Here is a 70,358-nt window from a genome sequence, read left to right as displayed (position 1 = left end):
CCGGACACTTGGTGGGGAGTCTTAGCAGGTCAAGGGAGTGACCGGATGCTAAGCATGATGTACCAACAGGTCAAGGTTGACCGGATGTTGGTTTGGAAGGCTTGGGACTTGGTTTGGGCAAAAACCAAGCTCTGGATCGATCAGTGGATCGATCCAGTGATACATTGGGTATCTGGATCGGTCTGGTGACCGATCAGTAACCAAACAGTAGCCTACTGAGTGTTATCTGATCGGTCTGCAGACCGATCAGGAAACAACGATCAGAAGGCAAGAAGTTCGGGAGAAAAAGGAAGGGACATGCATGCTGATCGGTCCCTGGACCGATCAGAGGAAGCTCTGATCGGTCCCCAGGACCGATCAGGGTCTTAGCCTGATCGGTCCAGGCTTAGCCTGATCGGTCCCCAAGACCGATCAGGGACAGTGTGGACCGATCAGGTTGGAGCCTGATCGGTCCAGAACTATCCGTTGGCTCGCAACGGTCTTCTGGCTTCTTCTTCGCAGGTGGATGCAGGTATAAAAGGAGATCGAGGTTGACTCTCTCTTACTCTTCTTCTTCCTCTCTGTTCCTTCTTGCTGCTACTACTTTCTCTAGAGCTTTGCTGAGCTCTCGTCTAAGCTTCGCGTGAGCTTCCTTTCGGCTGGGTTCCTGCTGTTGTAGGCGTCGCTTGAAGCTGCTGCTTCATCCAGTCGAAGAGAAGGCAAGTAAGCGAAGGTTTTACAGTTGTATTGTATTTTGCTTCTTGCTGTACTTGTACTCCTTCTTGCTGTTGTAAGTTTTTGTGGCGAGGTTTCTCCACCCATAAGGAGTTTATATTAGCCGGTTTTCCGGGGACTTATCCACCGATGAATTGATAGGCTTCGTCCACCTTACGGACACGCCGAGGAGTAGGAGTATCATCTCCGAACCTCGTTACATCTTCGTGTTGAGGTTTGCTTCTCTTTTTTCATTTCTATTTGTTATTTCCGCTGCGCTAACCCTAATCGTAGGAAGAAACGAAAGAATTTGAGGTCGGCTATTCACACCCCCCTCTCTAGCCACGACCATCGATCCTAACAACCCAATCGATCGGTCGATCGATTGGGCATGAGCCAATCGATCGGCTGATCGACCCAGCTCCTTGATTTTGCCCAAAATCAAGTCCAAAGTCCTCTAAACCAACATCCGGTCAACTATGACCTGTTGGTACATCATGCCTAGCATCCGGTCATCCTTGACCTGCTAGAACTGGCTCACCAAGTGTCCGGTCAATCCCTTTGACCCACTTGGACTTTTCTTCGTACCAAGTATTCGGTCAATCCCTTTGACCTACTTGGACTTTCCAACACCAGATGTCTGATCAAACTTGATCCATTTGGATTTCCTATGCCTGGCTTCACTCACTAGGACTTTCCTTCTGCCTAGCTTCACTCACTAGGACTTTCTTTCTGCCTAGCTTCACTCACTAGGACTTATCATTTGCCTGGCTTCACTCATCAGGATTTTCCTTCTGCCTAGCTTCACTCACTAGGACTTTTCATTTGCCTGACTTCACTCACCAGGACTTTCCTTCTGCCTAGCTTCACTCACTAGGACTTTCCTTCTGCCTAGTTTCACTCACCAGGACTTTCCATACTGCCTAGCTTCACTCACTAGGTCTCTCACCTGGCTTCGCTCACCAGGATTTTCCATACTGCCTGGCTTCACTCACCAGGTCTTTCACCTGGCTTCACTCACCAGGATTTCCAACTGCCTAGCTTCACTCACTAGGACTTTCACCTAGCTTCACTCACTAGGGTTTTTCCTTCTGCCTGACTTCAATCACCAGGTCTTTCACCTGCCTAACCTCCCAGTTAGGACTTTCACCTGGCTTCACTCATCAGGATTTTCCAATCAAGTATCCAGTCAACCTTGACCTACTTGACTCTCCTTCACAATCTCACCACATGAACAATTACACCTGCAATCTCCATGTCTTGTCTCCATGTATTCTCAAACATCGAAACCCAAACATCAAGACTCAATCTTGACCTGATTCAAGCTCAGTCAACCAGGTCAACTTTGACCTAGGGAATATTGCACCAACAAGTAGAACCATTAGAGGTCGTTTCTTTTTATACTGACTTTATAAAGGAACAAAGACCTCAATTATTATGGAAGTGTGTGCTCTTAATCCTAATATAATAACAAACACATATATTTGATATTTATTTCTTTAATTTATCAATGGGTGAGATTTAGTTCGATAAATCAATAAGCCGGATAAGTTGGGAAATGATATCACTTATAGTGTGTGTTGTTGATTATAGAAGGAAACTGTGTCCTAGTGATCTAGGTTGATAATGTCCCCAAGAGGAGCTCATAAGGATTGTCATGTTAAACCCTGCAGGTGGATTTAGTCCGACATGACGATAAGGTTGAGTGGTACTACTCTTGGAACTAAGATATTAATTAAGTGAGTTGTCAGTAACTTATTTAATTAGTGGACATTCGACATCTTAAACATAGGGAGATTAACACACTCATAATAAGAAGGAGGCCAAAATGTAATTTGGGATTGGTGCGGTAGTTCAATAATAATTCTTTAGTGGTATGAATTATTATTGATAAAGTTAAGTTGTGTGTTCGGGGCGAACACGGGAAGCTTAATTTCATCGGGAGACCAAAACCAATTCCTCCTCTCGGTCCCTATCGTAGCCTCTTGTATATAGAAATTTATACCCACCTATACCCACCTTTCTACCCACCTTAAGGTGGTCGCCCAAGCTAGCTTGGAGCCCAAGCTAGGGCCGACCAAAGCTATTGGTGGAGCCAATTATAGGTGGCCGACCAAATATTGGGTCCTAAGCTTAGGTGGTCGACCACTAGAAAATAAAAAGAGTTTTTTATTAAAATTATTTCTTATGTGGATATCATGGTTTTAAAAGAGAGTTTGAAATTTAAATCTTTCCTTTTATAACTTTCTACAAAAGATTAAGAAAAGATTTGAAATCTTTCCTTATTTGTAGATTGAAAGGTGGATTTTAATTTTAAGAAAACTTTCATTTTTTAACCATGTTCATGATTTAAAAGAGAGTTTAAAAATTAAATATCTCTTTTATAAGTTTCTACAAAAGATTAAGGAAAGATTTGATATCTTTCCTTATTTGTAAATTGAAAGGAGATTTTAATTTTTAGAGATAACTTTCATTTTTGAAAATTATCCACATGTTTAAAAGAATGATTTTAATTTATAAAATTTCCTTTTTATCCACCATGAAGGGAAAAATTATTGGAGAAATTTTTTATAAATTTTCGGAGACAAATTATGAAGTTTTAATTAATTAAAACTCTCCTTGTTTATAGCTTTAATGTGGCCGGCCATGTAATATGAGAAGAGAAAATTATTTTTAATTAAATAAATTTTCCTTTTCATGGCAAAAGAATTAAGGAGTTTTTTAATCTAAATTTCCTTATTTGCCAAGACCAAGGATTATAAAAGAGGGGGTAGAGGTGCCTTCATGGCTAACGACTCTATTCTATTCTTCCTCTCTTTTCCTCCTTGGTGGCCGATCCTAGCTTCTCCCTCTTCTCTTCTTCTTGTGGTCGGCGGCAACTTCGCTAGGAGCTTGGTTGGTGGCCGGATTTTACTTGAGGAAGAAGAAGAAGAAGAAGACTTTGTTTCCTAGCATCCCTTGGAGCTTGGTGGTGGCCGAACCTCATCCTTTCATGGAGTTATTGTGGTGGCTGAATCTTACTTGGAGAAGAAGGTGGCTTAGGTGGATTCTCATCTCGGTAGATCATTGCCCACACAACATCCGGGATAAGAAGAGGAATACGGTAGAAGATCAAGAGATTATTTGCTTACAAAGAAATGTATAACTAGTAATTATTTTCGGCATCATACTACTTTTCTTTGTATAGTTATTTTTGGAAATACCAAACACAAGAGACATATGATTCTAGAGTTTTCGAATTTGTGTTTTCTTTATTTTCGAATTTGTGATTCGATTGTTCTTTTTGGTTAACCTAGAGTTATTTAAGGAAATTAAATATTAGCTTTCCTTAAAAGAGTTTGTCTAGGCGGTGGTGGTTGCTCCCATATCCAAGAAGGCCATGTGCCTCGCCATGCAGTCCTGGAAGCCAATTTTGGAAATTAATATTTAATGGAATTAATAACATAGGTGGATTTGAATCAATAGTGTTAAGTTCCGCTTGTGATTCAAATCTAAACCATTAAGAACAGATAAGTTAAATTTGGAATCAATGATGTTAAGTTCCGTCTGCGATTCCTAATTTAACTTCTAAAGAACACAATAGGTTATTTAAGGAAAGATTCGACACTTGTAAAAAAAATTTTGTACAGTGGAACCGGTACGTTTTCCTAAGACTAACCAATATTCTCATACCTGAACAAATTTGTACAGACATTTCCATGGATTTCATAGATGGGTTACCCACTTCACAAGAACAAACTACTATCATGGTGGTCGTTGATCATCTGACAAAATATGCCCATTTTTGTACATTATCGCATCCTTATACAGCTGCCCGTGTTGCTCAAGTATTTGTTGACCATATAATCAAACTAAATGGTCTACCAAGATCTATTGTCACTGATAGAGATCCGGTTTTCACAAGTAAATTTTGGAGAGAATTATTCCAATTGCAAGACACTAAACTTAATTTTAGCACATCCTATCACCCACAGTCTGATGGACAAACAGAGGTGGTTAATCGATGTTTAGAGAATTATTTACGTTGCTTGATAGACCCAAGGAGTGGATTCGTTGGCTTCCATGGGAAGAATGGTGGTAGAATACGACCTACCACTCAGTTACTAAGATTACCATATTTGAGGCTGTTTATGGACGTATACCACCCTCAATTAGCTCATACACACGTGGATCAACAAATGTGCATCAAGTTAACCAAAACCTATGCACAAGGGACCAAATATTGCAACTTTTGAAAAAACAACTTATGCAATGCACAAGCAAGAATGAAGCAACTGGCCGATAAGCATCGTTCGGAAAGAGAATTTGCAATAGAAGATTGAGTTTTTCTAAAACTTTAACCATACAAACAAGTTTCAATTCGTCCTTCAAACTCTAGTAAGTCGTCACCGAAATTTTATGACCCTTATAAAATATAGAGCGTATTGGACCTGTTACTTATCGCTTGGAGCTTCCACAAGATTCTAAAATACACCATGTATTTCACGTGTCTTGTTTAAAGAAGAAACTAGGCGATAAATTTACTCCTCAACAACACCTTCCTGAAGTGAATTCAGATGGTGAAGTTAAATTTCAACCTTATGCTATTTTTGAAAGGAGACTTGTGAAGAAGAATAATCAAGCAACGATTGAGCTATTAATTCAATGGGACAATTTATCTATCGATAATGTAACATGGGAATTATATGATACCATTCAAGAAAAATTTCTAGAGTTTATTGATAAAATAAACAACCTTGAGGACAAGGTTGTTTTGAAGGGTGGTGGAATGATAAGATCCTTTAATGGATCTATTCAAATAAATCGTTTAACTTTATTTCTTTTTTAAAATAAGTTTTAGACTTTTTCTTTTTTTCTTCTAGATAAGTTTTAATAAGACATTTTCTCTTGAAAATATATTTTTATTTTAGACATTTTCTTTTGAAAAGGTAGTTTAGGTCTCTATTTAAAGAGACGTTATGTAATTTTGGAAGAAAAATAATTTCCCTTTTAGTTAATCAATTTCATTTGATTATTGGAGGCCGATCCCCTCGAAGCGATCACCCTATTCCCCTTTTCATTTTTTCTTTTGATTTTTCCACGTGATAGGCCCCCAGTTCCTATCAGGTCTGGCGCCAACCTCTGGAACAGGGGGGAGGAGAGGAACATGGAGGGCGGTCGGAGAAACGCTTCACGAGCTCGGCGAATCTTCGTGGGAGATCATTCGTTGAGGGTTCTCGGGAGCAAAGGCCACGAATGTGGCCGGGAAGCCGACGAAAGATGGATAGAGCAAAGGGTGAGAGAGATTGCTGAGTGAGCGAGGGCATGCAAGAGAGGAAGACGAGGGCTTTAGAAGGGATGGAAAGCAATCCATGGAGCGCAGCGAACCAAGACGATGAAAGAGGCGGCGGAGGTGACTACTGCGACGATGAGCGCTGGCGGCTGTAGCACCATAGAAGCCGAATCCAAAACCTTAGATGGGTTGAAGGGTTTAGTTTATCAGGGAAGTCATTGGAATTCGATGAATAGAAAGCCTCAGGACTATTCCTAACCGGCCCGACCCCCAAGTTGTAGAATTCGGCGAATAGGGCAGATCTATTAAATGAGCTTGAGCTCGGCTCGAATGTTAAACGAGTTAGTTCAAGTTCAGCTCAAGCTCGATCAAATTTAAGCTCGAGTCGAACTTTGATCGAGCCGCTCGCGAGTGGCTCAGCTCATTTGCAACCCTAGTCACAACTCACAAGAATAGCTTAAAACGGTTATCGGATCCTGATCTTAATCAGAGATGGGCCGGATCCGGATTATACAAACCCGAACCTTATAAGAAACTGAATCCGGTTTCTCGAATTTCGGATTTCGGATTTCGGAATTGTTCTCACTTCTCAGCTATCTTAAGATTTTTGTTTCGGCGCCTTGAAAACAGCATCCGAACCCGAAATGGAATTTCGGATCGAATTACACGAGATAGGGCTGCTCCTCGCTGTTCTCCCTCCTCGCTCGCCCCTTGCGCCGCCGTTCTCATCACCCATCGCCCCTCTTCTCCGGCGGCGCTTCGTTCCTTCACCCTCTTGTGCCTCGTCCCTCCGCTCCTCTAGCCGTTCGCCTCCCTTCCGCCGCTCGATCTCTTCGTAGTTCATTTCTCACCTTCCGCGCGCACATAGCGAGTTCCCGCTGTTCACTCTGCTCGCGCAATTTGAATATTTGCTGGTAAGGTGCTGCAACTTCTCGCGACCGTCGTCTGTAACGCGGTCAGTACCGACGGCGTCGTCGACTAGCCGTTCGTGCTCTCTCTCCACTGGTAAAAGACGGATCTCTCTCTCTCTCTTCTCCTTCTATCTCCTTTCCGCCCTTTTTCTGCGTCCTTTCCCTGATGCATTCGTATCTTTTAAATAGGGCTTGTAGTTGCTCTGCTACGTTGTGCTATATTGTGTGCATCCAATCTCTTATCGCCGTTTGCATTTGACACTTTGCCTAGATTAGTGACAACCATAAACCGAGTTGGTAGTGGTTTGATTAGCTATTCTAACAGAGTTACGAGTTCAGAGTCGTCATGAATTTGCAGGTATACCTCTGTATGCGTGGCATTGCTCGGTCTAGAATATTGACGTTCAACTTGATCTGGCCTTACCTTTATTAGTGCTGTGAAGAATGATGTTAATTGTTATCTGGCCTGACTTCTATTATTATACTGGACAATGATGTTCTCTAAGATTCATCTTGGTTGTTGAATCAAGCTCTGATCTTTGTGGTACATAGTACATAGAGGTGATGTTTTTGTCACAAGGCAACAATGATAATAATTTCTAAATAGTACTGTAGATATTAGTTAACAGTTAACTGGCAAAATTCGTGGTTTGAGTAACATCTAATATCTATTTAGTATTTAATACCTATAGCTAATAAACAACATCAATTTAGTTGTTAGAGACTATTCAACTAAATTAAAAGTATAGCAAACAACCTATTCAATCCCTGCTTTGCGCCCTGGTTTCTCCTTCAACCTCCTGCTTTTGTGCCTTGGCCTACATTATTGAGTGTCTATCACTGCTACCAATCTCTGCATCATGTTTGACTTCGCTAAAAGCTCTTTTTACTAGCTCCATCTCATGTATGGTTTTACTGCAAACCAAAGGCATAAATTGCTGTAGATCGGTGTTCCCTTATCCATGTTTATCCCAAGTGGAGATGCAAGTACCAGGAGGTTGGATGGACTTTACCTCTAAACTTCTTTTGAACAAGTTTCATGTGTTGATGATCCTAGCGCGTCATATAATTTGTTGCACAATGACTCTGCATATCTAATGGGTTTTCAAATGTATTCCTGACTGCTTTAACTACAATGTTTTGTTTACTTGTTGTGATTGATTGCTGTTGCACTAACATACCTAATTTGCTTCCATTGCAGAAGTCGTCTGCATCCTTTCTTGTGACTATTTTAGAATTGCAGAATGATGTAGAACTCTGGAAATTGATATTTGTGGCACATGATTCCATATAATTGTGTGTTCGATCTCAAATGCACAGTAAGAAGATCGATCGTTTATCTTCCATGTTTAGCATTCTACCATCAAATTGTCGAACTTGATGGGGAAGAATTGCTGCCAGCGGTATGGTATAGAGCTGCCTATGCTAAGATAATCAAACTATCACCTGTTCTGAAAGATTTGAAGCAGATTGATGGTAAACTCATAAATAGAAACGACAACTCTGTCATTACTGATGACTATGTTATCAGCCACAACCGGTTGTTCAATTCCATTGCTAAAACGTTTGTCAGACCTATCTCGTTGCAGTTTTCTCGAAATAATACCATTGCACAACCTGTAGAATCATCTCCAGTACTTTTCAGTAAGCCTAGTGAAAGAGATTCAATCATTGTAGATTCACTTACAAAGATCTGTGATTTCCTCAATGTGTCTGTTCAAAAGAGGAAGTTTGTTCGTTTGGCAGTGTGTCCACAAGTTACACAGCGCCATATATGGAGGGGAGCGCTTGAAGAGATCTTTGGAAACTTAAAGCAAGAAATGCACTTCCTGCCATGCTGTTCAAAAGATTTTCAGATGAGTGAGCAGATACTATCTAACTGTGTCAAGTTTTTGACCGAAATCAAGGACCCATCAAGTTATGCCTCTCCATCTTGGATGCGACCGGCCCCTTTGAACAAGGTCGTGAAGATGCAGCCTTCACGCAAATGGGAAGAACTGCTCGAGATGATAGATGATCTTTTAGAGGTTTTGGGAAAAGAGAACAACTTCGCACATCATGTATCAAGGCTTGAAATGATGAAAAAGGGATTGTGGCAGATCAAAGACATCATAGTCGAGAGAGATATTACTCACAAGGAGGTTCGGCGGCAGGATTGCCTTCTCCAAAAAAAGTTAACAAAAAGTTTAGGGCACTCATCCAAGTGTTTATTTATTTTGTTACAATATTATCTGCACGGAACTGTTGAAGAAATCGAAATTGAGGTTTGTGGAGGGCTTCACCGTTACGGTGGCAAAACATATTTATGCATGGGAAAATTTTTAACTTTCTCCGACGAAGAGTCAATAATGAGTGGAATCATGCAACTGAACAAAGTCCTGAGCGTCTTCAAGTTTGTGTGGGAAACAGCAGCCATGGAAGGGGTCTTGGTGCTGCAAGGGCATGTCTGGTGCCCAGATGTTGACGAAAGGTCTCTCACCTACAGAGGCAATGTGTATTACTTGCATGGCATAAGGTTTTCCTCATCTTTCGAATGAAGTCAAGAAATAGCCCTTTCCACCATATAAGGTAAAATAAGTTAAACTATCAACTTTCTTTCAGTATCTTCACCTTTATTGCTCTAGTCCATCTCTTTTTATACTGTATTTAATTACCTTTTTATCTTAGTATTATTGTATTTGGAGACACAAATTGCATTATATATATATATATATATATATATATATATATATAGTGAAATAATCTTCCATATCTAATAAGCTCACCACAACCACAATTTAGGAACAAAATCTTAGCAATTTGTGCATCTTCTCTCACTTCCCCAATGTCCTTCCTCCAACTCACCTTGTTGTTCCCCACCTTATCCTTTCCCTTCCCCACTCATATCCTTTTCCTTTCTGCTCTCTTTATCCTCTACAATTGTACACAGGAGAGCAAAGAAGGGAAGGAGAAGGAGCAACTCCAATGGCTTCTCTATCCTCCATCCCCACCCTCTCCAAATTCCTCTCCCCGACGCCCGAAGCTCTACCCTTTTCTAAGCCTCGCTTTACCATCTCTTGCTCCTCCCTCCCCCAACACCCGCATGGAGAAGACGACTCCTCTGTCACCTCCTCCCTCAAGACCTTCTCTGCTGCCCTCGCCCTTTCCTCCCTCCTCCTCTCCTCTGCCGCCACCCCTCCCCCTGCAGTCGCCGACATTGCCGGCCTCACACCCTGCAAGGAGTCCAAGGCCTTTGCAAAACGTGAGAAGCAGTCGATCAAGAAGTTGGAGAGTTCACTGAAGAAGTATGCGCCCGATTCGGCACCGGCCCTTGCCATTAACGCGACCATTGAGAAGACAAAGCGGCGATTCGAGAACTACGGCAAGTTTGGCCTCCTATGTGGCTCCGACGGACTGCCCCACCTCATCGTCAGCGGTGACCAACGACACTGGGGTGAGTTCATCACCCCTGGCATCCTCTTCCTCTACATTGCTGGTTGGATCGGGTGGGTTGGCCGGAGCTATCTGATCGCCATCAGGGACGATAAGAAGCCCACCATGAAAGAGATCATCATCGACGTGCCACTTGCCACCAGGCTGCTCTGGAGGGGCTTCATCTGGCCCGTCGCCGCCTACAGGGAGCTGGTCATTGGCGAGCTCATTGCTAAAGACGTCTGATTCCGTCCCGTGTATGAAGGTGAGATGAATTAAGATGGTTCCTCAATCATTGATTTCAATAGCTCCAGGTTATCTCTTTTCGTCTATTTCAACTCCAAACCTGATCTTTTTGTTACGATTTTCCAAATCTGCTACTGAATTCAGTATATAGAACAAAAATTCTAACGAGATTGTTGTTTTTTCTCGCTTGTATGATCCAGTTTGGTGCATTAGGAGGGCTGGTTGCTCGATCTACTTCCATAATCAAAAGAAGGCTTTGCAAAATGTTTTATATTCGTTCCTGTATCTGTAATTTATGACTGTAATTTCTCATGTTTGAACTTTTCCCTTTTCCACCTCCATATCTACCACTACCAGTAAACAAACCCTTTTTTTTGGCCCATTCGCGTTGATTTTAACTTCGATCTATCCACAAGCAAGTGGGTTTGTCGGCAAATGAAAGAATACGAAGCAGAAACCATTTATCTATTCAGAAAATAATTCGCCCTTTCTTCTAGTCCAGTGAATATATGGATTACATCTTGAGTAATATATAAATTTTGATTTAATCAAAATAACTGATGGAATTAATTTAATTTAAAATTTTAATTGAGTTAATTTGAAAATTTGTTCTTTTTTTAAAAAGTAAAATTTTGATTATTTGGGTTTATTCTCGATTATAAAATTTAAAATTTAATTAAATCACACGGTTAACAGTCGATTTATATATTATGGTGAATTGTGATAATTCAAAAAAATCTATAATCGAATGAGCCGTCGATCAAATAATGTAGTTTTACTTGATTGATCGAATTAATTGTTTTTTTTAATTGGTATTTTATTTCGATTTGGTTTTCCTTCCCACAATCTGGGAGACTGGGACGGGAAGTGTAACTGATAACCTAAAATATCTCTAGCTGGCCGTGTTCATTAACTTTGCTGTGATATTAATAATTATCGCAATCAACTTAATCGAGAGAAATTAGCTCCGACCGGCGGCGGTTGTAGAGAGCTCCGACCCCACGAGCGCGATCCCCATTTGTCTCTACGTCGGCGGCGATGGCGTGGAAGACGACGCCTTTCTCGAGGCAGATGCGCCACCCGATCTCCTATAGGGATTGCACAGGACGCCGATCTCATCGCTGACGGCCATGGTGTAGACGAGGGCGGAAAGGGTAGGTCGGTGACCTGCTGGAGCTGGCAGCGGCAAGGAATTGAGGACGCGCGTGATCGGTCCGGCAAGCGGCGGTGATCACGTGGGGTGCGCTGAAGCCGTTGACGAAAATGTTGTTGGACTATGTGGATCATATCGATATGGCCCAGTGAATCCATTGGGCCTGCTAGTGGCCCAAAAGAAGACCAAATTTCTAAGCAATTAGTAAGTCACAATTAATAATCCGTCCTCCTCCTCTCTCTCTAAAACAAAGGGTGCTACCCATTCTATGAGTCCGTCAAAAACTCAAACGTGTTCAGATCGTCTAATCTGTAATCCTTGGGTTTTTTCTTAATCCTTTCTACCATATGCACGTTGGATCGAGATCAGAATCTGGTAAAAATTAGCTATAATTTTCCTTAAATTTATCGTCCATCTAAGTTATAATTTAGGTTGAGTCAAGAGGTCGCCAGTCGCCAGTGGTTGGACGGATTGTATGACGCTGACAAATGGACGACCCATCTACTGCTTGTGGCCTTCGGTCGCCTGACTTAACCTAAATTATTGTTGGAGATCGGCTACGTTGCGAATAATTTGCAACGTTTATGTTGAGGAGATGATTGGTTCATCTTCCTCAATATACACTACAATTAAGAGAGTCATTAAAGCATTGGTTGGGAACCGATATTTGCATCTTATAAAAGGGCGTCCAAGAAATCTCGAAAGGAAGAGGCGACGGTGATTAGTGTGCATAGCGGAAGCGACGGTGAGCAAAGGAGAACATATGAGAGGAAAGGGATTTGGCTTGTGAAACTCGAAGAGCTTTTCGGTTCATTCGTGATCACGGTTCCAACAGCAGCGACATCCAATGATATCTTCTTCGATTTCTTCTCGGGAGATCACTGTGAGTTATTACCGTTTTTATTTTGTGTTTGATTCATGCTATCAAAAAGGCAACAATGATATCAGAGCGATTTTTGAAAGCACGGAGAAATCGCGATGTTGCGATTTCAGTGATATTTGCCAGAATCGCATTCCGAATCGCGATTTCCACCCAGCTACATGGAAATCATGTAGTCCTCAACGACATAGAGTCATGGTAGAGGAGCGTCGGCAACCGTGTTTAAATACCGATGAAAGTCGGCCGAGAGAAGCCTCGCGTTTTGTAGGATCGAAAGTGCTAGAAAGAGAGAGGCGGCCGGGGGGGGGGGGGTGAATAGCGCTCGTGGCTTTCATGTCGTTTTAAACCAATCGATCGGAGTAAACGTTATGCATCGGAATAAAAGAAACAATGTAAACACCAAGATTTACTTGGTTCCGAGCTTGTGGCGACTCCTACTCCAATGTCCGCGATCGTTAATCGCTTTCGGTGGATAATCACTATAAGTTCAAATTTTTTTTACAATTTGAAGTACAATATTTAAAGCAATAATAAAAATTATACCGATAACGAAAAGCAGTAAACTTGAAGCTTCTGGTCGTTGGAGTCTTGTTACAATTTTGTCGGGTCGTTCTTTGAGCAGAGCATGGAAGGAAGATTGCGATTTCGAGTTATATTGAAGCTACTGCTCGAATCTGCCTTAAGTAGGCTGTTGAGCGCGCTTCCAACCGCATGGAGGGCGCCCTTAAGCCCCAAGTCAACCGCGCGTGGATAAGCTCGGCACTGGCCGCTGCTTATCCGCCCGAGGGTGCCTCCAACCTCAATAGAGGGCGCCCTCCACCCAGCGTCGAGGGCGCCTCCAACACCCCTAGAGGGCACCTCTTGCTCTGCAGCGTGGATTCTTCAAGAACCGCACCTGTGGCGACTCTAAGCTCCATGGAGGGCACCTCGGGTACTGTTCATTCGAGCCTTTAAAGTTTTTTCACTCCCTGCAAGATGTGTTAGTCCAAAATACAAAACATATCCTGCAAATCAAAGTTTAACACAATAATATAAAAAATAATAAGTCGTTTTGACAGTATCCGGATTGTCCGGTTCTGACTTCGGATTTCTCTTTCGAAAACCCTAGGTCAAACCAACGCCTACTGTTCCCTCACCGGGGAACGCGTCCTCACCTACTCCACTCAGGAGAGTTTATCTGTTGTCAGACTGGTCCTCCAGACCGACTGGACTTTTGCTCAGCGTCCGAGGCTCCAGGACTTTCTGCTGGACGTTCGCTCCACGACCCATCCAGCCTTTTAACCTGATCCGCGACCACCAAGACTTTCCACCTAGAGTCCCCGACCCTAGGATTTTTGCCCGAAGCCCTCTACCCGCCAAGACTTTCCGCCTATGGTTACCACCCACTAGGACCTAGGGTTACCACCCCCTAGGGGTTTCCCTTTGCCTAACCGCAGTTAGGACTTTTCCTCATCTAGGGTTACCACCCCCTAGGATCTAGGGTTACCACCCCCTTGGGTTTTTCACATGCCTAACTGTAGCTAGGACTTTTGTCTAAGTACACTTAGGACTTTCCTGTAAACTCATTCAAACATGTTAGATCACAAATAACCTTAACTTTGAACCCTTTGTCATTATCAAAACTCAGCTTCGATCGTCGGATGTTTCCCACACCAACAATCTCCCCATTTTTTATTATGATAACAAAATTCAAAGTTAAGTAAAATATGAAAGTAGTATAAATACGTACAAGTATAAAATCAAGATTCAAGTGAGAAAATATGTAATATGTAGGTGCAAAAAATATAAATATTTAGTTGCAACTTGTTGTATATGTTGTATCTCCCTCTTAATCACTTATTTAATTACTTAACTTACTTAACTTTCTCTTTCCTCTCTCCCTTTGTCATATATCAAAAATATTACTTAAAAATAGAAAAAATGGAAAGATGGGAAATATTTAGCTCCCCTGAAAGGTAGCTCTTTACTTGAAAAATATTAGTTTAGCAATTTTTTTTAAGCTTTTGAAGAAATTTAGATAAAAAGGATAGTTAAGTACTTTAGCTTTTATAAAGATTTTGATAAAACACTTAGCTTTAAACAGATTTTCTTTTAAAAATACTTAGCTAAAAAAATGATTTCTTTGAAAAATAATTTATCAAGTACTTAGCTTTTGAAAAGATTTTTAAGAAAAACTTAATTAAGTACATTGAAACTTAGTGAAAAATACTTTTTGAAAAACTTATTTTTCTAGATACAAAAAATATTCGAACTTGATGAAATATTTTATGTTTATTTAAAAAAACTTTAACTTTTTTTTTAAAAAAAATAATTTTGAAAATTTTGAAAAAGAATTAACGCTTTAACTTTCTTTCACACCCCCTTAATTAATGCCAAAAATATTTTAAGGTGTCCTAGAGTCCAGGCATGAAAATTTAAAATAAAAATAGAAGTAATTATTTGTTATCCTAATTTTCCATCTCACCCTTTCTGAGTTATCAAATATATTCAGCTTATGAGTTTGAGAGATGAACTTAAGTTAATTTTCAACTTAATTTTAAGTTTATAAATATTTAAAGATATTGTAAATGTTTATGTTTTGAACTTAAATTTTGAGAATTTTGAATTTAAATTTGACTTTAAATTTGGATTTCAGAAATATTGAAATTGAGATTTAAAAACTTAAGTTTGACTTTTGAATGAGTTTGAATTTCAAATTTTAAAATATAAGTGTAAATTTAAGGATTAATTTGCATTTAGAAATAATTAAGATTTTGAAGGTTAATTATACTTTAAAAATAAATTAATATTAATACTTTGGAAATTAATTAATTTGAAAGTTAATTGATATTTGAAACTTAATTAGATATGAAAGTTAATTACTTAACTTTTAAAATTAAAGTTTTGAAATTAATTGAAGTTTTGTAATTAATTAAAGTTTTATAATCAATTAAAGTTTTGAAATTAATTAAACTTTTGAAATTGATTATAGTTTCGAAATTAATTAAGGATTTTGAAATTTAAGATTGTTGAAATTAATTAAGAATTTTAAAATTAATTAAGTTTATTAAGTTGAGTTAAATTTATCCTAAGTCCACCTTACATTTTTCTAAATTATTAATCAGGGAACCTTATGAGTTATTTTGAGATGATTAATTTTATCTTAAATTTAGATTGCAATCTAAGGATTGGTTTACATTTCAGTTAGATTCAGATTTTACAGTTAGTTAATTAAATATTTATTTCGATGATTGACTTCCAGGTTATGGCGAGTCACTAGGCCTTCTTGGATATGAGATCATCCGCCACGTCTAGACAAAACCTTTCAAAGAAATTGAATATTTAATTTGCTTACAGTAACTCCTAGGTCTAATTAGTCAGGTGTAAATCAAGCCTAGGTCCTTATCTAGCCTAGTCTAAGAATATATAATAAAAGCAGTAAAAGCAATCATCAAACAAATCTATTTATTAATAAAAATAGTCTTTCTATTGGCTTCCCCTGGATCATAACCTCAATAAAGTCTATCAAGGTAATGAATTTGATCCTTGGAGATCTAATATTGGCCAAGTCCAACTTGATTAATCAAGTTAGACTTGGGGACCCATGCTTGGACTACTTTTCTATTTGATCGATTTACTAATAATAAGTATGATCTAAATCTTTGTTTAGCCTTGAATCCAAGTCCAGTTCGGTTGTATACGACCCTTTGTTTTCCAAGAATTAGGTCAAGATTCTTGGAACCCAAAGTGAATCATTCCAACGTGTTTTTAAGTTCTTTAACTTGAGTTTTCAAATTATAATTTATTCCTCAAGTTGTTGGACTTGAGTTGAACTGACTCGGTCAAAGGACTCAATTTAGTCTCATTCTTAAGGATTGTTACTTCCTTTTGGAGTGACTTGACTCGGACGTTAGATTTGACCAATTTCTTTAATAAATATGAAACTAAATTTTCTAGATCGTCTACTTGAGTACCGTCGAATAGAGAACTTACAGTGGGGTTAGACCTTTCGGAAACAAATACGGATCCGTGGCTTCGCTTGGACTTAGTTTCGGAGTCGCTCTAGGTCTCTGATTCGTTGACTTGTTCCCGGGTCGTAAGTGCAATGAAGCTCGTCTATTTGAGCTCTTCATCGGAATCTTCTGAAGAAGACTCATCCCACGTTGCTTGCAGTGCTTTCTTTTGTTTTTTTTTTTTTGTTTCTTTGCTTCCTTTTGATTTGAACAGTTAGCTTTGACATGCCCCTTTTGGTTGCAGCTATAGCAGGTTATCTCGAACTTCATTTTCAGACTTGATTGTACCTTCTTGGACTGAATCACCTTTTTGATGTCCTACTTTGTAAATCCCTTCTTCTTTTTGTAGAGTCTGCGTACTAGGTTGACGAGTTTGCCTGCTATCTCGTCGTCGTCATCTTCTGAGTCCGGTTTATATTCAGACTCGGGTTCAATCTGATGCTTCTTTCTAGCCTCCTTTGCCTTGCTTGTACCTGTAATCAACGCAATACCTTTATCGGCTGGATGTGCATTAGTCTGTTTGAGCAATTCAAATTCAGAAAAAAAATTTATCTAATTTAATTAACGACAAATCCTTGGATACTTTGTAGGCGTCTATCATTGATGCCCACAACGTATTCATCAAAAAAACGTTTAGTGCGTACCTTATTACGTCTCGATTCTCCACCTTCTGTTCGATCGCGTGGAGGTCATTGAGGAGGTCTAGGATGCGTGCGTACAATTGACTTGCCGATTTTCTCATCATTATTTTTTTCTGGTTATTTTATATAAAAAAAAATATAGTTCTCTTTAGTCCCATATCTTAGAATTGACAAATCAAAGAAGCTTCTATAAATATTTTAGGCCGACAATATTAAAAAATATACTTGTCTTAGTTTTTTTTACTAAGATAAGTATAATATTAAATTAAATTTATGTTTTTCATAAGGAAGTCGTAAGGGTGACACTCGAAAATCCAAATAATTTGGATTTTCAAAAGACTCAAATAATTCAGATTTTCAAAAGTACATGATCACTAGTGTATATATATATATATCCCGAGTAATTTATATATATATCTCGAGTAATTTTCAATAAAATAAATCTTTAAAGAAAAGATCACTCAAAAAAATCCCCCAACAACAACTAATGAAATAAGATCAGAAAATTCCTTAAAAAAAATTTGACCAGTGCCCAGTGGTGCTACTTTCACTTTGTGAAATCAATGAATATATACAAAAATATTTTAGTTAGTTGTCAAAGATCTAGAGGTCACGGTTCAAATAGTGAAAATAACTTCTTACAATAGAATAAGACGGTGTATAATAAATCCCTCATTGGCAATAATTTTGTACACCATGTTACCCTTTTATCAAAGATTAACATAAAAAAAAAAATCCTATAGAAAACGTGTAAATTATGGTAATCGTATCTAGGGTCATAATTAAGATGCGTCGTGGTTAACATAGCACATCGAGCATGATATGGACTCAACCTGATTAAGTAATCATGTTGAAAAAGAAATTACAATACAAAACCTATTTAGCATATAAATGAGTTGTTCAAACCAAATGGTACTATTTTTTATAATTATTCTTAGAATGAGAAACACATTACAAAGTATTGAACCCTCTTTTTCTCTAGGGCTGTAAATAAATTCAATATTCATGAATAAATTTGATGTTTGACTTAATAATAATTTATTTATGTTCATTCAATACATACCAGATTAATTAAATGAACAAGCTTAAACATCTTATTAACTTAAATAAATAAGTTTGAACACACGTTGCTAGTTAATGTTTGTGAACAATATTCTTCGCGAACAACATTAGTAAACAATGTACATCAATAAATCTCTTATTAATATGCTAAATAAATAATATGCTAAATAAATAAAGAAAGTTTGAAAATGAATAAAAAAGTTTTAAATAATCAAATTATAAATTTGAATTAAGAACTTGATACCACTAAATTGTCACGCCCCCAAAAGAGTCTCTGCCAGACAAAAATCCGACAACATCTTCCCTGTACCGGTGACAATATGAAGCATCACTACAAACAAAATATACATCAGCCACATGCGGCTGGAATATTTATATACACAACCACGCAGTTATAATAACAGCTCACACGGCTGGAATGAAACAATCACAACCACGCAGTTATATATAAATCAGCCCACACGGCCGTACTGAAAACCAACACAGCGGAAAAACGATAAGACAAACCCATACAAAACACATCAAGATACTGCCTGCCGGGTCCTGCGTCACATCCGACGATCGTTTCGGGTTTTATATATCTTTATTTAAAGTTGAACGTAACAATCATTTCAACAATTCGAATTCATTTTAGACTCGACTTAAGCTTAATTATTTTGTCAAATAAATTTAAACACTATAAAATTTAATTTAGCTTAGTTCATACACAACCTTACTCGTCCATAAATGAAATGACTCGCGCAGGTGTTTTTACTCTTAAAAAAATAAAATAAAATACTAATAATAATAATCGTTATTGGTGCTCTTGTCCTTCGTCTCTTCCCTTTTCTTTTCTCTACTCCTCTACTACTTTCTATTTAATAACAATACGAACATTAATGTCATTAATTTTAATATCTTTATTTAAGTCTTCGTCTCGTTGATCTCCACTTTGTGTTGGGATCTGAAATCCACTCTCACACACCCCTTCTCTCTCTCTCTCTCTCTCTCTCTTTTCGCCTTACAAAGTGCCGCAAAATTTTCCGATCCAGGCGGCCGGATTCAGCGCCGAGGAAGAAGAGGAGAAGGAGAAGAAGAAGAAGAAATCGGTATAGATATTTTTCTTTTCTTTTCACAATTTTTTAAGTAATCTTAAAAAAAAATCGTCTTTCTTTCATTCTTTCTTCCTTCAAGCGAAAGGCTTTTCGTGTATCTCTGAGAAAAATGATCTCTTTTTTCCTTCTTTTGCTTAATTACTTCTTTCAATTGCATGAGAAAAAGAAGAGGAAGAAGAAGAAAAAAGACGATGATCTTTTTTATTTTTTTAAAAAAAATTCGTTGTTAATGTTGTTTTCAACTTGAGAATCCAAGGATCTGATTTAATTTCGATATGTTTCTTTTTTTTTTTTTTTTTTAATTTGACGAAGTTGATCGGAGATTGTTTAGATCTAATTGCTTATACGATGAAACCCTAACCCTAATTTTTCGGCTACCTTGTTTTTTCCCTTTTTTGGTATGATTGTTCTTGCGATGATATATGGAAGGCTGCGTAATTAGGTTTTGAATTGTAAGGTGCGGCCGTGCGGGGGGACGGCGAAATTGACATCGAGGAGGATCGATGACTTCTTCTTCGTCGTCTTCGTCGTCGGCGACGAGCTCGCCGTGCGCGGCGTGCAAGCTGCTGCGTCGGAAGTGCGCGCCGGAGTGCGTGTTCGCGCCGCACTTCCCGCCGGACCAGCCGGCGAAGTTCGCCAACGTGCACCGCGTGTTCGGCGCCAGCAACGTGGCGAAGCTGCTGAAGCAGCTCCGCCCGGAGCAGCGGGAGGACGCCGTCATGTCGCTGGCCTACGAGGCGGACGCGCGCCTCCGCGACCCCGTCAACGGCTGCGTCGGATACATCCACCTCCTCCAGCGCCGCCTCAGCGAGCTCCAGCACGACCTCTCCCTCGCCGAGAAGGAGCTCTCCAACCTGGCCGCGGCCGGCCACCACCTGGTCGCCCTCCCCCAGCACGCCTTCGCCCCCGCCGCCTTCCCTAATTTCGCCGGCGCCGTCAACGGTTGTTTCGCGGGGCCGACTTCCGTAAACACACAGCCTGCGGCGCAAGCAGAGATATTCTATGATCGCATGGGAGGATTTAGAGCGGCGACGACGACAACAACGACTTCCCGTCTGCCGGCGGCGCAGTTGTTGAACAGCGCCGGCACGTTTCTGGAACAGCATCATCACAATTATTCTGAGAAAGGGAGGAACAATACTGGCTTAGGTCATTCGTGATCGATCATTAATTAATCAAGAACAACAACAACAACAAGAGGAAATTAAAGAAAAGAAGAAGAGATGAAGATGATGAAGAAGAAGATGAAGAAAGGTGGTATATCGAGAGATCCATATGCAAATTATATATATTCATCTAAGGATATGCAGTGTGTTAGTTATATACATCAAGCAAAAGTAAAAAAGAAAGAAGAAGAAAACAGGGTTTGCTTGATTAATTAATTAATTAAGATTGAAGGTCAATTGGATCAAGTGTAATGCTGCTGCTGCATCAGTGGCCACTGTTGTTTGAGTAGATCCAACTCCAAGAGAGAGGAAATAAATTAATATAATCAATGAGAAATTGAAATTTTTAATTAGTTCATGTAATTTCTTGTGCTCGACACCAATATTGTAGATCTGCTTCAGTGGTGCTGATTCAGGAAATGAATTAGATCAGATGGCATTTTATCGAAGAGGGAGCATATTTAAAAAATTCCGCAAAAGACACATTTTTTTTTTCTTTTGACACGCTGATTTTCTAAATTCATCTAGAATTTTTTTTTTTATAGTTTCGAGTTTTGATTAAAAAAAACAAATTTGATTCAATTTAGTTGGATTTAAATAAATAGGTCTTTTTATTTAAATGCGTCTTTTAAAAATTAAAATTATGCGTTACATGAGAATCATCATTGTCTCGTGCAATCGCCCCGTGCCATCTGGGATAAGGGCGTGATTTTTAATTTGTGTCTTGTTCTTACTATTCAGCTAATTCTAATCTAGCGGTGATCGGCTCGGTCCATAAAAATTTTCAATTAATTCCAAAGGTAAATCACAGAAGTACAACATCAAATTTTTGACAACCGACCTACTCTGCTCGTGAAAATAATTTCGTGAATTTTTTTTCGCCTACGGTACTTCAATTCAGCCCTCCACGGTGGCCTCTAAGGGCATAGGCGAGTGACCGAGCTAGACGACCCGGTCGATTTAAATTCCGATGGTTTGCAGGGGATCATGCAGAGTCCTTAATTTGGTGCGCATGCATCGAAAGGGGAGACATTCAGCCAGCAATGCGAATGGAGGGGCGATGGTGCAGAAGGCGCAGCGATAAGCAGCAGTGAGTGGCAGCGTAAGCTAGATCACGACGTATCTAGGAGTCTCGGAATTGGGTCGTCATATAGCTCCCTGCATGCATTGCATGTATGTATGTCCTCTCTTGGATCGATTCAAACCTCCATCCTTAATCATTCCAATTTTTGGTCGTCTACTTTCATTAATTTTTCTATGACTGCACCACCTACCTGTCTGTTTGTTTTTTTTTTGCTTTTTGTCAATCAGCACCACTGAATGAAAGAGTAGATATACACATATTGCGCGTATGGATGTATGGATTCAGTGCTGAAGTCTGGATACATGTGCAAGGAATGAGCATTCGGTTAAATTTGAACTGAATTAAATGAAATTGAACTAATTAATTTTTTTTGAATAAATCAAACTTACTTTTTGTTAAATCAATTTAATAGAGATTTTACTCCCCTAGTTAATTAATGATGCGTTTCATTTTAGGGAGTGAAATAGATAGGGAAGAAGACTATATATATATGGTCCTTAGTAATATCACAATTATTTTGTCTCATATAAACATTTAGGATGGGTGGTTGAGTTTTGTTTAATATGGTTATTTTTTACATCCACTCAATCCAACTATGCCAATTAACTTATGGTTTAGCTTGATCAACTCAAGTCACTCTATTCATCAAGTTTGCTCGGCTCTACCGGCTTGCCCTTTCACCTTATAATTAATTAAGAACATTTAACCTATGAAAAAAAATATATAAAAGAATAAATAAATATTTCTCCTCTCTCTTCTAGACTTGAAATGAACACCTATATAATTTTTCCACTTATTAACTTCATCACCTAACTATAGGGTCTTACCAAGAGTAAGGATCACTTAAACCTAGCCACCATCTAACAAATCCACATTAGAAAAATGGGGGAAGCCATATTGGAAGTTGCATCCACGTCTCGATTCACGTTGCACAGTGTGCGAGAGGCAGCTCGTCTTTGTTTAAGCATTCACGTGGATTTCAGCAGCACAAAGTCAAATAGCTTCCGTAGTCCTGCGTCGATCTCTCTCTCTCTCACTCTCTCTCCTTTTATTCGCCATCAAAAGCAGAAGGCCTTAGGCTTTGTGTTACGATTGTGAATTAATATTGCTCAGTTTGTGCAGCGCTGAGCATGAGTAAAAGCTTCATATATTCGACAGTACTACCACTGCCACTGAGCATGGCATGACTGCAGGGCTTTGGATGCCTAAACTAAAGATGGTCTACGTACCAGAGTTAATTGTCTACCCTTTGTTCTTAATTAAGTCGGGAGGCAAATTAAAACAGCTATTAATTGCTGATTAGGACTGTGTATGAATGTACAGTTAACGTGAGAGTGACGGGGTCTCGATTTGAGCCCACATAATTAATCTTCTTAATGTTTGAAAACGAAATGGACTGGAGCAAGGAAAGGCAGGCAAGTGTCTATTTTGCTAATCTTTTTATATATGTTTACCTTGTGTCCTTTTCAATATTAAACCAGAGCTCACATGAGTTGTGGTTGTGAAGGAGCCACATGAAACTGAGATCTCATGTACAATATTCATTACATTGCTAGAGCAAAACAAACTCTATAGTTTATCACATTCACAAAATTTAAATTTTCAGCTTGAACCAAATAAGACACCATATCTTATGTTAAACATGACACAAACTTATGAAGCACAAGCGGCTGAGACAATTAATGATATGAGCAGATGAGTTAAAAGACGGCCAATGAAATAATTACTCATCATTCTTTCAGAAAGTGTTAAAGAAGGCAGATGAAATAAGCACTATACACAAAAGTACAGCAACATAAATCATTACAACAACGATAGCACAAAAACATTCAACAACACAAGAGCACACTAAAACAAGCAAGCAGAAATAATTAATGTTCTCTGTTACCATACTGGCAATTTAATAAATATTTAGACTACACTAAATTTGCTTTGAGGAGGGGAAAGCATGGGAAAACATAATTCTTTGGATGTTTTGCTTCAGCATGCTGTCTACACTTGACCTCTAATATTAATGTAGTGCATATAAAAGTTTGCATGCATTATCTTGCACTGGATTCTCATGAAGAAATTTACATTTAGCAGACGAACATCAGCATGAAAAAAATGGGCCATGGAATGGGAAGGAACAAAAAATGATAAGGAAAATGAGTTTCAAAAAGCATCTCGATCTCACGATGAGATTTGACTATATCGCATGCGATAGCAGATGGGGATGATATCATTGTTAGAATATCATTAGCATTAATCCTATGCATAAAAATGGTAGTTCATACTGAAGAAATAGTCAAACCAAAAGGTGCACCATAAAAATCTGAAGGGGAAATTACAGATCAGTTTAGTTATTAAATTGGCATATTAACTAAGGGGGGAAATTATGAACTTGAAGCTAGATCTTCCAACAGATATAAGATGACCAACATATTCTTCTGAAGAATCACCTACTCAAGCCCAATTGAAACAGTAGCCAATTAAATCTAAAAAAGAAATAAGCCAATAAGAAACAGTCCCAAGGTTATCATTCTTGAAACCGAATAGAAGATACTACAATACATACATAGAAGAAAGGACAAGACAGAGGAAAGAGCTCTGACTTTCCAAACCAACTACCCATCCAAACATATCCTCTCAATCGAATCCAAATGGCCAGCCAAATTCAAGGAGTTTTCTCAAACTAACCGCTAAATCCTTCATAATCCAATCAGAAATCGAACAAGAGACGAAGAAACATAAGAAAAAGAAGTGGGAAAATATAAGAAAAGAAGCAAGCTGGATGGTAGAAAATCGATCAGTCAGCCAGCAAGAAACAGTACAAAACACCCACTGCAAGTTCCTTGAAAAACAATTTTATTGTTACGTTCTGAGAGAAAAATAAAAATTGCCTTTAGCAGGCTTGTTTTCTCCATGTTCCTCTTGCGCACCATCTTCGACTTCTGGCCATTGCCGCTTCCATTGCCAATCTCTTCTTTGCACTTCCTCCTCTTCCTTTGTTTTGGTCGGATCGAGGAATATCCATCAGCTAGGACGATCAATTTGCATGGAAGGATAAGAGTGGGGATGTAGAGAAGATCAACCAACTAGCCACCAAGAGAAGGAAAATAGAACGTGACACACCCATGCATGTCCACACCCACACATATCCTCCCGCATATGCAGACACACCCACATACGCATGCACCATGCCAATATATGCCTTCCGTCACTATTCCATGGAAAAGTCAGATTAACCATAAATTTCATTCATTCTGTTACATAATTTACATGCACCGTAGGCCACTAACACAAATAAAGAATCTGGCTACCATTCCCAGCTATGTTCTGAGATTGAAGTTCAATGTCTAATTGTTGAATGTAGTCTTCTTTGCAGTGAGGATTCCAAATCCATAAACAATAGTATATGATCAGGGAGCAGTTTCATCACAATACAACAGATGATTATCGACTGTGATACTGCCTGCCATGAAAAATGAGGTAGATTATGAATGCCATATATAGCGCCACGACAGAGCAGATGATCAGCCCGAATAGCATGCTTCGTATTTCAGACAAGAAAAAATCGACCAAGAGATAACCGTTGATTATGAAAAGAAGAGCAGCAACAACCCAAGTCAATGCCTGCAATATAAGAACATTGAATGAAAAAAACTTCGGAATGAAGTCATGCAAGATTCTGAAAATTGAAAGCACAAATCAAAAGAGAGACACAAACAATAGAATTGATCTAGATTAGTGCATACTACAATGACACCTAGAATTTCCCTAGTTTTGCTGGTTAATTTTGATACTGGGGCTTCACAATCTGCTTACAATCATGCATTACAAATTTAGTTAGCTGAAGTTCAATAAGATCAAGATTGACTGGATGACTAGCAAAGGAAAAAGTCCAAGCAGGAAGGTTGACTAAATGTTTGGCAAAGGAAAAAATTCAGGCAGGTCAAAGATGATCGGATGTCTGAAAAGGGAAAGCCCAAGTAGATAAAGGGTGATCAGATGTTTAGCAAAGGAAAAATCCTAAGGGAGTAAACCTTAGGTAATGAGAAGTCTTGGAGGAGTTTACTCCAAGCAAGTGTGACCAATAGGTTTAAGCGACCAAAACAAGGTGACCAAGCCCACGTATATTTGGTCTACCAAAGAACAATGTTGCTAACACTGTTTTGCATTACTATGTTTATTATCTATTGTGCTAACTTGATTTTGAAGGAAACAGGATTTTTGGTCGACCGAATGGTTCGGTTGATCGAATACTTAGGTTAGGTTGACCGGTCATAAGAGATAAGGTCGAGTTTGATACTATCCGAGTTCTAAAGGAAAGAATAGAATCGATCGATCGAACCCAAAAGGAAACTGAGGATCGAACGCGATGCGATCTGGCCAGCTAAGGAAACCGAAGGATTAGTCGATCAAGCGGATTGCAAGGATCTGATCTGATCCGATCATGAACCTGAATGAGAATCCGGACGACAGTGTGGTTCCATTGACTGAACAGCAGGATCAATTGCCATGAAAAGGAGGAAATCAATCACGTAATTGGTGTGATTAGATCTTTATCAGTCGACCGATAAAGTCTTATAAAAGAGGGCTCAATGGCAGAGGCTTTGGAATCAATTCTCATTTCAACCTCCCTAAGCTCCGTGCTCGAATGTTCTTTTAAAGTTCTACGATCGGGGAAGCGCCAGGAGTGTCATGACACTCAAGACTTCCGAACTGGATCACAAAACTTTGTATTATTTATTATATGCTCATTTAATTTATCTACTTGTGATTGCTCTTACAATTCTATAAGTAGTTTCTCCGCCTCTGGAAGAGTTCTGAAAAGGAGATACAAATAGTGCACTCATACTGAGTGCGTAGGCCTTGGACGTAGCATCCTAGGGGTGTGAACCAAGTAAAAAATAGTTGTCTTTATTTTATTGTTTTCATATTTCGACTACTAGACTAACTCTATTGACAAAGAATGAATACAACAAAAAGAAAGAAAAAATGCCAAGCACTATTCAATCCCCAATGTGCTCTCTGGTCCTACATTATATATGAGATGAAAAAGAAATTATAGATATGCAAAGAAGATCAGTAGAAGGGATGAGGACTAGAGGGATTCAGAGGATTTATAATATCAATGGTGTAACCTATTGGAAAGTTCAATGGTAGAGTAAGATAGGGTAATGCTTCTTTTGAATTGAATATATAAATAAAAATTTGCAATGAAGCATTCTATGTTCACAGTCTTCCCTCAACACTATTAACCCTTTTTGACTCAAATTATCTGGTCGTGTCCATAGGGACTCTACTACAGATCAAATCTATACATAGCATTTATGACATTAAAAAGGATGTCTATCAATAGTCTTATACACATGCAAACGTGGCCTTCAAGCAAGGAGTTTCTTCTTGTAATATGAATGTTAAATGAAGCAGATGTTGAAAAGTTAAAACATGTGAAATGAGGCATATACTTAAAAAGACAATTATATTCCAGCATATGTAATCAGCAAACTCACTTGATAAACAGGACCAATTTTGAAAGCTCCCATCACTTGTTCTTTCGACACCAAGGTGAGAAGCGGAATTAGAGCAAATGGTATTTGAACTGATTGAAGCACGTTAAGCCATTGATTCAAAATATCTAGTGCAGAATCAGAAGTGTCAAAAAACAAAGCAACAACTATAGTTGGGATGATTGCAAAGCTTCTAGTGATGAATGATCTGATCCATTTCTTCATACGGAGATTCAGAAATCCACCCATTATAAACTGACCAGCATAAGTCCCAGTAATTGTGCTACTCTGGCCAGCTGCTAATAAACCAATTCCCCAGATGTAAAGAATAGGAAACAACCCTCCTCCATACTTCTCTTGTAGATAATTGCCAGCATTTTCAAGACCAATAACATCAGCTTCCTCTGTACCATAAAATCCCTTGGCAAAAACTGTTGTGACAAATAAATTTATAAGGAAAGAAATAATTAACGCAACTGTGGACTCTATGGTATAATATCTTAATGCTTCTTGAACGTGGCTTTTCTTGTTAGGGTCTATAGCTCTTGACTGTACAAGAGCAGAATGTAAAAAGACATTGTGTGGCATGATCACACATCCAACAATACCAACAGCCTGGTTTATTGTTTTGGAGCTAAGTTTTGGAACCAGAAGACCTGCCATAGAAATGGATTAATTTAGAAGATTTGACATTGGAGAAAGAAAGATTCAGAAGAAAATAAAAACAAGTTTCACTGTTAGAACAAGGGGCACACCAATCAGAAGCTCCTTTCCACTAGGCTTAGCCTCACCAAGCATCCATGTAAATGAGAATGCCATTGTTGCAATAAGGAAAGCAAAGAATCCTTCCAACTTCCTAACACCATAATTCTCAAGGAATAGAAAGATGAAGCTGCCAATACAAGATTAAGGCATCAAGGAAAACCAAAAGCTGCTGTCGAAAAGTTGTAATTCGTCCCAAAACAACTACTAAAAGAAGATGGACTACACTAGAAATATTACCAATCAAAAGCAGTGATGACGACTCCAGTCCAGAGTGGAAACACCCCACGGCTTAAAATCTTAATCGCGATGGCACTCCCAATCACCTCCTGTATATCAGCGCCGATCAGCGCCACCTCCGCCATCAGCCACAGAGAAAGCATCGCCCATTTCGGATACTCCTCGCGGCATAACTCCGCTAGGTGGCTTCCCGTGGCCACGCCTAGCCGCGCCGAGAGCATCTGGATCAGGAGCCCCATCGCCGTTGCCAAGAGCAGCAGCCACAGAAGCGAGTACCCCGCAACGGCTCCAGCCTGGAGGTCCCCCTCCAGGTTTCCCGGATCCAGGAACGCGATGCTCATCAGAAACCCCGGCCCGGTGAAGAGCCACAGCTTCCGCCAGGAGAAGGGAGGCGCGGGGCCATCAACGCCGACGCTTCCCAAGTCGGAGACTACGGATACGACGACCTTCTCATCGAAATCGTAAGCTCCCTCGAAGATCTCGTCCTCGTCAAATGCAGCAGCGATGCGCCGCCCCTTGCCGCCGTCGCGGTCGACGGAGGCGGATCCGCGAGGGAGGAGGGACTCCGCCTCCATCGACGTGGACTCGTCGCCGAGAACTGGAGGGTTGATGTGCGGCATCGGGAAGGAGAAGGAGGAGGGGGACTGCGGTGGAGAGGGGAGCTTACGAACGGAAAGGGTTTCAGATCGACAATCGTAGACGACGCGGCGACAATCGTCTACCTTTGCTAACGTGGATTGCAATTATTATGCAAAAAGCTACCGACACATCTCGCCGTCGACGTGGTATGGACGGCGGATTTGACCGTCCACGTGTCATACGATATTGGAAGAATTTACAGCTAATTATTGCATCATTATCTTTGAATTTAGACGAAGCTTAAATCCAATCTACAAAGATTTATATATGTAAACCCGCAGCCTTCTCCTCTGCTTCCAATTCTTCTTTGTGTTCATCGTGCTCATCGTCGATCGCCATTGTTGTGCAAGCTTCGTAGAACTTGCAGTTGATGATGACCTCGAGCACTAGCAACAACGCGTAGAGATAAGCGACGGAGACCGCCTCATACAGCAGAGCCCAGCTCAATTCCCCTGCAACATCGTAACGCCGCACCACCCGGTGCCGGAACAGGGCCCACGGCGGACAGGCAGAGATTGGCCGGCAGCGCCACCGCCAGCGCAGTCGAGGCCCGCCGCCGGACGAGCCTCCACGCCTCCAGCACCGGGACATCCCCGGCGCGGTTGGTCACGGCGGAGACGACGAGCGCCAGGCCGCAGACCACCGTCGCGTTGGCAATCACCACCGAGTAGAGGACGGCGCCCGCGGCGGATATGAGGGGGAGCGAGGCGCCGCCGGAGTCACTGAGGCCGAGGAGTTCGGCGGCGTTGAACACGACGAAGAGGACGGCGAAGACGGCGGCGTTGACGGAGAGCATAAGGAAGGAGTTGAACAGGTAGGTTAGTAGGACCGAGCGGAAGAGGGAGAGGGAAACGGAAACCGACCGTCGGCTCCTGCTTCGGCCACCGAACACAACGTGGATTACGGAAGCTTTGCCGGCGATGAGGAAAGTTACGGTGAACGGAAGCGTAGAGACGAAGGAAAAGACAGTTTGCGAGAGCTTGACGTTCAAAATAGCGAAGAGCGGCGACGAGGAAGGGAACCTTGCCGCCCAGAACAGCGCCGACAGCCGGAGAGAAATAGCTCTGACCAGCGGCTCCGACGACGGAACCAGTACCTGAGAGACAATAAGGGAAGCTACTGAGGCCGGGAAGACGAGAAGGGCGGCAATGGAGGTGAAATGATAGTAGTTGTCGAAGAAGACATTGATGGAGCTCCTTACGATCCTGAAAGCCATGGAAGGAGGACGAAGACAACGCAAGGCTGAAAAGTGAAAACCTGAGTGTTAATTTTTATAGCTTTTTTTGAATGAATAAATAAAATTGCAATAATTTATATCTTTTCTATTTTGATGTTAATTTCTAATTGCCATGCACTTTGCTTTTGCTTGTTTTGTTTTCTAAGGAAGTGAAGAGATTGGAGAAGGATGAAATGACTTAGGTGAGAGGTCAGCTCATTTGGTAGGGATGACTTCATGATCAAACAAAGTATTAATAGAAGCCAGAATTAGCATCGTATCATTATTTAATTTGGTGAAAAGAAAAAATTTAAGAAATAAGAAACTTGATAAATTATTTAATAAATTATACATATTTCGTGTGGGTATATATATATATATACACATATACACACACAGAAATGATATGCTATCTCACCCTTTATGCGTGATTATGAGCGACGCCCATATATGACGTTGCCAACTCAATATCTTCGTAAAAAAATATTTCAGCGTATTCTTTCTCCCCTTCTGCCTTCTATTCAAAATGGAAGGCGAAGGAATTTTCCCAAATCTAAATTTTCCTCGCTCTCTCTTCCCTTTGGCATCGTCTTCCGTCGCAACTCGCTCCTACCAAGCAAGCAAAAACAAAGACGTTGTAAGCCAAGTACAACTTATAGTTGCATACTTGTTCTCAAGCTGACTGGCAACTCCTCAAACTGTCACCGAAAATATAGTCAACGTTGGTTTACTTACCACCCCTCTCTATTCTCAATCGTAAGCTTTTATCCACTCCACTGTTTGTTTTTCAACTCTGTACAATGATATATCCTATAACGTACAAGTCCTAGCTACTTTGTTACCATTTTTTGCTTATATGATTTGTAAGGAACTTGTCAAACATCAATTCTTACATTTCATAACCAATGATAATTTATTTCATTTTAAGTTGTAATTCTCGACCGTGATCCTAATATATATTAGAAGGATTTATATTACAATGTACAAGGTCGACCCCTGTTACAATGCATGCATCCACTTGCACAGTTAGCTGCTATAACGTGTAGCGACTACTTGATAAGTAGTTTCATTTTAAGTTATAATATCCTCTATTCCTAATATATAGTGTTTATATGTTATTCTAAATGATCTATTTAATTAACATAGAGAAAAACATCTGTTGTCTTTATTGGATGTACAACTACTATAATGTTGTAGCAATTACTTGGACATTTAGCTGATACAACATTGTAGTAGCTACTTCGACGACTAGCTGCTACAACGTTATAGTAGCTACTTGGAATGTTAACTGCTACAACGGTATAGCAACTACTTCGAGGGCTAGCTGCTATAATGTTGTAGCAGCTACTTCAACGACTAGCTGTTACAACGTTGTAGCAGCTACTTGAAATGTTAACTGCTACAAAGGTGTAGCAGCTACTTCTACGACCAGCAGCTACAACGTTGTAACAGTTACTTGGAATGTTAATTGCTACAACGGTATAGCATCTACTTGGAATGTTAATTGCTACAATGGGGTAATAGTAACTTTGATGGCTAGCTGCTACAATATTGTAGTAATTACTTCGATGGTTAGCTGCTATATCATTGTAACATCTACTTCGACGACTAGTTGCTATAACATTGTAACAGCTATTTGAAATGTTAACTACATGCAATGGTGTAGCAACTACTTCGACGAGTAACTGCTACAACGTTGTAATAGCTAATTCGACGAGTAACTGCTATAACGTTGTAGCAGCTACCTGTCAAAATAGCTGCTAGAAGGTTATAGCAACTACTTGAAATGTCAGCTTCTACAATATTTTAGTAGCTACTTCGACAACTAATTGCTACAATGTTGTAGCAGCTACTTCGATGGTTAGCTGCTACATCGTTGTAGAAGCTACTTCGACGGTTAGCTGCTATATCGTTGTAGCAGCTACTTCGACGGCTAGCTGCTATAACGTTATAGCAGCTATTTCGACACTCCAAACAACCTTTTCTTACCATTTTTTATTCTATAATTTGCAGGAAACTTACCAAACATTATTTCCCACAAATCATTCGATGGTAAGTCTTTTAAATTTAAGTTATAATTCCCTCTAATCCTAATATATATTATCATGCACAAATCGGAGAAAGCGAAAATATATTGTGCAATTACCATTTTACCCTCATTTGCCAAAGTTTTAACCCTTGAACTGGGCATGTGACAAATATTTTGAAAGATTTTCATTGAAAATAGATTGATGCCCCATGGTCTCTTTGTCAATCAACCACACTGCGATGACTTGTTTCTCCTCTAAAGCTTCACCTCCATCATAAGGCTTTAGTGTTTGGATTCTTCTCCTCTTGTTTAGAGGTTTAAATTTTTAGGGTTTTGATTCTTATCCTAACTACTACAATAGTGTTTAATGATTATAGGTATTTGGATTGAAGATTTACTTTCAGGGAATAGAGGTTTAAAAAATGGTTGTAACGTCGTAGCAGCTACTCGACAGCAGGTGCTACAACGTAGTTAAACCCTACAATCCCTATTAGCTTCTCATTATTGTAGCAGCTACTTAACTCTAACTGCTATAACGTGATAAGTAGTCATGTTGTAGCAGCTGCTAATCACATTATAGTAGATAGGAGAAATTATAGACATTGTAATATATCATAGTATGGTTAAAAATAACAGTGTGATGTATCATGTTATGGTTGAAAACTAATAATATTATAATGAAGGTAAATGATTATCACTAAGCTTTGATGTATTTGTTTGACAGAATTAAATAGCAAGCCACAGAATTTCTGCTTCCCATGTATATCGTAAGAAAGTGCATTGGAAAAGTAATTACCCTCACTTCAAGGATTTTTTTATCATCACTACACATAAATGACCGGCAAATGAAGTTGATAAATGGAAGCTCATTTGTTTAGGCCGTAGCCAAGCCTGAAATTGCAAATATCCAAAGCCTTATACAAAATATGTTTAACAATTGGGACGTTAAGGCCAGGTATTTCATCTTTCATAATAACAAGATTAGCTTCACAAAGAAAGATGTTTCACTAATTCTAGGACTCCTAGACCAAGGAGACAAAGTAACTTGCAGTAGCATGCAGCCGCCACCCTACTATTTCTTCAATACTTCAATAATGTTGAATGTACACAGAATGAACTAAAGAACAAGATGATCAACCTTAGCAAACAACCTTCATCTGCTGAATCTGATACTCTCTTTTGCCAATTTTTAATATTGTGTTTCTTTGTTTGTATTTTATTTACTACCACTAGCATTATATCTAGATTACCAGTATAATTACTAATTGATTGTGTAGATGATTTTGAGAATTTAGGTAGGTATAATTACTATAAGACTGTATATGACTATATGAGTCCATAGCTGAGGGTCATTGGTGTGATGCTTTCACAGAGGCTGAAGCCAGATGACCTTGAGGGAAATCAAGCTCCCATGCTAAAAGGGTTTGCACATCTCCTCGTTGTAAGATCTTAAATTTAATGATAGATTCATATATTTTATGCATAAAATTTCATATTTAACCATTTTTATTGTATTACAGGTGTGGATGTATGAACATATCAAAATAATGGATCCTTACAGACAACCTGCCTTTCCAAGAATATGCAGATGGAAGTGGTCAAACTCTCGTGTGGAGATAATAAAGTCTAGGATTGTAGAACTACATGTTGCCAAAATAATTGTTGATTTAAGTCCATCAGATCTAGAGCTACATCTACTCTCAAATGATTCCCTAGAAGCTGTTGTAGAGCATATAGATTAACAAATTACTAATGTATTTATACAATCAATTTTTGAGAAAATTCCTGAACAAGTTCCTAAATAGGCGGCCGAAGCTTAGGAATATACTACAGAATATGTTCAGGAGAAAGAATCTTGTACAATTTGCCAAGCAAGGGCGGGTGAAATTGTTCATTTGGAGTCTCTGTTAAGGGCAACGTCTAGCTCATTGCAAAGATGGAGACAAGAATTTATGAGTTAATTGATGAGATTAAAATCTTTGCCAGTAATTTAAAAACTATAATAGCTGTCAAGGACAAAACAATTAATAAAAAGGATAGAATTATAGCAATAAAAGATAAAATTATAGCAGAACAAGAGAGAAAAAATCAAAGATCTTCAAAGCCAGTTGCTTGCGAAGGATATAAATGTTGGATCGAAAGCACTAGAGGAGGGGGGGGGGATAGCGCTCGTGGCTTTCACTTTCGTTTTGAAAAACATAAAGTCAATACACAACAAAAATAAAGTAAGAACCAAAAGCAATCGCTAACACCAAGGATTTTTTACTTTGTTCGGAGCCTTGGGCAACTCCTACTCCAAGGCTCGCATGTAAGAGTACTTTCGATGGGCAATTACTAATCAATTCAATATAGTACAAAGAATTACAATTGTAGTATAATAACTTTTGAAATAAACAGAATATCGACAGCTCTTGTGAGAAATTCTTCTAGAAGGATCGTCGTCGGAGCTTTCGGGCGTCTTGGAGGCATTTTTTGAGCATCTCGAAGAAGCGGAAGTTGTTCGTTGAGTTGTGTAGAGGCTTTTGGTCGAGGCTCCTTATATAGGCTGTTCTGAGCGCCCCTCCTAGACCACGTGGCTCGGCCACTCCGCGTCAGCCACCTCAACTTCCCGATAGCTTTTGGGTCCGAGCGCCCGGACCTGCTTTCTCCAGCAACTTTATTTTTTGAAAAATAAAGTTAGTCTAGGCATAAAATAATATATAATATAAGAAATGCGACAGCCTCCGACAGTCCGGTTCTAACTTTGAGTTTCATAGAAACTCTAGGTCGAACCAACGCTTAATGTTCCCTCACCGGAGAACACGTTCTCACCTACTCCACTCAGGAGAATATACCTGTTGCCAGTTGATCCTCCAGACCAATTGGACTTTTGCTCGCCACTCGAGTCTTTCGGTCTTCATGCTGGACGTCCGCTCCACGACCCGTCCAGACTTCCACCTGGTTCGCGACACCAGGATTTCAACCTAGGGTTACCACCCCCTAGGATTTTACCTGAAGCTCTCGACCTGCAAGACTTTTCGCTTAGGGTTACCACCCCCTAAGACCTAGGGTTACTGTTGGTGCAATATCCCTCAGGTCAAGGTTGACCTGGGTAACCAAGCTGAGTCTTGATTTGGGTTTAGATGTTTGACAATAAGATATTGATTGAAGAAGAGTCAAGTAGGTCAAGGTTGACTGGATACTTGACTGGGAAGTCCTAACTGGGATGTTAGGCAAAATGAAAGACCTAGTGAGTGAAGCTAGGCAGTATGAAAGTCCTGGTGAGTGAAGCCAGGCAGAAGAAAGTCCGTGAGTGAAGCTAGAGGAAAGTCCCGTGAGTGAAGCCAGGAAGTCCTAGTGAGTGAAGCTAGGCGGATGGAAATCGTGAGTGAAGCCGGTGAAAGTCCTAGTGAGTGAAGCTAGGCGATGGAAACCGGTGAGTGAAGCCAGTGAAAGTCCTAGTGAGTGAAGCTAGGCGGATGGAAAACCCTAGTGAGTGAAGCTAGGTGAAAGTCCCGGTGAGTGAAGCCAGGCAAGGGAAAATCCAGATGGATCAAGGCTGATCGGACATCTGGTGCTGGGAAGTCCAAGTAGGTCAACGGATTGACTGGATACTTGGCATGAAAGAAAAGTCCAAGTAGGTCAAAGGGATTGACCGGATACTTGGCACAGAAAGTCCAAGTGGGTCAAAGGATTGACCGGACACTTGGTAAGGGAGTCCTAGCAGTCAAGGAGTGACTAGATGCTAGGCATGACATACCAACAGTCAAGGTTGACCGGATGTTGGTTTGGGAGGTTTGGGACTTGGTTTTGGACAAAATCAAGCTTTGGATCGATCGATGGATCGATTCAGCTCTGGATCGATCGGTGGATCGATCCGACTGTCCCAATGATCAGAGCCTCGGATCGATCCGTGGATCGATCAGAGGTCCCAATCGATCGATGGATCGACTGGGCGCTTCGCGCGATAAGCGCTGGATCGATCCGTGGATCGATCCAGGCGCGTTTCCAGAGTACAGAGGCGCTCTGGATCGATCCGTGGATCGATCCAAAGCCTCCCCGATCGATTGGGAATATTCGAATCGATCGGGATCCGACCGTTGGCGTCGTTTATAGCTGCAGGCGTGTGATGGCTGCAGCATCGCTTCTCCGATTCACTCCAGATTACTCGCCAGCTCCTCCACAGCGCTCTCAAAGATCAGATCGCCAGTTCTTGAAGGATCTTGGAAGCTTTCCAAGTCAAGAGGCGGATCAAAGGCAAGAAGAGAAGCTAGGGTTAGGGTTTATACTTATTGTAAGCTTGTATTTCTTGTATCCTTTCCCTCTCTTCTTGTATAGAGTCTTGTAGGGCTTCTCCGCCCTCGGTAGTTACCGAAAAGGAGTGTTTTCATAGTGGAGGGTGCGTGCGTGGTGTGGATCCTTGGATTAGTCACCTCTTGTGAGGTGGATACAAAGTAAACCAACCGTGTTAGCGTTGTTGCATTTGTTTCTGTATTTTCCGCTGCACATCTTTGAAGGAACAAGCAACGCCGAGCACCGAGCGAACGCGACGAGATATTCACCCCCCCCCCCCTCTAGCTACTTTTGGTCCTAACAAGTGGTATCAGAGCAAGACCGCTCTTCACCGGAATCATCGCCGGAAGGGTCAAGCATAACAAGAAAAGCTAGAGGGTGAAGAAGTTGGAGCAAATTCTTCAAGTTCAAGATTCTATCAAGCTCAACTTCAAGATGCAATTCCAAGATGGACTTGGATTTGACACAAGGGTGACTCCACCATATTCATCTACAAGCTTCGATTCTTGGAAATCAAGAATCGAAAATTTTCTTATGATGGAGATAGAGCAATGGTTTGCTCTCATGGAAGGTTTTGAAGCTCCCACAAATTTCAAGGGCAAAGTACTCAAAAGGAGCAAGTGGAGCAAAGACCAAATCCAAAGATGTGAGGCCAATGACAAAGTGACAAAGCTTTTGGTCAATTTATTGCCAAGCAATATCTTGGAACAAATTGGAGAGTTTGAAGATGTCAAGGAGCTTTGGAGCAAATTGGCAAGAATTCATGAGATCCCCTCCACTGTATCAAATCAAGGAGAATCCAAAGAGGGCGACTCATTGGATCAAGACCAAGAGGAGGACTCCGAGGTTGAGAGATGCTCAACTTCTGAAGAAGAGGAAATCCAAGAAGCTTCATCCTCAAGGGAATGCAACGAAGGGAACAAGGAGGGAGCATACTCCTTGTTTCATATTCAAGATGATGAAGCCTCCACCTCTAGGATTGAGGGGGAGCAATCCTTGGTGACACCGGATCAAGAAGAAGGAGAAGCTTCTACATCCGTGTCAAGAGATGAAGAGGATGAAGAAGCTTCCACCTCCACAAGTCAAGAAAAATCAAATGGAGGAGCATCACTATCGGATCAAGAGGAAGCCCCTACATCCACATCACATGGAGGAGAAAGCACCACCCCTACACAAGAAGGTATAAATGTTTCAATTAAAAATAAAAATCATATAATATGTTTTGAGTGTAGGGAAAGTGGGCACTACAAGAGCAAGTGTCCTAAATTGGCCAAGAAGAAGGGCCAAGTGGCACAAAAGGGCAAGGAGAAGCCCAAGGAGACCATCCCCGGAACAAAGAAGAGCAAGGAGCACATCGTGTGCTTCTCTTGCAATCTAAAGGGGCATTACCGAAGTCAATGCCCTAAGGGGAAGAAGGTGGTCAAGGCTCATGGAGGAAGCTCTAGTAAAGGGGGAGCCTCTAAGGTAAAAAGGAAGGTAACTTTCATTGAGCCTATTCCCTTGCAAAATGGTAAAAAGCATGCTAGGTCAAATTTTTATCATTTTAATGCGATTTACCATAAGAATAGGAAGCATGAGGGCTTTAAGGAAAAGCATGTGGCCCTACATGCCAAAACTACTATCCCTAAGGCTAGGAATGTAGGTAAAAACCTAGACGATAACTCTAAGGATGTAAGATACAAGCCTAGGAACAAAAATGCTCATGGATCAAATACTAAGGACTTAGTGAGAGAAAATCAAGTCTTGAGGTCAAGACTTGATAAAATGGAGAAGACCCTAAAAATGATGGAAAATATCCTATTAGGGCAAAGTTAGCATAACTTAGGTTTAGGAAAATCAAAGCCATCCAATGGCCATAAAGGTTTGGGATACAAACCAAAAGCTAAGAAGGATGTGCCTAGTTATCATAGGGTTCCATATAGTTATGGAACATACCCTAGGTCTAGTGGTCAAGCCAAAAATACTAGGGAAGTCATCCCTAAGAGTATCTTTGCAATAAATGTGACTAAGACTTCTAAGAAGTCTAAGAAAGTCACAAAGAAGGTTACAAGGGAAGATATCCCTAGAGTTGACCTAGAAACTGTGACCAAGGCTTCTAAGAAGCCCAACAAGGTCACTAGGAAGGTATCTAGGGAAGTTATCCTTAGTGAGTACCTAGAGCATCCAAGGAGCACCAATAGGTGTTGGGTTCCTAGGAGCATCTTCTCTACCCCATAGATGGGTTAGAGAGTGTCAACTCCGATTAGAAGGGTAGTTAACCCAACTTTGAGGAAATTGACATTCAAGGAGCATTTTCAAGGTTTTTGTTAACCTTTGAAAATGAAATGGAATTATTATTTACTCCTTGAAAGAGTAAAATGTGCCAAATTGGAGAAGTATTGATTTTATTTTAAAGTGGCACAAATTTGAGAAAACACAAGAACTACCAAGTTGGGATTTTGGTATGTTCTTAGGAAATTAAAGGCAAACTAAGCCTTAATTTAAAAGTGCTACTCTTGTGGATAAATGGAATATGCCAACATTTGAGGACATGTTTATTTTCAATTGGCATACATTAAATCAAGGAAATTAGAAATGCCAAATTTAGGCTTTGGCATTCTCTTGTAGCATTTTAGGGCAATCTAGGTTTAAGGTGTAAGTTTAGCTAAGACTTTAAGGATACTTAGATAGTTAATCTAGGTATATTTTATTTATGCTAAACCTTGCCATGATTGTTTGCCCATCATATGCCATGACATCATGTCTATTTTTGCATTCATGTTTTATTATGAAAAATCCAAAAATACCATGTCATGACATTCATACATCATGTAGTAATAGGATATTTTCTTTTGAAAATTATTTTCTTTTGATGTATGCCATAACATAATCATGCATTAAGTTTAATTCCTTGTAATTAAGGACGAATGGCATTTAACGACACTTATTAACAAGTGACATCCTGGGTGGATGTCTAATATCTCTAAAATGCCTAGATAGATATGCATGATCCCTAGAATAGGGCAAAACCAAATTTTACATCTCACAAAGACCTCTAAGGTGACTTGTATGTGTTTTAGTGCATATTATATACAAGTGAGATGTTAGGATGATAAACAAAGCTCAAGATGTTGATTTAGTGCATTCCTTTGAGTTTTAAATTCATCAAAACACATAGTTATGTGTTTTCCCATCATTGGGAAAGCTAATGTACAAGTCATGTGCATTATGCCCAAGGAACATGATGGGATATTGGTTTTGAAAATGTTTTCAAAATGATTTTGGAAAACCTTGGTGAAGGCTATCTTTTGATAGTAATCACCATTAAATAGTTAGACACAAACTTGAATAAAACACTAAAGTTTTTGCAAGTTCTCAAGTTTATGTCAATCTTTGAAAATATGAAGTATTTTCATAAAAAACTATTTTTCCGTGATAGTAAACGCCCTAAATAATGTCTACACAAAATTTCATAATTTTTGGATTTTTGTAGAATTTTCTAGGGTTTCGTTGACCGAAATGGAATTTCAGCAACTATCGGACTCGATCGATCCATGGATCGATTGAGTTCTGAATCGATCCATGGATCGATTCAAACGGCAATTCCCGAGCAGAAGCTCGCTGGATCGATCAGCCGATCGATTCAGGAGTCTGAATCGATCGATGGATCGATTCAGAAAGGTTCAATCGATTGGAACCCAACTCCAATCGATCCAAGTTGCTGATTTTGGCTGGGAAGGCTGGATTTCAGCATCTTTGAACCTCTTTGAGTCTAGGTAACCATTCCAAACCCCTTAAATACATTTGTATACATACAAAGGGTGTTTTCATGTTGAAAACAAGGATGGATTGGCTAACGAAGACTAAGTAGAAGTTTAGATTGAGGTTGTTTCAAATATTGAACATTTAAACCTCAAAACTTCTAAAATTTGGGTTTCCTAAAGGTTTAGGGATTCCAAGTCATTGTTGGTGCAATGACAGAAGTTACCACCATGTCTTTAGGGGGAGGGACTCTTTAAAGACATGAAAATTATTTTTCATGAACCTTGGAAGGTGGTTAACCTTCTGTTGTGAACTTGCTCAAGGTTGAGCATTTAAACTTGAAATGGGGAGAAATGGGGAGTGGATATCCTCATTATTTCAAGTGGACACTCAAGTGGTAGATAATGCTCAAGGTTGGGTAGTTGTCTACATTGAGGGAGAAGTTAAGGATAAATGAAGGGTATGAGACCTTCATTATCGTGTTGATCACAACGAGTGATGTTGTGAACAACGATGAGCAACTCTTCAGGGGGAGAGTCTTCAACAAATGGATTTGTTGAAGTGTGCCCAGAATTGGAGCATAGGTTGATGTGTGTCCAACGATGGGTTGATGTGTGTCCAACGATGGGTTGATGTGTGCCAATAGGGGGAGAATGTATGGTTAAGTTTAGGCTTTCATTACCTATGGGAAGGTCATAGGGGGAGAATGAAAGGACTCGTGAAAGGGAGTAAGTTAGGCTTTCATTACCTAGAGGGAGTTTGCCCTCTTAGGGGGAGAATGAAGAGCTTAATTTATGCTTTCATTACCTAGTGGCATGAAGAAGGAGACTATGAGATTAGCCTAACTTACATATGGGATTGTAAGTGTTATTGTGGTATTGTCAAACATCAAAAAGGGGGAGATTGTTGGTGCAATATCCCTCAGGTCAAGGTTGACCTGGGTAACCAAGTTGAGTCTTAGTTTGGGTTTAGATGTTTGACAATAAGATATTGATTGAAGAAGAGTCAAGTAGGTCAAGGTTGACTGGATACTTGACTGGGAAGTCCTAACTGGGATGTTAGGCAAAATGAAAGACCTAGTGAGTGAAGCTAAGATGAAAGTCCCGTGAGTGAAGCCGGGTGGAAAGTCCCGTGAGTGAAGCCAGGCAGAGAGAAAGTCCCGGTGAGTGAAGCCAGGTGAAGGAAGTCCTAGTGAGTGAAGCTAGGCGGATGGAAATCGTGGTGAGCCAGTGAAAGTCCTAGTGAGTGAAGCTAGGCGGATGGAAATCCTGAGTGAGGCGGTGAAAGTCCTAGTGAGTGAAGCTAGGCGATGGAAAACCCTAGTGAGTGAAGCTAGGTGAAAGTCCCGTGAGTGAAGCCGGGCCAGGAAAATCCAGATGGATCAAGGATGATCGGACATCCGGTGTCGGAAGTCCAAGTAGGTCAAAGGATTGACCGGATACTTGGCATGAAAGAAAAGTCCAAGTAGGTCAAAGGATTGACCGGATACTTGGCAGAGAAAAGTCCAAGTGGGTCAAAGGATTGACCTGACACTTGGTAAGGGAGTCCTAGCAGTCAAGGGAGTGACTAGATGCTAGGCATGACATACCAACAGTCAAGGTTAACCGGATGTTGGTTTGGGAGGTTTGGGACTTGGTTTTGGACAAAATCAATTGGATCGATCGCTGATCGATTCAGAGTGATTCTGTGCTTCGCACCGAATCGTAGCAGGTCGGATCGATCCGTGGATCGATCAGAGGTCCCAATCGATCGCTGGATCGATTGGGACGCCAGGATAAGCGCCGGATCGATCCGTGGATCGATCCAGCGCTTTCGAGCAAAGCCTCGATCGATCCGTGGATCGATCCAAAGCCTCCCGATCGATTGGGAATATTCGATCGATCGGGATCCGACCGCTGGCGCTGTTTATAGCCGCAGGTGCGATGGCTGCGGCATCGCTTCTCCGATTCACTCCAGATTACTCGCCAGCTCCTCGCTCAGATCGCCAGTTCTTGAAGGATCTTGGAAGCTTTCCAAGTCAAGAGGCGGATCAAAGGCAAGAAGAGAAGCTAGGGTTAGGGTTTATACTCATTGTAAGCTTGTAAGCTTGTATTTCTTGTATCCTTTCCCTCTCTTCTTGTATAGAGTCTTGTAGGGCTTCTCCGCCCTCGGTAGTTACCGAAAAGGAGTGTTTTCATAGTGGAGGGTGCGTGCGTGGTGTGGATCCTTGGATTAGTCACCTCTTGTGAGGTGGATACCAAGTAAACCAACCGTGTTAGCGTTGTTGCATTTGTTTCTGTATTTTCCGCTGCACATCTTTGAAGGAACAAGCAACGCCGAGCACCGAGCGAACGCGACGAGCTATTCACCCCCCCTCTAGCTACTTTTGGTCCTAACAGTTACCACCCCTTAGGATTTTCCACCTGCCTAATCGTAGTTAGGATTTTTGCCTAAGTACACTTAGGACTTTCCTGCAATCTCAATCAAACTCATTAGATAACAAATAACATTAACTTTGAACCTTTTGTCATTATCAAAACTTAGGTTCGATCGTCGGATGCTTCTCACACCAACAATCTCCTCCTTTTTTATTATGGCAGCAGAAATCAAAGTTAAGTAAAATATACTAGTATAAATGCAATAGAAATCAAAGTTAAGTAAAACATACTAGTATAAATGCATACAAGTACATAAAAGCATAAATGGAATAGAAATCAAAGATGAATAATTGAACTAAATTGGTCTTTGATCACTTAACTTATACTTTCCTCTCTTCCTTTGTTATATATCAAAAATATTACTTAAAAATAGAGAAAAAGAAAGATAGGAAATATTTAGCTCCCTTGAAAGGTAGCCTTAAAAAAATAGTTAAAAAAATATTATTTAGAAAATTTTGAAGTTTAAGAAAAATGACTTAAACCTAAAGAATTTTAAAAACCTAGTTAATCACTTTAGCTTTTAAAAGATATGAAAAAGAAGCCCCAAATAAGTACTTAAAAAATACACAGTAAGAACTTTGAAAACACTAAGCTTAAACTTTTAGCTTTAATCAATATTAAGCTTTAAAATAATTTTAATCCTATCGTAAGCTTAACAATAAGTTAGAAATAATTTTTATTTCAAAGCTCAGTCAAAAATAATATTTATTTCAAATCTAAGTCAAAAGATAATTTTTATTTCAAAGCTAACTTAAAAAAAATTATTTCAAAGCTAACTCAAAAATAATTTTTTATTTCAAAGCTAAGTTAAAAAGAATTATTTCAAAGCTAAGTCAAAAATAATTTTTATTTCAACGCCAAAAAAAATTTTAACGCCAAAAAAAAAATTTAAAGTCTAGAGTCCAAGCATGAGTAAAAACCTACTTTCAAACAAATGTCTAACATTTAGTTGCTAGCTGTTTACCTATAGGTAGTAGCTTTCACTTGATTTGTCAAATTAAACAAGTGTTCCAGTTAGTTTGATTAAGCATTGATAACTTAATTTGATTAATATAAACAAAGCTTTGGCGAACAACAGGGATTGTTGATTAAGCACTAGAGATGTCTCAAAGTAAGTTATCTAGACGGTCGAAAGTTGACTTTGGCGCTTACAAACTAACGAGAGTGATTGAAGAGAGAAAGAGAAGGATGAGAGAATTGATCTTGGAGGGAATTGAACTTTGGGAAATTGATTCTATGATTTCGATTTCGTTGTGGTGGAACCTGAAGTATCATGTTCTATCTTTTCCTCATTGTCAATCAACATGCATTTGCCGGAAGTTAAAGCTGCTATCCTTAAGCACTAAACGGAGAAGATCCCTGTGAAATCCTATTACGATTAACCCCTATCACTAGAGCGCCTCGGTAGATCATAAGAATGCAAATTCAATCGGTGTCATTAAGGATAGAGATAAGGGTTTAGTTCGGTCTCTTACTTTCTTTTAAAGAAGTTGCCTCTTCTTTCAAGGGAGCATCCTAGATGTCCGTGAACGGGTTACCCCTATCACTAGGGCCCCTCGGGTGTACGATCTAAAATCCTCTCTTTAGGAAATCAGCAATTCCTACATAATCGATCAGTATGACGAGATAATCTCAGCAATTCTCATGCATATCAAATAGAAACAAAGCAAGCAAAATCATCCAATAAGTAAAGGCATAAACATGAGTCTTACATCAAACCCTATCCAAAACTACTCCCTACATCCATAGAAAAGGAGATCTACTCCATTGTGAGGGAAGAACAACCCCAAAACATACAGTAAAAAATACTTACAACCCTTGATGTGAGAAGAAGGGGAAGAAAAGATGCTTGCCGAGGTTTCCGATGTCTTGGGGATGCCTCTTTGCTCTAGAGATGGACGGAACGTCAAGGGACAGCGGTGGATGAAGCTCTAGGCTTTCCCCCGAAGGGGAGAACCCTTTCCTGATGAGAGGGACGAAATCCCGAACCAAAGATACCCCCAAGAATAGGGTTCTTGACCCTTTTATAAGTTAGGGCATGGGCGCCGCACGATCCGTGCCACGGCCGTGCCTTCCTTCTGTTCTGGCTACACCGCACGACCGCGCAAATTGACACGGCCATGCCTTCCTTCTACTCTGGTTACACCGCACGGCCGTGCGAATTGGCACGACTGTGCCTTCCTTTTGCTCTGACCGTGCAGAATTGTATCAAGACCGTGTAGATCATTTTAGCACATCTTAACGTGGTATTATTGAGTTGAAGTCTTCATCAAAGTTGTATATTTTGAGGTTATCTACAATTTGGTATAAAGAACAGCCCAAAACTCCAACTGAGTAGAAAGTTATGGCTATTTTGGTTTTAGTATGTAGTGAAGAAATTTCACACGGCCTGGACACGATACCTTGGAAGCTCTAGACTCCACTTAAGCTTTGTTTCTGCTCCAAATCACGTCCTATCAACAAGAAAACACACAAAGAGTAGATGTCCAAACAAAAGAGTATTTATGCTAAATATATGCTAAGAGAGGTGAACATGCACATAATATACGTGAATAAAGTAAGTGAATGTGTGTCAAAACATGTATAAATGATCATAAGATCTACACACATAAGTAATTATAAGAAAATTAGGATATCAATCAAATAAGTACAATGAAATAAAAGTTTGATTAGAGAAGTTAACTTACTTTATGTATGATTTGACCTCATCATAATTTAAGAATATGTATATTCTTGCAGCATGATATTCTTGTTGACTTAACCATCTAGAAACAAATGCACCCATTGGTTTACCAGAAAATTTAAAAATAGAAAGCATCGATGAGTCTATATTCCGAGTATCATCGGAATTTCTAGGACATTTGCGATATCCGGTTTTAACATTATCAGCAAAATAATAAGAGCAGAAAGAATATGCTTCTTCACCCAGATAAGCATTACATATTGACCCTTCAACTCTTACTTTATTATGAACATTATTTTTTAATTTTCTCAAAAATCTTTCAAATGGATACATTCATCTGTACTGCACAGGGCTAGTTATTCATGCCTCATATGGTAAATGTACCGGTAGATGCCCCATTGAATCAAAAAAACTAGGTGAAAATATGCGCTCCAACTTACAAAGTATGAGAGAATGCCAGTTTCTAGCTGAAGCATATCGACTATCATAATACACCTCACTGTCAAATCTCTAAAAAAAAGACTCAACTCTGTAAGTGTTTGCCAAATATTATTGGTAAGTAAATCATGAAAAACTATTGGAATAAGTCTTTGCATGAACACATGACAGTCATGACTTTTCATTCCAAACATCTTTAATTTGTTCATGTCAACGCATCGAGCCATATTCAAAGCATATCCATCTGGGAATTTGATTTCTTTTAACCAACTACATAAAGCTTGTTTACCATCTTTGTCCAATGTATAACAAGCTTTTGGAAACTTATTGGTTGTTTCATTTTGATGCAACTCTGGTCTGTTGACTAGTTCTTTTAATTCCTCACGTGATTTTGCAGTGTCCTTAGTTCTTCCAGGTACATTCATCATAGTGTTGAAGATATTATCAAAGAAATTTTTCTCAACATGCATCACATCTATATTATGTCGAATAGTAGATACTTCCAATAAGACAACTCCCAGAATATGCTCCTTTTCTTTCAACCACACTTGCACATCCTAACAAGATATTTATTTATCTCATCAGAATTAGGCTGAGATACTAGGATAAATCCATAACTATCTATTTGTTCAATGATTTCTTCACCTGAAGTATGGAATGTTGGGGGAAGTTTTATAACTACAACATTCTTTAGAATTTTTTTTCTTATTTCGCCTAAAAGGGTGATCCAGTGGTAAAAATTTACGATAATTATCAAACTAAGATACCTTCCCACTGCAAGGTAACACTACTAAAAAAACACTTTTTGAGACACAACAAAATATGTCTTAAATTATAAATTTGATATCTCAAAATATTTTTGAGACGGCTATGAGACAGTAATGTAACCGTCTCCAATACAAGCGTCTCAAAAAAATATTGAGACAGTTGTATCATCTCAAATGTTATTTAAGACGGTGATGAGACGGTTGTTCAATTGTCTCAAAAATATTTAAGACAATTATTTTTTGTCTCAAATGTTATGTCTTATCTTATGAAAAAAAAACTAAAGACACTAATTAAGACGATAATGTGTTGTCTCAAAAAGAAATGAAGACAGTAAATTGTTGTCTCTAATATTTTAATTTGTTAGATGCATCATTTATAACAAAAATTAATAATCTTAAAAGAACATTTACTATACAAATTAATCTAGATCCGATCCGATTTATTGAATTATCATCTCAAAACAAAAGGAAAAACTCTCTCTTCATAAATTAAAAGTGATATACATAAACAAAATTCTAATATTTTTTAACTTACAAGTTAATACATAGGTTTCATGTCAACATTCATCCAATAATAAAAATATCTACATATCCATTATTAATTTAATAAGAAAAAAAACTACTATTCTCATGAAAGTTACAGAAGAAAAAACATAAAGAACAACTTCTCGTCATCTAGAGATAACTTCTATAATCCTTCTTAACACATAATCCTCTTTCTTGCAACTATATATATATACACAACACAAATAGCCCCAAGTTAAACAAACCTCTTCATCTCGTAATAAGAAATGATGGTTTATGTGTTTATCAATATCTTTGTGTCTTTCAAGTTGTTGCATCTGTAAAATAGATTTATTTACAACATAAAAATATGTACACTATATAGCCAAAATTGTTAATAAAACCAAAAAAACCTTGTGAAAACAACTATCAATGGATCTGTTAGTTACCCGATCTTTATACATGTAAAATAGTATTATCTACCATCTAAATAAAAAAAATAGTGTACGTATATCAAGAGCTTCCTCACCTTCGGCAAGGTCTTCAAACTTTTGGGACCTGACGAAGGCAAACAACATAATCGAGCCTTCAATTAGCAGCCACTTTGCGACCAACTTGCACAAATAGGGTCTTAAATGTCTACTACTTACACTAATCGATAGAAGAAGTCACCTAATCAATGCTTGATGACGCTATAAGTGAGCTTTTGACCATCAGAACCTGCTCCTCTCTCGACGGCCTAGTAAAAAAATAACAAAATATACAACAACTATAAATCTTGATCCACGAGATTTAAAACAGGAAGTAGTCTGGAAGTCTTGGACTACTAGTTGAAAAGTGAAACAAGAGACCAATATATGATTGTAATAGAAAATCTTGCGACAATTCAGATTATCTTGTGAGTTGTGGTTTGATAAAAAAAAAAAAGCTTCATAAATTTAGATGAGCGAGCTACTATTAATTTTAGCTTAGCTCAAGTATTTTGGACTAGTAGTTAGATATGATTGCTGGTTAGTTCTTTCATGTAAATGGTAAAATATATCATAAGCTGAATTAACTATCCCACAAATGCATGTGAGCCTATTAATGATATGGTCAGAGGAGGGTGAGAAGTGATAGTCAAAACGAAGAGCTTGGGCAAGGTGGCTTCTAACATATTTCTAGTAGGAACAAAACCTAGAACCTAGAACACACAAAACTAGAAAGGTGGGACTGGTCCATTGGTGTGACTTGAGTTAAATGGATTATGTATGTATGTATTCTCTAAAATGACACGTATTTTGGTGGAATTGGTTCATTTCTATATAAGAACTTTCTAGTTATAAGTGTGCTTGGGATGGTACAATTTCAGAATAGGTGATCTCATAGGAAGCTCATCAACTTGGAGTCACATTCCATGTGGTGCAATTTTAGGATGAGTGATCTCTTGGGAGGCTTCTAACCTATATGCCATATTCCATCACAGAATAAAATTGTTAATGATGTAATAAAATGCTGATTAAACTTGACAATACTTCAATGTTGTTAGCACATGAAGTTACATGTCAGTCTGATAATGAAAGGGCACTATTAAACTCGGAGGTTAACTGACTAATGTTGGGGTCACAATTGAGCATCAAATCAGAGCAACAAGGATAAGCTAATAATCAAAACAATAGATCATTAATTACTACAAATTAGTAGAATAGAGCAGATGAGTACCTGATTCGCCAAAGTGTTGAAGTGAATAATGTTACGCATCATCCAAACTAATTTGTAGAATGGGCAGAACTTGTCATATCTATTGCAGAAGTTGTTGATTGGTACTTGACGAGACAAAACAATTATGGTAAAGTTATGCCAATGACTGATTGTGTCAAATACAACTTATGGAGTAAATGCATTCTGGGCAAGATAATCTTCACACAGAAGATTAGCAGTCTCCAAGATAATCTTAACTGTTTCTGCAAATGCATCTTTACCAACTAGCTACAGTACCAGAGACAAAAATCAAAACAAATTTTTATGTAGTTTGGTCTTTCATAACTAGATAAAGAAACTCCAAAAATCAAAATTTCCAAAACTATGTTAGAGGTTCCAAAAATGCATCATTTTTGGACATTAAAATACCATGTAAATTGATTTATTGTTTCATCTCTAAATATTGTTCCAAGTCCAATATCCTATATCAAAATCCAGAAAAAAAAGTTGTCGGAGGCATAATTTGAGGTTAAAGGCACATATCCTATATAAACATAGAGCCATGATTACCTCTGGATGAATCGGCGCTCCGGCGTGGCCTGATCGGGCAACTCACGGGGTGGGCATGACAAGGCGAGAAGAAGAAGAAGGCAGTGGAAGTGGTGGTAGCGGCGGGCAGGCACAACAGGGCGAGAAGAAGAAGAAGAGAAGGCAGCAACGGCGGCGGAGGAAACTGCGGTGGAAGCGGCGGCGATAGCGGCGGGGCGGGCACGACAGGGTGGGAAGAAGAAGAAGACGAAGGCGGTGGCAGCAGCGGTGGTAGAAACTACGACAATGACGATGGCTTTTAGGTTTCGACGCGTGAGAAGATGAGAAGACCAGACGTGTTCATAGAAATTTAGGACTTAGTTTTAGTTTTGATAAAATAATTTATTTTCTAAAATATAATTATTAAAAAATATAATATAATATAATAAAAATTCATTTTAAATTTAAAAAAAAGTCTAAAAAAATTCAATATAATCATATAAATTTATTTTTATATTAACTATTAATTATATTATTATTATTTTCCTAAATAAATTTAATTAGATTAAATTTTAATTAATTTAAATTAATATCATCATCCTCTCTCTCTATATATAATAAATTTATTATTTATTCTTATTATTATAGTAGTGTTTTAGACATATCCATAAAAGGTTAGTATGTCATTAAATATTTAATATAATTTATTTTCATAATTCTTAAATTATCAATGTTTAATCACAAATTATAATTAAAAAAATTTAATTAAGTTAAATTTGTAATTGTTTTTTTTCTAATGTTATTATTGTGTGTGTACATCCACATCGCGATCGTTCTATGAAATGATATGAAACTAGAATAGCAGAGTCTGTGATGGTTATCGCAACCGTTCCAATGAATCATATTCAAGATAAATTGAGACAAATATTTTTTACCATCTTATTTGAATGTCTTATATAATTATATTTTTAACCGTCTTTATTAGGTGTCTTATTAATTGAATTTGAGACAAATCTTAAATACTGTCTTAAATTTAATGTCTCAATATAAAATTTTGAGACATCTATTATTACTATCTTAATTACTTAGTATTTGAGACAAATTTTGTCACTGTCTTAAACTTTTTGTCTCAAAAGCCTAGTTTTCTAGTAGTGTAATGAAAATACATCAGACTCTGTCATGTAATGTGGGCATGCTAATTTACCAGTCGTGCTCCATCCCAACGACATTGAGTATGTTGGAAAATCACTGATCGTCCATAATAAGGCAGCATGCAATGTAAACACTACAAAAAAATACCGCGAATAACGACGGAATATTCCGTCGGCATTCCGTCGGTGAATGAGGATTCCGACGGAATACCGACGGAATTTTTGATATCGGTAAGAATTGGGCCAGCGCTTAATTTACCGACGGAAATGATATTCAGTCGGAAACTACCTACGGGTTAATGTACGTCGGTATATATTAACGACAGAAAACTTATCCCGTCGACAAAGGGCAAACGGATCTTAACAGAGGTTATCGACTGAATAAAATTCAGTCGGTAAATTACCGACGGAATTACATATTCCGTCGGTAGTTACCGACGGAATAGGTAATTCCGTCGATTTCTCCTAACGGAATACTTAATTCCGTCGGTAACATACCGACGGAATACCCATTTCAGTCGGTAAATACTGACGGAATAGGTAATTCCGTCGGGAGTTTATCGAAGATTTACTGTTTCGCTTCGATAAATTTCTGACGGAACGTGTACTTCCGTCGGAAATTACCGACGAAATTAAATATTCCGTCGGCAATATGCAGTAAAAAAATTGAGATGCCTCCCCTGCATTTCCCACTTATCATATATACAATTTTATACAATAAAAACCATCACAAACGATGGTAACACAAACACAAGTCAGACATCAAACACAATTCGTACATCAATCACAATCCATACAATCAACACAACATACAATATACTCACAAACTAATGATAAACTATCTAAAAAATAATACAAAACATACTAATAAGTAGTCATATCTCAAAAATTCAATACAAAACAAAATATAACTATCCAAATATCAAGTACTGACAATCATAAACATCCAAAAGTACTGATAAGTGAAAGTCAAATACAAAATATCCAAACGTACCATGATACATCACCTACACATATATCCAAATATAATCCTGTAAAAGTCAAATATAAGAGATTATAATCAGACTGAATCGATACAAATGTAATATCTAACTCAAAAATTGTAATATATAACTAATTTTACATGTAAAAAATTACCTGGATTATATTGTAGATATCCAATGATAGTACGGTGGTGAATGTATCAATATGAACTCCTGAAAAATATAAAACACTTAAGATAAACATCTTATAATATCGCAATAGAATAAATATATTTGACTTAACTAATTTATAAGAAATTTCTTAAAAAAATCAAGTTATAGTTAAACATACCTCAAAAAAATCTAAACATCGGCGGAGTCTGATGGGTCTCGGGTCTCCTCTGACTGGGGTTGCTGTGAATGAGGATGCTGTGATGGGTCCCATCTAGCAATGATTGCCTGCATCTGGGCCAATGCCTGCTCCTAAGCAGCCCACTTCTTCTCCCATCTCTGATCCATGGTAGTCATCTGAGTCTTCAATTCTTGATTTTCTTTTCTTAATGACTCCACCTCAGAAGAAGAAGAAGAAGAGGAACTCGCACGACCCCTAGGAGTCCTCAAGCGATCAAATACCACCTTGGCCTGAGAGCCAAGGTCGTAGAGGAAGGAGTTCTTTGTCCTTCCACCCACAACATCATAATAAATTTCGTTTATTTCCTTGGTGGATAGATCCTATGACTCCCCTCCCTCTACTGGTGGTTGAGATGCCTGAGCAACCCTGTTTGTCATTTCCTCTTGTGCAAAAAAAATTTACAATTTATATCTTATACATAATTATTAAATCTAATTATTCATTATTAAAGATTAAATATAAATTGCAAGTTAATAATTCAAACCCCAATGTTCTTTGAACGAGCATCAACATACGTGTCATCCTTTCTCTGGTGAGTCTTGAGAAAGATCTCCAGGCAAGTAGGTTGTCTTTCTAAAGAATACTCCTGCATGCATAAATAAGTTTGGCTAAAATTATACAAGTTTATTAATAAATAAAAATTTGATTTATATAACTTTAAATTAAAATCACCAGATCCATAGTGTGCTCAACAATGAATCGAGATCCTGATGTATGCCGAGCAGATCCGGTACTCGGGCCACCTGGCTCTGTATTCCTATTCGCTCTTGCTTTTAGAGCCTTTGTCTGCCATCTTTTTGCAAACCAAGTGGTCGTCCATGCACTCCAGATCTCATCGGATACATAAACTGGCCGTGTGCCATCCTTTCTCACATAGTATAATAGGTCTTTGTACAACTTGGCACAATAAATATTCCAAGTTGCTGCAAATTCTACCTCGTGCCTATCCTCCCACATATATTTTTTCTGCAATTAAAAATAAAATTTTAGTATATTAAAGGATACATATAATGTACATATTCAATTTACTTACCACAAATTCTTGATAATAAAACTCCTTGGTTGCAGCATCTACACGTCTCCATGTAGTCCCAGATATGCAGACTCTTTCCTTAAATTTCTGTGTGATATATGTCAATACTCGATGGTCGTCGGGAGTAAATCTACATATAAGCAATATTAAGACATAAGATGTATGTTATAAATAAAGAACTTGAAATACTAATAATAAAAAAATACTTACGACTCTCCAACAACCCTAAGGACGGTGGATCCACGGAGTGGTGCTGGAAGATCTGCCATGATACCTTATATCTACAAAAAAAAATTACAACACATCATAATAAATCTTTACTAACATGATAAATAAGCAACAAAATATGATTGAAGCATTATTAAACTTGTATCACTTGAAACATTATAAATAAGGCATTATGTGCACAATTTCATCTCACGATCATCGTATCATATTACCGAAACTCTCCTCTCCACTAATAGAAATGTGATAAAATTTGATCGAAATTATCTGATCCATGAAATTGCAAACTATTATGATATATAAATATAGTTTCCAGGTACATCGCAATGCTTATTTTTAATCTCGCATATTAACTACGAGATCCTCTATGATGTTGGTATGAGAAATTAAAATGTTAAACATAACTTTGAACAATTCTTTTTCTAGTTTTCTTTAGTTAAATTAGATATCTAGCTGTCCTATAAACCATTAATAAACCCTTTGTTCTTGTAAACACATTAAATGTCACATATTGGCAAATATTTTGTTTAAGCTAGTTTCTGAAGATTTGCATGCTAATTGAAGAAATGTAAAGGATGTTCAAGTTATTAAGTTGACTACTACAAAGATTGTTTGAGTTATTAAGTGTCACTACAGTTTGATGAATCATCAAACATCAATAATAGCAATTGGATGTTGTTCCAAAAAGTCATGCCCGCTGCTTTTTGTAAGCTTTCAGCGGTCGCTTGCTCGCTGCCGGCGGGCCGTCGTTGGGGCTTCTCGCGGGAAGCCAGCTGTCGCGAGCAACTGGCTGCGGCTAGCCTACCGCGAGCAGCTGCCTGTGGCTGGCCTACCATGAGCAGCTGCATGCGGTTGGCCTGCCGCGAGCAGCTGCCTGCAATTGACCTGCCGCGAGCAGCTGCCTGCAATTGGCCTGCCGCGAGCAGCTACCTGCGGCTGGACTGCCGCGAGCGGCGGCTGGGTTGCCGCGATAAGCCCCCAGCGACGGCCCGCCGGTAGCAAGCAAGCGAGGCCGTCCATGTGAAAACCAACAAACGACAGAGGAGAGCGAGGAGCATACCCGAGTCGCTGGTTGCGGAACGCGGTGAACGGGAGAGGGCACGAGACTGCTGGACGCAGAGGAGATCGCCGAATCGCCGGAAAAAATCACCGACAAAGAGAAAGAAACGAAGGTCGTGCAAAGAGGGAAGGGCTCTGTGCCCTAATTCTAATCTGTGTTACCGACGGAATCACAATTCCGTCGGTATTTACCGATGAAATTACGGTTCCGTCGGTATTTACCGATGAAATTACGGTTCCGTCGGTATTTACCGACGGAATTATAGTTCCGTCGGTGGTTACCGACGGAATAAAATATTCCGTCGGTAAATACCTCCGGTTAACGGGTCCGCGTTAACCTTTTTTAAACCAAACGGGTACGGTTTAGAAATATTACCGACGGACATTACATTCCGTCGGTATTTTCCGACGAAATTAACGTTCTGTCGATAGGTTATACGTTTGCACCCGTTAAACTGAAATAAAATTAAAAATCTACGGTAATTACCGACGAAATTATTAATTCCGTCGGTAATCACCGACGGGATAATATCCCGTCGAAAACCCCCGACTGAATTATATTCAGTCGGAAACTACCGACAGAATTATGGTTCCGTCAGTACGCCCGTCGTTAATTACGATCATTTTTGTAGTGAAAATTAGTTTTATTTGCAACATCATAAGTCACCGACCCTACATTCCATAATTATTCAGCTCGGCAATTAGAGGTTGTAAAAAAAACATCTATCTTATCTTTGGGATTGGTTGGACCAGGAATAAATACTATAAGAAACATAAATTCATCTTTCATGCGCATCCATGGCGGTAAGCTGTACGGTGTTAATATAACTGGCCAAGATGAATATTGTTGTCCCGACTAACCAAATGGTTGAAATCCATCAGCAGAAAATCTCAATCTCACATTACGTGGTTCCATTACAAAGGAGGGAAACACAGTATCAAGATGTTTCCATGCAGGAGAATCACAAGGATGACACATTATACCTCCTTCGTGCTCATGCTCATGCTCATGCTCATGATGTCACATCATGTGGCTAGCTATAGCTGCAGATGCATACAAGCGTTGAAGTCCAGCAATTAACAGAAAATAATACATCGCTTTCCAAGTAATATTTTTCCTCTTTTTCCTTGGTATACGAGTGTGATGCTTAAAGCGAGGGTGAGTACAGATTTTACATTCATTCAGATCATTGTCTTCATTTCAAAATATCATACAGTTGTTTATACAACAATCAATCTTCTCTACAGGCAAACCTAAATCTCTGATCAATTTCTTTATTTGCATAGAAGCTATCAGTCATTATGTTATCAGCAGGGAGCAACGCTAACATCAATTAACAAATGTCATCGTAACATCTTTCAGAAAAATAATGTTCTTCTTTCATATTCAATAACCTTGCAGTAGCTAATAGTTGAAAATGACCAGAAGGAATGCCTTCCAACACTTCTCTTTCACTAGCCTTTAACATTTCATATAATTGCTGATATTCAGGGGTTGATATTTCATCTATATTCGAATAATCAACTGCATTCATCGCATCTTGAATCATTGATTGCATTGAAATATCAATATTATTTGATGCTTCAGGAGCGGTAACAGTAGTCCCAGAAGACGAACCACTAGAAGGCCCAATTGATTCATATAAATAAGGCTCTTTATGACAGTACCAATTGTAGTAATTTGACACAAAATCATTTCTACATATGTGCATTTTTATAGTATCCTCATCACGAAAAGCTCTATTTTGATATTTTTTATGATTGCACGGGCACCGTAACTCAGCACCATTCATATATTCTGGATGACTTTTAGTAAAATTCACAAACTGTTCAACTTCAGCAATAAAATAATCTATGATAAAACCATTGTCTAATCGATTGTACATCCAAGATTTTTCATATACATTGTTACCTAATGATATTATAATTTGAAATATTATTAAACTTATATAACTTGGAATAAGCTTAAATAAAGCATTATGTGCACAATTTCATCTCACGATCTTCGTATCATATTACCAAAAATCTCCTCTACACTAAAGCAAATAAATAAAACTAATATACACATGTTGTTGCTTAGAGCATCATTAAATAAAAATAACCATATATATATAAAAGTAAAACAAATCTAATATATAGAATAATGAACATACAGAAAACAATGACCACGATATGGACTCCTGCGGTAGCCGGCAAAGACGTGAGCAACCCCTGCGGCTAGCCGATAGTAGGCCGCAAGCAACCCCTGCGACTAGCCCGAGTAGATGCTTAAAGTGGCTAGCTGCGAGCAGGACTCTACGGGGTCCGCAAGCAAGCTCCCGCGGCTGGCCGCGAGTAGGCCCCTGCGGCTGGCCGCGAGCAGGTGTCGTAGGCGCCTACAACGGCCGGCCTGCGGTGGCAGGCCTCTAGCAGCTGGCCTGTGGCGACCGGCATGTCGCAGACAAGCGCCTGCGGCGGCTGACCTCCAACAGCCGGCATGTGGCGGCCAGCACGCCGCAGACAAGCGCCTGCAGCGGTTGGGCTGCCGCGGCTGGCCTGTCGCGAGCAGACGCCTACCGCAGCTGGCCTGCGCAAGAAGCCGCCAGTGGCGGCCCACTGGCCGCGAGCAAGCCGCGGTGGTCGCCATGGGTGTGAAAAGGAAGAGACGAGAGGGGAGAGGAACATACCTGAGTTGCTGGTTGCGGATCACAGTGAACGGGAGAGGGCGCGAGGCTGCTGGATGCAGAGAGGAGATCGTCGAAGCTGAAAAATCGCCGAGAGAGGAACAATCACAGGTCGCGCAGAGAGGAAAGGGAGCTCCCGTGCCCTAATTTTAATCTACATTATCGACGAAATGAATCTTTCGTCGGTATTTTCCGATGGACACTTAATTCCGTCAGTAACTGCCGACGGAAACTTAATTCCGTCGACAAAGACAGACGGAATTAATTTTCCGTCTGCAAAAGACCGACGGAATTAATTTTCCATCGGTAACTTTTCCACCCGCACCCGTTAAATTAAAACCCGTTAACTTATACTCGTTAACCAGAGGCATTTACCGACGGAATTAATAATTTCGTCGGTAATATCAGAACTCACTAACCCGGAACTTGTAAATCCATTGACTCTTAGGCGATTTTTCGACTGAACTTATTTCAGTCGAAAATTACTGACTGATTTAAAAAATCAGTCGGTAATTACTGACGAAATAACCAATTCCGTCAGTAGTCGCCGACTAAATTTAATTAGATCGGTAATTTCCGACTAAATTAAATTCAGTCGGCATTTACCGACTGAATTAAATTCAGTCAGTAATCCCGTCGTTATTTGCAACAATTTTTAGAGTGGAGCCTGCGTGTCAAAGAGAAGAATTAGAAGAAGAAATCGTCAGTGACCTGACCAGGGAGGAGTCCACGGTACATACACTCCGACGCTCAAGTCAGACAAAGGGCAGAGGAAGAAATGAAGAACAGAAATGACAAACAGTGAACTCTGATAGTGAAACTTACCTACATCTGTAGGTGGAGGAGACCCCTCATATACTGTTATTTTCTCTCTGCATGAATATCAATGCATTTCTGAAATAAGACAAACCAATCTGACACACCGCAGTCTTTCCTATAATAGACTTACCATTTCTGTGTTTTGCAAGGTAAAGTTTTCGTCGTACTGATTGCCCAAAGCATATTCTCTTGATTCTTTGACAATAATTACATAAAGTGCCAAAAAGAAATATTAGGTCATTGGGCTAATGGACCATTAATAGCTTTGATAATAGGCCAATCAATTCCCCTATAACGTCCGGTTGTCGGACCTTGTTCTCGGACGGGGTCGGGTTGGCTAAGGACTATTATCATTTTTAGGACTTGACCTTATTGAGGACTCAGCATCTGCTCGGAAAAAGGAGTCCAGAGTCTGGGTCAACTAAGGGATGTTGACCATCTGGAAAACTCGACCTCTTTGAGGACTCAACATTCGTTTGACCGAGTTGTACGTCTAGTATATTCAATCAAACTGAGAGGACTCGGTTCTGAATTGAACTAAGACTACTTGAGATTCCATCGAACTAGGGGACTCGGGATCCAATCAGACAAAGAGTCCGATCGACTAGACTATTCGACCGAGCCACGTAATAATACTTGTCCTGAATGTTTGATCCCTCCTTAACTTTAATCATCATATCAACTAGTTTTTGACTTCGCCCTCAACTTCAAAGACTCTACCTTATCAGTGACGTATAATTACTTAATTTGGTGAAAAGAAAAATATTAAAGAAACAAGAAACTTGATAAAATATTTGATAAATTATACATATTTCGCACATACATTTCTTATTAGCATGCATATATACGATCTGCAGCATGAATACTGATACTGATATTCGATTTAATTTCCTCTAATCGAGATGGTCCTGAGGCCGGATCGACATGAACATGGCAGCGTACAGCCGCAGCCGCCGTTCGTTGTCACCGTGCTCCGGCGCGCTGCTCACCGTGCCACGAGTCCTCGCCTTGTACCGGCGCCAGCCGAGTTGTATGATGACGGCCGCCCACGTTCGCCAGTTCGACGAGTAGAATCTCGCCGCTCGCTTCATCCGGTCGTTGGCGAATCTGTATCGGAAGTGCTCGGTGATGTATCTGAGATCGGGGGCGTCCAGGCCGAACGCTTCCGTCGGCTCCAGGCACTCGAAGGTGGCGGAGGAGGCCGGCAGCCGATCGGTGAACGGCCTCCGGAGGCACCACGAGAGGAGCTCGTCTCCGAGGAAGCTCCCGGGCCCGAGATTGCAAGTGGCCACCACACCTTTGCTCAGGCGCTGGCTGCTCTTCAGCTGACCACCGACCACGAACACCATGAGCTGCACCGGATCCCCTTCTCTGATCACCTGCAGGAACGAACGCCTCAAATTACGCACAAAGATTGCATCTTTTTGCAGCCACAGATCGCAATCGATACCTTTTCGCCCTTGGAGAAAACAAGCGGTTTCACTCTTTCGCATATGTTGTCCAGTATGAGATTGTCCAAGTTGTGGAACAACGGCACCTGATCGATCACAGACCATTCGATGAAGATCGAAGAGAACTCTAAATCTAGCTTTTTTTTTAATCATAGATCTAGCTAGTCCGGTACCTGTTTAATGAGATCGAAGCAGAGATGTCGTTTGATGTCTCGGCGTAGGCCTTCGGGAAAATCTTTGATTATCTCCAGCTCCTCCTCCCCTCTGGTCACCGCCCATCGCTGCCGCTCGTACTGCCGCACTCTCAGTCGCAATCTCGACGGCAACTGTCTCCGTTTCATCCACCATTCCATATCGCGCGATCGCAGCTGCATCTTTCGCTTCCGCGCCATTACAGCATGCAACAGTACCTGGTGATAAAAAGATTAATCTCACTTGTGATCATTCAAGGATCAGAATTCTGAAAGATGAATGGTATTTATTACCTGAATGTTTCCGATCAACAAAGTGAACAGCATCAAGCCACTAAGAACAACGATTATGCTGAATATAACTTCCAGCCAATGACTTGTAGGCTCAAGATCATTGCCAAACGTACTGAAAAATGCAATGATTATTATACATCTTTATTTTCTTTGTTTCAGTTGAGTTCAATCAAGCAAATTGCATTTACCTTAGAGTCATTAGGCCCCAGAAAATGGGATAGAGGATCTTGACGACAAGTGAGTTGCTGGAAACAACAGGAAGAGCCCAACTGTAGATTCCATAGGAAAACGGGCCGTCACCGTTCAAACACACTGGAGTATTGTTCATTCCTGCAAAATTACTTTCACAGTCCAAATTGTTGGCAGAGGACGGGAACTGGTAACAAACTTCCTTGGAGCAGGCCAGAGAAGCAAGGTTGCAGTCGTTGTTCTTCTCGCACTGTTGTCGAAGACAAGCCGCCACGCGTTGGATCGCAAGAACATACCAACACCCACCAGCAACCTGTCCATACAAAAAAAAATCAAGTGTTTTATCTTATTTCCGACTGTACAATTTTTTATTATTATTTTTCATCTTTTGCATGATTGAAAGTTAAATCTAGAATTCAAAGGGTTTTTGGAAGTTCTCCGATGAAAGGATCACGATGGTGATTACAGTGGTCGAGTTGTTATCAGATTTTGCAAGTTTGCAGGCCCTGCAGAAGTGGCTTTTGTCGCATGTAACGTGGGTTGCATTACCATTTTGGATGTATTAATGACAGATGCTCGGTACCATTCAATAGTACGGAGAAAGCAAAGTACAAGACGCTACTCTGATATGCGAAGAGCCTCGATTTCATGATTCACATCGTTCAAGAAACTTAACATTTTATACTTACATGAGAAGCGATGAAATAGGCGATGAGGTTGAGGCCAAAACCCCACCAGATTGATCCAAAGACGTAACCAGTGACCTTCTGCATCCTCCTCATCACAGAGATACTATGATATACCTTTGGCAGGAAATGGAACACAAAGATAAGGAGAAGTATTGTCATCAGAAGCTTTATCTCCTCCTCCCTGATCAATTTCGGCACTATCAACCAGAACACAGCCTGAAAAATATAATGGAATTTTTACTCTGTTACTGCTCAGAGTTAAGATTGTTCTTTTACTTAGTGATCGTGATTAAGGTTTACTATGTTTGGGAAATGGACCTGCGGGACGGGGAGGATGACGAAGACGTCGAACCAGAAGCCGCTGAGGGAACGGAAGTAGTGGGCGGCGATCATGCGAGCGTCCCACACCAGCTTCCCGCAGCCGACCACCAGCGACTCCCGCGACACGTAGGCCACCCGGAACTGCAGCCACACGTGGAAGACGTGCACAGCGTCGGCGGCGGTGCGCAGCGCCGTGACGATCGCCGTCAGCCCGCCGTCCATGTACAGGCAGGGTCGGCCGTTCCGTCCAATGGACAGCGCGTAGAAGAACAGGGGGTCGACCGCGACGGCCAAGGCGCGGGCCAGCAGGATCGCGCGGTTCCATCGCTGCACCGTCTCGCTGCGGGGGTCCAACGCTGGCCCGGTGAACAGCGACGCAGGCTTGCTCGGCCGACCGAGGTTTAACAACACGTTAGTCTGGCTGGGGCGGATGGGGATCAGCGAGGAACCGGCGCAGGCCTCCCACTCCGGGGAGTTGACGCGGTCGCAGGTAGTGGAGTGGAAGGTCGGCACGCCGGGCTGTGTGCACGCGTAGCACTCAACCGACGGCACAGCTTCCGCCGAAGGCAAAGTGCGGTGGCCGCTCTCGATGATGTCGTCGTCGCCATCACTGCCCGAGCTCGCAGTGGCGGCGTCCTTCGCCCTCCATAGCAATCCATTTGACCTGGGAATTCAATCAAACACATTGTGAGCAGCCAAGCCATAAAATTTTAACTGAATTAATCAACGTACCATGAGAGGAAAGAGCGAAGCTTAGCGAAAAGCAGCGCCATCTTCCATGAATTATGACGTCAACCATGAGAGAGGAGAAGATAATTCTACAGCGACGCGGCCATTGCCCTTCTGTGCTCGCACTATAGAGCAGAGTGAGATATTATAACCTAGAAATCAAACTGTGGACGAGACCCAACACTCGAAACAGACCGTGATTCGACAGCTGTTAACTTCTTGAGAGGGGGTAATTTGAGTTGTGTGTATGGACAATACAGGCCAATCCGAACACTGCGGACCACAAGTAAAAGCTGCGATCTGCTGTTCTCTCAAACAGGCGAAGCTCCTGAGGCGGTAGCACAAAGCTCTACGGACTAATGACGACGGGAGGAGCGTGTTGCCTGGTCGAGCTTCCGTAGCCAATCGGAGGTAAGCGAGGACCATAGCTTTTACGAATCTTGAAGTGTATCGGCGTGCGCATGCGCTGCCAAATGGCTGACAGTTACGACACGCTTCGCTTACGTGTCTGCGTCGCGACGGACGCGGGACTAGCGATGAAGGGACTGGAAGAGCACGAAAACACCAGTCTCTCAAGCCTCGCCGCCTCCTTATCTTGCACGTGCCGCTCACGTGCACAATAATGATTAATTTGCCGGTGTCATTCCTATTCATCTTAACTAGACCCCATAAAACGTCTAATTGCCTTTGTTTTATGTTACACTAAATTTATTAAAAATAATTTATAAACTCCTACAATTTATTAATTGTTAGGTTTTATTTTAAAAATAAATTGTTAAAGTGTTTAAGTGAACTTATTACAATCAATTTAAAGGTATTGATGTGTTTAGTATTATAAAATCTTTTTATTAATAAAATTATCAAAAATGGTATAATATTATTAATAGAGGATTTTGAGTTTTTTATTAATAGAGAGTTTTGGGTAAATTTCTGTACTGGGGGAGAGAAAATTGGAAAGAGACGTTGGTGGAGAAGATGACACGGCGCTGGAAGAGAAGTTGACGAAGATAGAAAGATATTAGATTTATAAAAATTTATGGAGGATAAGATGAAGATTTATGAAATTATATAAGAATATTTTAGAAAAGAAAATTATTAAAATAAGATCTTTTTTAACAAAGTAGGGTTTTCCATACTTTTTTAAAAATAATTTATAAGCTCCAAAACAACTTATTTTGACAGCTTATAAACTGTTTGAAAAAAAATTTATCAAATAAATTTAAAGAGCTTATAAGCTCCAAAACAACTTATAAACTATTTTAGAGAGCTTATAAGCTCAACCAAACATCCTCTAACTGTCCTCTCTATCGTAATTTGATATGGTAATCCTGGTAGTTATCAATAACTTAAAAAGATTTTTTATAATAAGATTGATAAAAAAATAATAATAAAAGTATTTTAAATGTGTTTATGGAGGGAGATGCTCAAGTTTTGTCCTGTAAAGAGCACCACTAGCTGGAGATGAGGCCACGAGGGATGGATGTGGAATGCATGCTATCTGATAAGACCAAGTGGCCAACTGATCAAAAATCACAATTATTTGTTTCCCAAAGTGTGATGAATTGCTGACATCAAAATAAAATAATAATAATTATTATGATGGATTGAGAAATTGTTGCTCACATCCTTAATTTGTTTGTTTTCCAGAAATAAGGTTGAAGATAAACAGAGTGTTCCCTATTTCCGACTTCGACTTTGTCACTCTTTTCAAAAATAGATTTGCAAAATTCGATTCTTTTGTCAATATAGAGTTTAATTTGGCATGAATATGTACGGAGAGAGCTACTCTCTGATCTGTAGATCCGCAAGAGTGCAAATTCAAGATCCACTCATAATTGGATTATCTTCAGTTTCAACTCGTAATTTGATTGATGAGGAAGCCAATGTGTAGATGAAGGATCAAAATCCTGCACTCTATGTGATTGACAATCGATTACAGTGAGCACTGTACAAAACTAAGAGCATCTTCAATGTAAAATTTATAAGAAATTTTTAAAATAAAAAAAGTTGAATAAAAAAAATTTAAATCATTATATATACAAGGTTTGAAGTTTATAGTTTAAGAATAGTAGTGAAAATTTAAATTTATTCTTTTATATTAAATTGATATATATGTATAGAGTCATGTAATTAGAATTATATCATAAAAAAATTTATTTAAAATTTTAATCATTAGAGATATTTCAATAAAATTTTATAATATTGATATGGCAACTTGAAATCATAAAAAATTTCATTTAAAACAATGAGAGATGCCCCTAAGTTTATATAAAAAAAAATCATATATATCTGGAGAAAGAGATCCGATTCTTACAAGTGGATTTCCACTGGGCAATTCGCAATGGCGTTGCGACCTGGGAGAATCCATCTTCTCGATTCAAGAGAAAAAGATAAAGCTTTCTTTAATCTTCTTCCACCAACAACACCATCGAAATCATTAAACAGCATCAAAAGCTCCGCACTGCCTGGAAGAAGCACAAGGATTATCTTCCACCAAGGGAGCTCCATGGAAGCCCTAGAATGGAGGAAAAGGCTCAGAGAAGACATGGAGTGCAATGCAGGTGAGGGGTTTCTCTACCCGAGCAAGTAAGTTCTTCCCCAAATTCACTTACTCTTTTTTTTTTTTTCTGTTTGCTATCAGGTGTCAAAATGCTGAGCTTTTCTTCACCGGAAAACAAAATTGGTGGAGCAAAAGTGATATCGCAGAAAATCACAGTGCTTGAGAAGCCCAAAAAAACTACTTTCGACCTCCATCTGTAGGTTATGTTTTTTTTTCCTTTTGTGTTCTTGGTGTTTGTTGATCGGAGATAAGCAGCTTCATCGTTGCAGCAGCAAGAGAGAGTTCGATTGGGCTAAAGCTGCTCGATCGAGGAGAAGGTTGACTTCGACGACTCAGCTAATGCAGCAGATGTTTCCTCCTCTCTCGTCTAGGTTACTCAGTGCCGACGCCATTGCAGTGCACGAAAGCATCGTGTACATGTCCGCCAAGTTAGTGCTGACAGATGCTTGGAGTTCTAGCTGCATTTCTGGTTCTTTCTCGAACTCCATAGAAAATTACATTCGAAGATTGAAGGTTATTGAATCTGAATTTCTAAGGTCTGTAAGTGTTTGCCTGTGAAATTGTCGGTATGAACTCAATCAGTTCTCACATGATTCCGATCGAATTCTCTTTGTCGTCGTAGATTGGAGACTGGTTATTCGGCACTAGATGTAAGGATGGAGTGCCATGAGTTGGAGAAGCACGCCATGATCATTCGATTCACTAGATTCCATGAATGCGGGGAGACAGATCGAGCAGGGTGGCTGATCCAAACTGCAAACGGGGAAGTGTTACACAGCTTGTTCCATGCTGCAGGCAGCGAAGTGGTTCCACAGAAACTCATAGCAGATTGTGCAGTACTAATGAAGCTTCTGAAGGGGTTGCACATCCTATCCCTCTAGATTTTCTTGTTTACTCCATTAACAGAAAGTGCAAATGGGATGAAGAAAACTGATGTAAATAGATAGAATGTGCATATCTTTTGGAAGGGGGGCAGCATAAGGTGCCTAGTCCTGTTTTGTTACAACCAAACGCCTCTATATATTGATATGAATGTAAACTACATTCGGGTCGACAATTTACCAGGAAGGTAGGGCTGGACCTTTGATGAGGCCAGGCAGGAAATCGCCTCAGGGCCCGCCTAGGAAGGGGCCAAATTTATTTTAATTTTAATTATACCTAAAAAAAGAAATGAAAAGGCAGATCCTAAATGGCTAAACTCTATTCTCACAGTTCTAAGGAGGAAACCAATGCATGACTTTTCATTGTATGTGATCTTCTTTTCCGGTGTTCTTTCCTCTACGGTATGGATCCATCGAACAAGATCAAACTTAGGTAATCCTAATCTTTTTCTCTGATCTTCTTCCTTGTCTTGCAACACATGACACCAGTTGCATCCTAATCGTGCGACAACGACTGTTTGCATGATCTAATCGCGTCGATTCGCATGGTGGCTATGGTACGTGACACCGATTGGTGGGTTGGCATTCGGCATCCGATCGCATGACTTATAATTGCATAGCGCAATGGCAGTCGCACGTGTCGTTGGCCACTCGTGCGAACAAAGACCTAATCACACGGTGGTTGTCAGTTGTTGCTACCACCATATTGGTCTCAGCCATGGTTGTGCAGGATCGAAAAGACACTCGAGGAGTGGGTGAATAATGTTCATTGCTTTTTCAATTATAACGAGTTAAAACAAACACGGCGGAAAAGAGAAAGAAGAAATAACACAAGTAACTTTTCCTTTGTTTGGAGCTTTAGACGACCAAGACCCGCACTTGATGAGTATTTTCATTGGACAATCACTATCAGTTCACAAAAATTTACAGAATTTGAAATACAAGAACTATAAATTAAATGTTACCGACAACAAAAAAGAAGTAGAGGAATAATTAATCATCGATTGTCGGAGCAGCCTTTCGATGTCATCAGAGTCTTATCGGAACAACGCACAAGTACAAAAATCGAAGTGAATGATGATGTGGAGCTTCAGGTAAAAGTCCTTTTTATAAGTCATCTTTGGGTGCCTGGACCACCCCCGGGCATCCGAAGTGCTAACATGATTGCACCTCATCAAAAATTTATCGTTGAAACTTCTATCCATCTCCAGGCGCGTGGACTGGTCTGGGCACCTAGACCCATCCGAGCGGCTGGACCCTAACGTGTGCCATCTACTAAGTGTCCACCACGTCAACTGGTTGCCCGTTGGCTTCACCTCTTGCCTGGGGGCTTGGACCACCTCCGACTGCCTAGACATCCGGGCGCCTGGACCAAGTCTGGTCGCCTGGAACCCTTTTTAGCCTTTTGCTTTCCTATGTCATAAAGTTAACACAACAAACAATAATATAGAAAAAAATAATAATAATATTTTTGAAAGTTTCTGGACTGTTCGATTCTGACTTTGAGTTTCTCTGAAACCCTAGGTCGGATCAACGCCTATTGTTCCCTCAACTGGGAACGCGTCTCACTTGGTCTCTCCTCTAGTTGCTTACCTCCACACTTACCAATCGCAGACTTCCTTGATGTCAGATCCCTTGATCCACTAGGAATTCTTGCCAGATTTCAACCAATATGGACTTCAACTAGTTGTCAACCCAACTGGACTTTCTCATGCAAGATTTCAACCAATCTGGACTTTGTACGAGCTATCAACCTAGCTGGACTTCAGCCTAGTGTTTCGATCCTCTTGATCCATCAAGTTCATATCCAACACACTTAACAAAAGGATTAGAACACAACATAATCTAACTTTAACCTTTGTCATACATCAAAATCTAAGTTAATTTATTAGTGCAACTTGTACGAATAGTCTTGACCATTGTTATATTGTTGTGGTCATCACAGCCTTGTCGAACCCTTGCATATGCACAATTAAACTTTACTATTTATTTAATTTTTATATATTTTTGGATGTGAATACTATTGGTGCAATTAGCACAAATAATCAAACTCAGATTTTGATAATTGACAAATGCAAAGTTAGATGTGCTTGTGATCTAACTATGTTATAGAGTGTGCAGGGTTGACTAATTTGACGGGTCAAGTGGACTAGACACCAGATAAGAAGTTTAGTCAGGATGTACGATTCCCGATTGGCCAGGTCCATATGTGGGATTCTGGCTGGAGGTTAGGATGTTCGATTCCCGATGGGTTGAAGACCGGAAGTGTGATTCCGAAAGGAGGTCAGGATGTTCGATTCCCAATTGGTAAAGTCCGGATGTGCGATTCCAGTAGGAAGACCTGGTGGGTCATATTGAACGTCGAGAAGATAACTTGACATTTGGTAAGTGGAGATAAATCATTGGAGGAGAGTGACTCGGTGAGGGCGCATCCCGTTTGAGGAGACAATAGATGTCGGTCCAGTTTAGGTTCATTTTGGAAAACCTAAACTGAGACCATGACTAGATCTGGGTCTAGAAGATAAAATCTAATTAATACTATTTTTATTCTGCTAACTCTGTCTTGTAGATTATTATTTATTTTGGGCTAACATGAACTTGCAAGATCGAATTGCACAAAATATCTCCGGTGAACAGTACCAAGACACCTTCCATGCGAAGGAAGGCGCCTTGAGCTGGGCAATGGAAGGCGCCTTCGGTCGAATAAGATAGAAAGCTTTATCACCGATAAGAGTAAGCTTTTAAGGGATAGAGGTTGTAGTTGAAGGCACCTTTAGTGGTGTTGAAGGTGTCTTCCATCCCATTTAAAAGGGCTACTCAACCATGCAGTTATACACACCTCTATTACAAGCTTCTACGCAATCGTGCGATGTTTTGACTGCTCCGACTTTGCGCTACTGCTCCGCTATGAAGCTACTGTGCCCAATTGCTACTGAGTAGCAGTCCAACACCGAGCTCGATCCTAGAAATTACAAGTGTCGGGTAACTTTTATTTACAGTCAATTTCTTTATTATTCTTAAAGGAAAGTGTATGGTTGTTATACTCTCTTAATTTTCTATACTTGATTTAACGACTAATAGTGAATTACCTATCGATAGGTTCGAGTGGCCTAGGTATTAGAGTAGGAGTTGTCGAAAGCTCCGAACCAAGTAAAATTGACTAAGTTTGCTATTTATGTTTTTTCTTTCTATTTTTGTGTTTAATTCCGCTATGTACTTTTGATTTCAAAAGAAAAATATAAGTTTTCTAAAACCATGTGATTCACCTCTCTCTCATGTGTATAACGATCCAACAAGTGGTATCAGAGCGAGGTTAGCTCTGAATTGGTGCAACCACCAATCAAGGTGGGGGAAATTGTTCTAGTTTTTTTTATTTTAGTTTTTTGTATTTTATTTGAATTGGTAAAATTTACCTCTTCAAATAACTTTTTCTCATTTAATTTTGTTCAAAGTTGGTGCAGTACCATTCGAGTCATCGATATTTCTTTTTACTTCAAACTTTGTTAATCCAAGACCTAGTCTTAAGATATTTTTTTTGCCAGATAATTCAAATGGCCCAACTCGAAGGATACAGTACCGCTCGCCCTCTGCTCTTCAACAGAAACGATTTTCCGTATTGGAAGAAGGGAATAGAGGTTTACTTGAAGATCCACATCGAGCAATGGTTCTCTTTACGATGAGGATACATAGATCTAGTGGACAATGCATCCGAAAATCCATTGGACCTAAAAGACTGGAACCCGAAGATGAAGAAGAAGGCATAGACTAACAATAAGGCACTGAACACTCTACAATGTGGGCTGACCAAGAAAGAGCTGAACCGAGTCAGATCGTTCAACAACGCAAAGGAATTATGGAACAAACTGGTCGAACTACACGAGTGAACAACCGACTCAAAGGTAACAAAACGTGACCTCCTATTAAAATTTTTATTTAATATCAAAATGTAGGACGGAGAAATCATAAGTCAACTACACGCGAGGATCAAGGATATCCTCAACGACTTACACATGATCGGACATCAACTCAAGAACCGCGACATCATCAGGTATGCTCTAAATTCATTTCCTCGAAATGCACTATGGGCATCGATCGTAGATGCCTATAAAGTTTCGAGAAACCTTTCAAAGTTAAAACTAGACAAGCTATTTTGTGAATTGAAATTGCACGAACAAAATAACACCACAAAGGTCGAGAAAGGGATCACTTTTCTTGCAAGTACTTGCCAAAGAACGAACCCGAGCAAAACTCAAGACAGAGATGGAGACTGACTTGGAGTCTGACGAAGAAGAGCAGCTAGTGAACATGGTAAGAAAAATGTTCACTAGACACAAGAGAAACTTCTCCAAGCATGACATGAAGAAGATGTCCAAGCCCACATCCAACAACCTAAAGGCGAACGCCACGTGCTACGGTTGCAACAAAAAGGGGCACGTCAAACACGAATGCTTGAATGAAGACAAGACAAAGAAGACAAAGTAGAAGAAAGCACTTTAAGCGACGTGGGATGAGTCCTCCTCGGATGAATCGAAAGTCGGCGAACCAAAGCAAGCAAGTTACCTCACGCTGATGGTAATTGGAGACGAATCGAATCAAGAAGACAAGTCCAAATATAAGTCAAACAATGGATACACATCTGGTTTAGACAAACCAAATGAGGTAAATTTTAATTATACTGTAAAGTTTTTTAAAATAATTTCATACTTGAATAAAAAATTAACAAAACTGAGGAACACGCTAAACTCCTCCTTAAGTAAAATAACACCCTTAAGGAATAACTGAACTTAACCTCTTTAACTGATCAAGTTCATGATAAAAATTCAACTCAAGTTACAAGACTTAAGAAACTGTTTTGAAAAGTCAAGTCAAAGAACTAAAAGATCAGTTGAAAAAGTTAACCTTGAGAACCAAGTATCTAAACATGATATTTGGATTCCAAAGAACCGTGTACAATAAATCTAGACTCGAATACAAGTTTAACTTTACCCTTAAATCATTTTTAATCCTAACTCAAAATAAAAAAACTAACTAAAGCTTGAGTTCCTAAAACTTATTTAACTAACAATGTAGGGCAAAATTAATATTATGTACCTAAAGATAAAATTTATATTATTAAAAATAAAATCCAAAATAATTTAAATCAATCAAGAAAATTTACAAAATCAAAACATAAATCCAACCAAAATTACAAACCCCACAAACAAGATTATAATCATGCTTACTATAATTATAAACCTAAATAAAAACTTAAAAGGAAAATCTATGATTCAGGAGAAGACTCCAAATTAGTTGGCACCTCAAAAACATAAACCTTATCTATTAAGGGTAATTAGGACTAGAATAATTGAGGATAAAATTTTGTAGAATTGTTGCGCTAGAGGAGATGAATAGTACTCGTGACTTTCATGTTCATTTTAAAACTCGAGAATAATAGCAACGGAAATAAAGACAGAAAGAAAGAATGAGACAATGCTAACACACCAAGAGTTACTTGGTTCGGAGCATGTGGCGACTCCTACTCCAAGGTTGCACGTGAGAGTGCTTTCGATGGGTAATCACTAATCAAACTGAAGATTACAAGTACAATTTTAACTAAAGTACATGCAATTTGAAATGTAAATAACACCAACGACTTGGAGAATAAAATCTTTAGCACAATAGTCATCGGAGCAGCTTTCGAGCTTCGTAAAGGCTTTATCGGAGCAGCGTGCAG

At 39.6% G+C, this 70,358-nt stretch overlaps 7 protein-coding genes and 1 long non-coding RNA gene across 12 annotated transcripts; 4 read left to right on the top strand and 4 right to left on the bottom strand.

The window, feature by feature from the left end:
• Positions 1 to 6,602: 6,602 nt before the first annotated feature.
• On the top strand, positions 6,603 to 9,593 carry LOC122042039. 2 transcript variants are annotated; one of them, XM_042601959.1, is made up of 3 exons: positions 6,611 to 6,970; positions 7,066 to 7,234; positions 8,078 to 9,511. In XM_042601959.1, the coding sequence occupies exon 3, from the start codon at positions 8,157 to 8,159 to the stop codon at positions 9,411 to 9,413; it is 1,257 nt and encodes a 418-aa protein (XP_042457893.1). In that variant the 5' UTR covers positions 6,611 to 6,970; positions 7,066 to 7,234; positions 8,078 to 8,156; the 3' UTR covers positions 9,414 to 9,511. The 2 variants fall into 2 exon arrangements, with proteins under 2 accessions (XP_042457891.1, XP_042457893.1); XM_042601957.1 differs by lacking the exon at positions 7,066 to 7,234 and having other exon boundaries at positions 6,603 to 6,970; positions 8,078 to 9,593.
• A 221-nt stretch (positions 9,594 to 9,814) lies between these two features.
• On the top strand, positions 9,815 to 10,874 carry LOC122042040 (photosystem I reaction center subunit III, chloroplastic-like). Its single transcript, XM_042601960.1, has 2 exons — positions 9,815 to 10,552; positions 10,734 to 10,874. The coding sequence occupies exon 1, from the start codon at positions 9,841 to 9,843 to the stop codon at positions 10,531 to 10,533; it is 693 nt and encodes a 230-aa protein (XP_042457894.1). The 5' UTR covers positions 9,815 to 9,840; the 3' UTR covers positions 10,534 to 10,552; positions 10,734 to 10,874.
• Positions 10,875 to 19,210: 8,336 nt separating this feature from the next.
• LOC122039928 (LOB domain-containing protein 25-like) lies at positions 19,211 to 20,825 on the top strand. Its single transcript, XM_042599341.1, has 2 exons — positions 19,211 to 19,349; positions 19,813 to 20,825. Exon 2 carries the CDS (start codon positions 19,859 to 19,861, stop codon positions 20,513 to 20,515), a length of 657 nt encoding a protein of 218 aa, XP_042455275.1. The 5' UTR covers positions 19,211 to 19,349; positions 19,813 to 19,858; the 3' UTR covers positions 20,516 to 20,825.
• Positions 20,826 to 24,335: 3,510 nt separating this feature from the next.
• LOC122042037 (metal transporter Nramp3-like) lies at positions 24,336 to 28,851 on the bottom strand. Its single transcript, XM_042601955.1, has 4 exons — positions 28,103 to 28,851; positions 27,856 to 27,992; positions 27,104 to 27,756; positions 24,336 to 25,220 (listed from the first exon to the last, which is right to left on the bottom strand). The coding sequence occupies exons 1-4, from the start codon at positions 28,720 to 28,722 to the stop codon at positions 25,041 to 25,043; spliced, it is 1,590 nt and encodes a 529-aa protein (XP_042457889.1). The 5' UTR covers positions 28,723 to 28,851; the 3' UTR covers positions 24,336 to 25,040.
• Positions 28,852 to 28,927: 76 nt separating this feature from the next.
• On the bottom strand, positions 28,928 to 29,997 carry LOC122042038. The gene is made up of 2 exons (XM_042601956.1): positions 29,925 to 29,997; positions 28,928 to 29,837 (listed from the first exon to the last, which is right to left on the bottom strand). The coding sequence occupies exons 1-2, from the start codon at positions 29,955 to 29,957 to the stop codon at positions 29,166 to 29,168; spliced, it is 705 nt and encodes a 234-aa protein (XP_042457890.1). The 5' UTR covers positions 29,958 to 29,997; the 3' UTR covers positions 28,928 to 29,165.
• Positions 29,998 to 46,067: 16,070 nt separating this feature from the next.
• LOC122042035 lies at positions 46,068 to 49,358 on the bottom strand. Of its 3 annotated transcripts, none has more exons than XR_006129137.1 (4): positions 49,059 to 49,358; positions 48,510 to 48,970; positions 47,459 to 47,547; positions 46,068 to 47,366 (listed from the first exon to the last, which is right to left on the bottom strand). It is a non-coding gene; the product is annotated as an uncharacterized LOC122042035 (long non-coding RNA). The 3 variants fall into 3 exon arrangements; XR_006129138.1 differs by having other exon boundaries at positions 48,510 to 48,776; XR_006129136.1 differs by having other exon boundaries at positions 48,510 to 49,358.
• Positions 49,359 to 58,105: 8,747 nt separating this feature from the next.
• On the bottom strand, positions 58,106 to 61,348 carry LOC122042034 (cyclic nucleotide-gated ion channel 2-like). The gene is made up of 8 exons (XM_042601954.1): positions 61,208 to 61,348; positions 60,473 to 61,139; positions 60,155 to 60,370; positions 59,465 to 59,778; positions 59,277 to 59,388; positions 58,965 to 59,201; positions 58,791 to 58,877; positions 58,106 to 58,719 (listed from the first exon to the last, which is right to left on the bottom strand). Exons 1-8 carry the CDS (start codon positions 61,246 to 61,248, stop codon positions 58,234 to 58,236), a joined length of 2,160 nt encoding a protein of 719 aa, XP_042457888.1. The 5' UTR covers positions 61,249 to 61,348; the 3' UTR covers positions 58,106 to 58,233.
• Positions 61,349 to 63,468: 2,120 nt separating this feature from the next.
• Positions 63,469 to 64,821, top strand: LOC122039927. 2 transcript variants are annotated; one of them, XM_042599340.1, is made up of 4 exons: positions 63,469 to 63,765; positions 63,846 to 63,960; positions 64,037 to 64,300; positions 64,387 to 64,821. In XM_042599340.1, the coding sequence occupies exons 1-4, from the start codon at positions 63,546 to 63,548 to the stop codon at positions 64,643 to 64,645; spliced, it is 858 nt and encodes a 285-aa protein (XP_042455274.1). In that variant the 5' UTR covers positions 63,469 to 63,545; the 3' UTR covers positions 64,646 to 64,821. The 2 variants fall into 2 exon arrangements, with proteins under 2 accessions (XP_042455274.1, XP_042455273.1); XM_042599339.1 differs by having other exon boundaries at positions 64,034 to 64,300.
• The last annotated feature ends 5,537 nt before the right edge of the window (positions 64,822 to 70,358 follow it).

This window comes from Zingiber officinale, chromosome 2A (genome assembly GCF_018446385.1).
Source record: "Zingiber officinale cultivar Zhangliang chromosome 2A, Zo_v1.1, whole genome shotgun sequence".
NCBI classification, from domain to species: domain Eukaryota; kingdom Viridiplantae; phylum Streptophyta; class Magnoliopsida; order Zingiberales; family Zingiberaceae; genus Zingiber; species Zingiber officinale.
This window is presented reverse-complemented; position numbering and strand designations above follow the sequence as displayed.

Excerpts from the sequence above, each read along its gene's own strand:
- LOC122042040 (XM_042601960.1), top strand. The coding sequence starts at position 9,841 with ATGGCTTCTCTATCCTCCATCCCCACCCTCTCCAAATTCCTCTCCCCG.
- LOC122039928 (XM_042599341.1), top strand. The coding sequence starts at position 19,859 with ATGACTTCTTCTTCGTCGTCTTCGTCGTCGGCGACGAGCTCGCCGTGC.
- LOC122042037 (XM_042601955.1), bottom strand. The coding sequence starts at position 28,722 with ATGCCGCACATCAACCCTCCAGTTCTCGGCGACGAGTCCACGTCGATG. Across the intron at positions 27,993-28,102 it reads GTCATCACTGCTTTTGATTG|CTTCATCTTTCTATTCCTTG; the intron begins GTAATATTTCTA and ends TTGTATTGGCAG. Across the intron at positions 27,757-27,855 it reads TGGAAAGGAGCTTCTGATTG|GTCTTCTGGTTCCAAAACTT; the intron begins GTGTGCCCCTTG and ends TTTCTATGGCAG.
- LOC122039927 (XM_042599339.1), top strand. The coding sequence starts at position 63,546 with ATGGCGTTGCGACCTGGGAGAATCCATCTTCTCGATTCAAGAGAAAAA. Across the intron at positions 63,766-63,845 it reads AGACATGGAGTGCAATGCAG|GTGTCAAAATGCTGAGCTTT; the intron begins GTGAGGGGTTTC and ends GTTTGCTATCAG. Across the intron at positions 64,301-64,386 it reads ATTGAATCTGAATTTCTAAG|ATTGGAGACTGGTTATTCGG; the intron begins GTCTGTAAGTGT and ends TTGTCGTCGTAG.
- LOC122042039 (XM_042601957.1), top strand. The coding sequence starts at position 8,157 with ATGATTCCATATAATTGTGTGTTCGATCTCAAATGCACAGTAAGAAGA.
- LOC122042034 (XM_042601954.1), bottom strand. The coding sequence starts at position 61,248 with ATGGCGCTGCTTTTCGCTAAGCTTCGCTCTTTCCTCTCATG. Across the intron at positions 61,140-61,207 it reads CTTCGCTCTTTCCTCTCATG|GTCAAATGGATTGCTATGGA; the intron begins GTACGTTGATTA and ends TTGAATTCCCAG. Across the intron at positions 59,779-60,154 it reads CCTATTTCATCGCTTCTCAT|GTTGCTGGTGGGTGTTGGTA; the intron begins GTAAGTATAAAA and ends TTGTATGGACAG.
- LOC122042038 (XM_042601956.1), bottom strand. The coding sequence starts at position 29,957 with ATGGCTTTCAGGATCGTAAGGAGCTCCATCAAT. Across the intron at positions 29,838-29,924 it reads TCGTAAGGAGCTCCATCAAT|GTACTGGTTCCGTCGTCGGA; the intron begins GTCTTCTTCGAC and ends ATTGTCTCTCAG.